General features: G+C 45.1%; 1 protein-coding gene across 1 annotated transcript; it reads right to left on the bottom strand.

The window, feature by feature from the left end:
• Window positions 1-41,262: 41,262 nt before the first annotated feature.
• LOC139266096 (transforming growth factor beta activator LRRC32-like) lies at window positions 41,263-63,941 on the bottom strand. The gene is made up of 5 exons (XM_070883945.1): window positions 63,699-63,941; window positions 58,968-59,028; window positions 44,608-44,671; window positions 43,798-43,861; window positions 41,263-43,563 (listed from the first exon to the last, which is right to left on the bottom strand). The coding sequence occupies exons 1-5, from the start codon at window positions 63,939-63,941 to the stop codon at window positions 41,521-41,523; spliced, it is 2,475 nt and encodes an 824-aa protein (XP_070740046.1). The 3' UTR covers window positions 41,263-41,520.
• Between the last annotated feature and the right edge of the window lie 8,148 nt (window positions 63,942-72,089).

Raw genomic sequence — 72,089 nt, 5'->3', positions numbered from 1 at the left:
TGCCTGGATGAGTGCAGCTCCAACAACACTCAAGAAGCTCGACACCATCCAGGACAAAGCAACTCGCTTGATTGGCAGCCCAAACACCAGTTTAAACATTCACTCCCTCCATCACCGACGTACCGTGGCTGCAGTGTGTACCACCTACAGGATGCACTGCAGCAACTCACCGCGACCTCTACCACCTAGAAGGACAAGGGTAGCAGGCGCATGGGAACACCACCACCTCCAAGTTCCCCTCCAAATCACACACCATCCTGACTTGGAAATATATCGCCATTCCTTCATTGTCACTGGCTCAAAATCCTGGAACTCCCTCCCTAACAGCATTGCGGGAGTACTTTCACCACAAGGACTGCAGCGGTTCACAAAGGCGGCTCACCACCACCTACTCAAGGGCAATTAGGGATGGGCAATAAATGCTGGCCTTGCGAGTGACGCCCACATCCCAGGAATGGATTTTTAAATGTTGCCGATGTTGGAGAGGCATTGGTGGAGGATGGAGTGGTCAACTGTGCAGAAGAGATTTACTGGAATGGTTCCAGGGATGAGGGATTACAGTTACATGGATAGACTGGGAAATCTGGGGTTGTTCTCCTTAGAGCAGAGAAGGCTAAGAAGAGATTTAATAGAGGTGTTTAAAATCATGAAGGGTTTAAATAGAGTAAATAAAGAGAAACTGTTTCTAATGGTTAAAGGGTCGATAACCAGAGAGTACAGATTTAAGGTGATTGACAAAAGAAGCAGAGGCGACATGAGGAAAAATATTTTTGCAAAACGAGTGGTTAGGATTTGGAATACACTGTGTGATAGGGTGGTGGATACACATTCTATAGTAGCCTTCAAAGGGGAATTGGATAAATACTTGCAGGAGAAAAAATGACAGGGATGTGAGGAAAGAGCAGGGAGTGGGACTAACTGGATTGCTTTCGAAAGAGCCAGCGCAGGCTCAATGGGCCGAATGGCCTCCGTCTGTGCTGTACTATTCTATAAATCTATGAAATTGGCAGGAAATGCAAATCAGCCATTTTATATTAGCCTGGATGGAAACGTCAGTAACTCAAACACAACTAGCAATAAAGGCTGAGAATTTAACATTATATGGAAACATTTAAAGAAGAATTGTGATATATATATATTTGAGGGAGTAGGTAATTTGATGGACTGCAGCAGTTTTTTAAGGCCCTATAATTACTTTCTCTTGGAAGCTGTCTGATTCTTTAAGGTACTGGCAGCCATTGAATTTTGCAGCAGCCATTTCCACCTCCCCCAATAGGAAGCTCCGAAGCACAGCTGACAGTATTTCATGGGGTCTGCAAAAATATTCAGTGAGGGTGATCCAAGATGCATCAGTAGTCAGTGTAGATTATATGCTCAAATGTGTATTGAGGCCTGAACCCGTGAGCTCACTCAAGGTCAACAACAACTTGCCTTTATATAGCACCTCTAACATAGAAAAATATCCCAAAGCGTTTTGGAGAGGTTTAATCAAAAAATGGACACCGAGCCAAAGAGGAAGATATTAGGAGGGGTGACCAAAAGGATAATTTTAAGGAGGGTCTTAGAGTAGAAGATGGAGGTGGAGAGGAATTGCAGGATGTGGAGCTGAGGCATAGAAACATAGAAATATAGAAATTAGGTGCAGGAGTAGGCCATTCGGCCCTTCGAGCCTGCACCGCCATTCAATAAGATCATGGCTGATCATTCAACCTCAGTACCCCTTTCCTGCTTTCTCTCCATACCCCTTGATCCCTTTGGCCGTAAGGGCTATATCTACCTCCCTTTTGAATATATCTAACGAACTTGCCTCAACAACTTTCTGGGGCAGAGAATTCCACAGGTTATCCACTCTCTGAGTGAAGAAGTTTCTCCTCATCTCGGGCCTAAATGGCTTACCCCTTATCCTTAGACTGTGACCCCTGGTTCGGGAACATTCTTCCTGCCTCTAACCTGTCCAATCCTGTCAGAATTGTATATGTTTCTATGAGATCCCCTCTCATTCTTCTAAACTCCAGTGGATACAAGCACAGTTGATCCAGTCTCTCCTCATATGTCAGTTCTGCCATCCCGGGAACCTTCGCTGTACTCCCTCAATAGCAAGAACGTCCTTCCTTAGATTAGAAGACCAAAACCGAACACAATATTCCAGGTGTGGCCTCACCAAGGCCCTGTACAACTGCAGTAAGACCTCCCTGCTCCTATACTCAAATCCTCTAGCTATGAAGGCCAACATGCCATTTGCCTGCTTCACCGCCTGCTGTACCTGCATGCCAACTTTTAATGACTGATGTACCATGACACCCAGGTCTCGTTGCACCTCCCATTTTTCTAATCTGTCACCATACAAATAATATTCTGTCTTCCTGTTTTTGCCACCAAAGTGGATAACCTCACATTTATCCACATTATACTGCATCTGCCATGCATTTGCCCACTCACCTAACCTGTTCAAGTCACCCTGCAGCCTCTTAGCATCCTCCTCACAGCTCACACCGCCACCCAGCTTAGTGTTATCAAACTTGGAGATATTACACTCAATTCGTTCATCTAAATCATTGATGTATATTGTAAATAGCTGATGTATATTGTAATACACCACATCCACTGGTTCAAAGCAAAGGAAGGAGAAGATGCACAAGAGGCCAGTTAGAGGAACAGAGATTTTGGGCAGGAGGTGTTATAACACTGGAGAAAGTTACAGAGATAGGGAGGAGAATGTTTCTGAAGGGATTTACTTGTAGACGAGGATGAGAATTTTACATTTAAAGCATTGTGATACAAGGAGACAACGTAGGCCAGAGGACAGGGATGATGGATGAGCAGAACTTGTTGCAGGATAGGACATGAGGAGCAAAGTTTTGGACCAGCTGAAATTTTCAGAGCTTGGAGAATGGGAGGAAACTAGGAGAGTCTTGAAATATTCGCAATGAGAGGTGACAAAAGCAAGGGGATTGACAGCATATGGACTGAGGTAGAGGTTGAGGTAGGGGCTGAGGTAGGGGATGAGGTAGGGACTGAGGTCAGTGATGTTACAAAGTTGGAAGCAGACGGTGGGAGAGCTGTCTGACAACACAGAGGCAATGTGGAGGGGTCGGGAGAGGTGGGGGAAATGCTACTGCTGAGTCAAATGGACACATTACAAGATCTTGTGACCACAGTGTGCTTCACAAATTTCCTAATGACTAAGATCTTCACGGAAGACTGAAACTTGACGAGTATCTTTCAAAAAATGCAATGTTGTTTTTGAAAAATACTTTTAGCTTTTCATAAAAAATGTACTGAATTTTTACACAATACAAGTATAATCAAAATAGGAGAAACACATCACAATGTACATACAGAGATCTAGACGTAAACGATGGGTTAGGTGTAAGACCTAGTAGTGAGTAAACTGCCTCCTGACATCTAATTTCCTCTCTTTAATCTCATCTTCCCCTCAAGGCACTCTTATTAGGGTAGGGCTTCATGAGCACTGGCCATCCTCTGGTACCTCACCCAGATGATCATTGTTCACCTGAGAACCAAACATTGAGTATTGAGGCGTTATTTAACCATAGATGGCTATCACCCTTGACTGCATACTTGGTCATTGAGTAATAATCAGGGGCTTAATTTTCTCCAATGCCGTTTTTTGGCATATTGGAAGAGTTACGCCCTTTCTTTTGGCCCCGACTACTCCAAAAAAATAACTAGCAAGTTTCCCCGTTCTATTTTTTTGAATTTGGCGCCATGCAGCCTGTCCTTCAGCTTCGGGGGCTGGAGCCTAATGTCTACACGGGAAAAATGATTCTCCCCTTCTGCGCATGCGTGGATAAAAAAAGGATGTTTTTGACGTGATTGCTATGGGCGCGCATGCCCAGTACAGCTCGCGCTCTGCAATCGGCCATTTTTAAAGAGCCAGTTGTGTGTGAGAACTTTAATTCTCATTGGAAAAATTGGAGCTGCAATACAATATGCAACGTGGCACAAGGACCAAGAATTTCTCATAGGATGAAGTGGAGGCACTAGTTTCTGTATTTGAGGCTGGATAGCACGACATGGACACCAGCAGAGGTCACATAAAAGTTTCACCAAAAGAAATGAAGAAACGCTGGAACCAACTTGCAGAAGATTACTGAGCAATAGTGACCACCTCGAGATCTGGAGACCAGTGCAAAAAGAAGTGACAGGACCTCGGTCAAGTAATTAATGTAAGTAATATTTTCATTTATTCACTGGAATTGCAATTATAAATGTGACCATCTGTATATGTCCCATCCAGCAGAAAGACACCCTCTCTAAAAAGTTATATTTTCCTCTTTGCAGAGAAAGGTGGCACACAACAAAAGGGAAAGAACTCGAACAGGAGGAAGCCTACACCCACTGACACCCTTGGAAGAGATGGTCACTGCTTTGATGGGTCCTGCCTGGAGAAAAGCAACCACCACTGCACAAGCTGGGCCCACACTCAAGGGAGAGGGTAAGTCCTGCAAATTCCATAGTCTGGCTTTGCTAAATGTTAAGTACTGCATGGGCTAGCCATGCTTCGGTTCATGGGGATGACTTCGTCAGTTACGCTTCGGTTGATGCAATGTGCTATCATTCATCGTGGTCCTTCAAATGAGCCTGCTGCCTGCGCTGTGTGAGCCTACTCATGCCACCCACCCTATCCTCTCCTCTGCTGCTAACCATTTGTCTGTTCTGTTATATTTTGCAGAACTTGAGGCCAACCCTTTCGAGGCTGAAGCCGATGCAGAAGAAGATTCAGACGAGGACGAGCCTGAAGAGGAAAACATCTTCCAATCCCACCTTCCAGACCAAGAGCATGGGGGTGAGGGGGAGGGGAGGTGATGGATGAAGCCCACACTGTTGTACTCACTCTGCAGGAGGTGCAGGTTCCACCCATTGAGGTGCCAGGCCCTTTCCTGAATGGTACGAGTGTTGGGACTCATTTCTCACAGTCCGAGGCTGGGGATTCCAATGGGGTGCAGCAAGGCACATCCAGGGCCCCACCGTCCGAGGCTGCAGGTCCTAGTGAGATGCAGTGAGCCACATCCAGGATGAGGAGGGGAAGGAGAGCTCGACAGCGCTCTCCTGAGGTGCAGGATCTAACAGATGTGGTTCACATGATGGCAATGAGTGCGGAGAGCACTGACCTTACACAATCACTCCTGGACACCATCAGTGGGGTGGGTGATGAGGTATCGGGACTGTCGGGAGAAGTAACAACACTCTCATGAGAAATGGGAACACTGTCCAGGCACATGAGGGAGGGAATGTCGCAGGCAGCTGATACACTGTCAGGGCACATGAGGGAGGGAATGTTGGAGTTAGCTGCTGCAATAAGGGAACATGCCCAAACCCTGCGCCCATTGACAGAATCAACTGCCACTCCCACTCCAATTCCCAGACTAGCCTCTGAAGAGTCCCAAGCCAGTCCTTCCACATTACCGGCTGCCCAACCCCTGATCAAGAAGTGCACATTACCCGAAATGTTCGAAAGAATAAGCTTGGTACCAACCCGAGAAATGCTGCGCTACCGCCTACGGACAGGGGTGGAGTCAACAAGACCAAGCGCAGTGGGCGGCCTTAGAATAAGGTGGAGGAGAGATGGGTGCAGCCTTTCTTTGCTGCTGTTGTTGTTCTTCTTCCTATTATTGTTGTTACTGTTGTAACTGTTGTCAAATTTAAAGTTTTTGTAAATTATGTAAATTTACAAGTTTAAAAGTTTGTAAGTGATCGTAAAGTTTGTAAGTGATCTTAACTGAAAACTTTAAAGTTTGATACAAGACTATCTTTATTAACGTCAAGTTAAGTACAAACAAGTGTTTGTTAAACTTTTGAATAAAATATATTTTAAATTATAACTGAATCATTTCAATTATTTGTTCCATTATTAACACAACATTTTGAAGTAAAGAAGAATTATTTACATTATTTGTTCCATTAACACAACACAACATTACGGAACAGATCCAAACAGTAACCATGGTCCATTTGGAATAGTTACCGCTGAGCCTTCAGGCAGCAAAGCGTTCACAGATGAGCTGCTGGCGCAAGGCTCGAACAAGCGTTAAAGAGGCACGACGGCCCGCCCTCCTCCGCCGTCGTGCTCCAGGTTCAGGTAGTTGCATGGTTTCCTCGTCCTCGGCCTCCTCCTCGTCATTTGCATCTTCCTCCTCATCATAAGCCACTCTCACCTCAGGTGAGTCTTCTACTACCAGCTGCTGCTGCCTCATATTGGCTAAGTTATGCACCATGCAGCATACTACAATGAACTGACCGACAATCTCAAGGGAGTATTGCAAGTAGCCTCCGGAATGGTCCAGGCATAGGAAACATTGTTTCAAGATGCCAATGGTCCTCTCTGGTATGCTGCGCGTCGCAATGTGCGACATGTTGTATTCCCGGTCAGCTTCTGTCTGAGTTACGCCGAGGGGCGTCATGAGTCAGGTAGTGAGGCCGTACCCTTTGTCTCCCAGCAGCCAGTTCTGCCTTTTTGCTATTGCTGAAACATGGCAGATATAGCACTCTCACATAGGATGAATGCATCATGGGTGCTCCCAGGATATCTAGCATCAACTGACATGATGTTGTCACACGCGAGCTGCACATTAATGGAGTGGAAGCCTTTTCTGTTCCTGTACATCTCGGAATCCTCCAAAGGTGCTAGCAAGGCAATGTGGGTACAATCAATGCAGCCCTGTACCTTTGGGAAGCCAGCATTCCTGGAGAAGCCACAGCCCTTTCATGCATTGCCTGGGTGGTCATAGGGAACTTTATGTAGTCATTTCTCCGGGCATATAGTGCAGCAGTTACCTGCCAAATGCAGATATGTGTTGCATGTTGAGAAATGGCACACACATCCCCAGTTGTGGCCTGGAATGATCCAGATGCATAGAATGAAAGTGCAGCTGTAACCTTCACTTCAACTGACAAAGCAATCCTCCTGATGCTTCTAGATTGCAGGTCTGCTTTTACTAACTCACAGATCTCAGTTACAACTTCTTTGCGGAAACGCAGCCTTCTCACACAATCTGCATCAATCAAGTGCAGGTACGAATGCCTGTCTCGATATACCCGACGTGGGTAAGGCCTCCTGCCCATCATCCTATGTGCTCTGAGGTTCCTCATGCGATGATGTTGAATCAATCGTCTCCTCTGCAGCACCATCATGCAGAAGGCTTGCACAAGGTATGGCATTGTCAGTATTGCCCAGATGATTAAATTGTACCTTTGCAAGAATCTCAAAGCAGCAGAATAAGCTTCTTTGTTATCTCTCTCCCCAAGGTCAACGCCCTAGTTTGGACCAAATCCAGATCTGCACATGCGCAATAGGCTTGCTTAGGACGGGAAGCTAGGCATTCAAATGAGGACATTTGGGGCAATGAAGTCTAATGCAATTCTTTAATTTTTCGATTTTTTTCAAAGTATCACCCCACTAGCGGCCGAACGTCTCCTCACCGGGCTCGAGGGTCGGCAGGCAGAATCATTCCCTCGCCCAGGCACAGGGGCTTGGCAAACACCCACCACCAACCCCCAGAGTTCTATTGATGCTGCTGCATAGTACACGGGTTCTCATCCCTTCAGTTCGGCTTCTCCAACCTCCCACCCAACCGCCACCCCCCCAGGCTTATTTTCAAGCCGAGCCCGAGACCCTGTGTCCAGGCGAGGGACCGATTCTGCCCGCCGATGCTCCGACCCTTGAGCCCAGTTTGGAGCCGTTCGGTGATGGCGTGGCATTTTGAAAAAAATCCAAAATTAAAGATTTGCATTAGACTTCCATTTTCTGTGTTTTAAGTTTAAAAAATTCAAGCTTCATGATGCATATTAGTGTGTTCTTGACTCCCTTCAAAACTTCGCCTAAAAACAATGCCGTCTTTCTGCGCCGATTTTTTGATGTGTGCTGGTTTTTCTTAAGTGCCCAGAGGTTTTTTACGAGTGGTCACATACGCCATCCGAGGAGCAATGTAAGTTTGCCAAACTTGCATAAATGTGAAAAACTGGCGCAGACATCAGGTTACTATGACGCAAAAAAAACCTAACCTAAAAAGTCGCAACTAACTGAGTTACGCTGGCGCACAATCTTTGGGGAAATATGGATATTTTAATTGAGGCCAAAAAAAGCTGCGTGCACCAAAAAAACGGCGCAGATCACTGGGAAAAATTGAACCCCAGGAATGCAAACTGTAGCTGGCCATTTTCCTCCTTCCAAACCCCTGGGCATTTAAGCCTGGAGAAATGCACGAATCACAATGGCAACTCTAGACACAGTACCCACTTAACCCTTGCTGTCCTACTACAAACACCTCTACCTCCAGAGTATGGTTCTAAACATACCCTAAAAACAAAAGACATTAAGTAAATGAGAAAAGTACAGAAATCAAGGCTACGTATGAATGAGTTCGGCGAGGAGGCGGAGCGGGAGATCCAGGAGGCCTACAAAAGGCCCATCAGTATGGGAGCAGTGGGAGTTCGTCGAGGAGGCTAGCCGGTGCAGCTGCAGCAGGGTGAGAAAGCAAAAAAGAAGTAGAAATAAATTGAAGGGTGATGTCACAGCCAAGGGGGTAAGTGATTGGCTGGTGATTGGTGAGTAGTTTTTCTTTTTCTTTTCTTTATCAGTAGGTAACCTTTATCATTGTTGTTGCCAAATTAAGTTAATCTAGGGGTTAAGTCATGGCAGGAGAGCTCAGACACGTGTCATGCTCCTCCTGTGCTATGCGGGAACTCAGGAGCGCTTCCAGTGTCACCTACGACTACATGTGCAGGAAGTGTATCCTGCTGCAGCACCTGACAGACTGCATTGTGGCACTAGAGCTGGGGGTGGATTTACTCTGGAGCATCCGCGATGCTGAGGATGTCGTGAATAGCACGTTTAGTGAGTTGGCCACACCACAGCCAGATAGGGCTGGGCGACCAAAAGGAAGAGCACTGGAAGGAAGGTAGTGCAGGGGTCCCCTGTGGTCATCCCCCTGCAAAACAGATATACCGCTTTGGGTACTGTTGAGGGGGATGAGTCATCAGAGGAGAGCAGCAGTAGCCAAGTTCATGGCACCGTGGGTGGCTCTGCTGCACAGGAGGGCAGGAAAAAGAGTGGGAGAGCTATAGTGGTAGGGGATTCTATTGTAAGGGGAATAGATAGACATTTCTGTGGCTGCAACCCTGGTGCAAGGGTCAAGGATGTCTCGGAGCGGCTGCAGGACATTTGGAAGGGGGAGGGTGAACAGCCACTTCTCGTGGTGCACATAGGTACCAACGATATAGGTAAAAAACGGGATGAGGTCCTACAAGATGAATTTAAGGAGCTAGGAGCTAAATTAAAAAGTAGGACCTCAAAGGTAGTAATCTCAGGATTGCTACCAGTGCCACATGCTAGTCAGAGTAGTAATAGCAGGATAGCTCAGATGAATATGTGGCTTGAGGAGTGGTGCAGAATGGAGGGATTCAAATTCCTGGGACATTGGAGGAACCGGTTCTGGGGGAGGTGGGACTATTACAAACCAGACCGTCTGCACCGGGGCAGGACCGGAACCAATATCCTAGGGGGAGTGTTTGCTAGTGCTGTTGGGGAGGGGTTAAACTAATATGGCAGGGGGATGGGAACCTATGCAGGGAGAACCAGTGCTGGGATCTCAGCTCTTTACAATATACATTAATGATTTAGATGAAGGAATTGAGTGTAATATCTCCAAGTTTGCAGATGACACTAAATTGGGTGGCGGTGTGAGCTGTGAGGAGGACGCTAAGAGGCTGCAAGCTGACTTGGACAGGTTAGATGAGTGCGCAAATGCATGGCAGATGCAGTATAATGTGGATAACTGTGAGGTTATCCACTTTGGGGGCAAAATCACAAAGGCAGAATATTATCTGAATGGCGGCAGATTAGGAAAAGGGGAGGTGCAATGAGACCTGGGTGTCATGGTTTATCAGTCATTGAAAGTTGGCATGCAGGTACAGCAGTCGGTGAAGAAGGCAAATGGTATGTTGGCCTTCATAGCTAGGGGATTTGAGTATAGGACCATGGAGGTCTTACTGCAGTTGTACAGGGCCTTAGTGATGCCTCACCTGGAATATTTTGTTCAGTTTTGGTCTCCTGATCTGAGGAAGGATGTTCTTGCTATTGAGAGAGTGCAGCGAAGGTTCACCAGGGATGGCTGGACTGACATATGAGGAGAGACTGGATTAACTGGGGCTTTATACACTGGAGTTTAGAAGGATGAGAGGGGATCTCATAGAAACATATAAGATTCTGATGGGACTGGACAGGTTAGATGCGGGAAGAACGTTCCCGATGTTGGGGCAGTCCAGAACCAGGGAACACAGTCTTAGGATAAGGGGTAAGCCATTTAGGACTGAATGTATTAGGGATGGTTTTCTAGACCAATATGTCGAGGAACCAACTAGAGGGCTGGCCATCCTAAACTGGGTGATGTGTAATGAGAAAGAATTAATTAGCAATCTTGTTGTGCGAGGCCCCTTGGGGTAGAGTGACCATAATATGGTAGAATTCTTTATTAAGATGGAAAATGACACAGTTAATTCGGAGACTAGGGTCCTGAACTTAAGGAAAGGTAACTTTGATGGTATGAGACGTGAATTGGCTAGAATAGACTGGCGAATGATACTTAAATGGTTGACGGTGGATAGGCAATGGCAAACATTTAAAGATCACATGGATGAACTTCAACAATTGTACATCCCTGCCTGGAGTAAAAATAAAATGGGGAAGGTGGCTCAACTGTGGCTAACAAGGGAAATTAAGGATAGTGTTAAATCCAAAGAAGAGGCATATAAATTGGCCAGAAAAAACAGCAAACCTGAGGACTGGGAGAATTTTATAATTCAGCAGAGGAGAACAAAGGGTTTAATTAGGAAGGGGAAAATAGAATATGAGAGGAAGCTTGCTGGCAACATAAAAACTGACTGCAAAAGCTTCTATAGATATGTGAAGAGAAAAAGATTAGTGAAGACAAACGTAGGTCCCTTGCAGTAAGATTCAGGTGAATTTATAATGGGGAACAAAGAAATGGCAGACCAATTGAACAAATACTTTGGTTCTGTCTTCACGAAGGAAGACACAAATAATCTTCCGGAAATACTAGGGGACCGAGGGTCTAGTGAGAAGGAGGAATTGAAGGAAATCCCTATTAGACGGGAAATTGTGTTAGGGAAATTGATGGGATTGAAGGCCGATAAATCCCTGGGGCCTGATAGGCTGCACACCAGAATAATTAAGGAAGTATCCCTAGAAATAGTGGATGCATTGGTGATCATTTTCCAACAGTCTATTGACTCTGGATCAGTTCCTATGGACTGGAGGGTAGCTAATGTAACACCACTTTTTAAAAAAGGAGAGAGAGAGAAAATGGGTAATTATAGACTGTATAGGTTAGCCTAACATCAGTAGTGTGGAAAATGTTGGAATCAATTATTAACGATGAAATAGCAACGCATTTGGAAAGCAGTGACAGGATCGGTCCATGTCAGCATGGATGGGAAATCATGCTTGACAAATCCTCTAGAATTTTTTGAGGCTGTAACTAGTAGAGTGGATAAGGGTGAACCAGTGGATGTGGTGTATTTGGAATTTCAAAAGGCTTTTGACAAGGTCCCACACAAGAGATTGATGTGCAAAATTAAAGCACATGGTATTGGGGGTAATGTACTGACGTGGATAGAGAACTGGTTGGCAGACAGGAAGCAGAGAGTCGGGATAAACGGGTCCTTTTCAGAATGGCAGGTAGTGACTAGTCGGGTGCCGCAGGGCTCAGTGCTGGGACCCCAGCTATTTATAATATACATCAATGATTTGGATGAAGGAAATGAGTGTAATATCTCCAAGTATGCAGATGACACTAAGCTGGGTGGCAGTGTGAGCTGCGAGGGGGATGCTAAGAGGCTGCAGGGTGACTTGGATAGGTTAGGTGATTGGGCAAACGCATGGCAGATGCAGTATAATGTGGATAAATGTGAGGTTATCCACTTTGAGGACAAAAACACGAAGGCAGAATATTATCTGAATGGCGGCAGATTAGGAAAACGGGAGGTGCAACGAGACCTGGGTGTCATGGTACATCAGTCATTGAAAGTTGGCATGCAGGTTCAGCAGGCGGTGAAGAAGGCAAATGGTATGTTGGCCTTCATAGCTAGAGGATTTGAATATAGGAGCAGGGAGGTCTTACTTCAGTTGTACAGGGCCTTAGTGAGGCCTCACCTGGAATATTGTGTTCAGTTTTGGTCTCCTAATCTGAGGAAGGACGTTCTTGCTATTGAGGGAGTGCAGCAAAGGTTCACCAGACTGATTCCCGGGAGGGAACGGGATGACATATGAGGGGAGACTGGATCACATGGGCCTGTATTCACTGGAGTTTAGAAGGATGAGAGGGGATCTCATAGAAACATAAACATTTCTGACGGGACTGGACAGGTTAGATGCAGGAAGAATGTTCCCGATGTTGGGGAAGTCCAGAACCAGGGGACATAGTCTAAGGGTAAGGAGTAAGCCATTTAGGACTGAGATGAGGAGAAACTTCTTCACTCAGAGAGTTGTTAACTGTGGAATTCCCTACCGCAGAGAGTTGTTGATGCCAGTTCATTGGATATATTCAAGAGAGCATTAGATATGCCCCTTACAGCTAAAGGGATCAAGGGGTATGGAGAGAAAGTAGGAAAGGGGTACTGAGGTGAATGATCAGCCATGATCTTATTGAATGGTGGTGCAGGCTCGAAGGGCCGAATGGCCTATTCCTGCACCTATTTTCTATGTTTCTATGATCCCCAAATCACTACGCCATTGGTATTCCTACAGTCCAGGACTCTACCTCAGTATACATGCAAAAACACAGAAAAGAGATCAAATGCTTTTCTTTGCAGTGATACCTTTGCAGATCTAGTTAATAAGATTTTCTCCATTAAATTATTTTCTTTTCAACTGGTCTTAACAGGGTTGATCTTTTGAAGGAAATGAGAAACAAGTCTTGTATGTTGGTAACAATGAGATTTTTATTGGGTTTTAAGCATGTCGATTAACAAAGGACAGAGTTTTTTCAACAGAAGAAGATGCATGAATCCTTTTTAATAAGAAACATGGGGAATTTTATGCCTGTATTTTGTATGCACGGAACTTCCCATGGAATTTATCATAAATACTTTTTTTCATTTGAAGTAAATATTTAATTGCAATTACTTTCTTCAAAAAAGAGGGTTTTTTTCCCCCTGTGGTAATTTCCTAAATGGTTACCAAAGTATTAGAAATCACAAAAATGGAACTGATAGACAGATAGGTAGATTTTTAACTAATAAGGGAATTAAGGGTTATGGGGAGCGGGCGGGTGAGTGGAGCTGAGTCCACAGCCAGATCAGCCATGATCTTGTTGAATGGCGGAGCAGGCTCGAGGGGCTAGATGGCCTACTCCTGTTCCTAATTCTTATGTTCTTATGTTCTTATGAGTAGACAATGGATGTGAAGTGTGAACTAGAATTTAGTAGGTTGTAAGTGTCTGCAAGTGTCTGATACATCGAGAGAGAGCCATTTGGATGCATTCAGAAGTTTGGGGATTTCGAAATCTGAAAACTAAGATCATCAGAACGACCTTCTTTAGGTTAGCAAAGAATTTCCATATACCCTTCCCCCACCCCACCTAGATTATCAGGGAGCACTGATCTATCGGGGAGTTCAAATGTGTCCCCTACAGAATACTTCGGCATTAACATGCATCCATCATAATTTGCCAGAATTACTCCAATCACTCAGCAGCATATGCCAGCACGGTCTGATTCCATATTATTTTTAAAAGTTCATTCATGGGATGTGGGCATCGCTGGCAAGGCCAGCATTTATTGCCCATTCCTAATTGCCCTTGAGAAGGTGGTGGTGAGCTGCCTTCTGGAACCGCTGCAATCCGTGGGGTGAAGGTATTCCCACAGTGCTGTTCGGGAGGGAGTTCCAGGATCCAACACCATGACTTTTTCTGTGTTATCTGACATCAAACCATGGATGAGTTTGAACTTCCTCTAGCTCAATATGGGCAAAGCTGAAGCAATCCTTTTTCCTCCCACCTAGAACTTCACACCTTAGTTTCTGACTCCATGGTCGCGATTTTGCCACTTGCAGCGGGATCGATGCGGCTGCGGTGGGTGGCCCGCTCCTGATTGAGTCCGTTCTCTGCCCTGAATCTTCAGATGATGGGGCTTGTTAAGCCCCCCTTGCGGGCTTCCCGGCCAATTGATGACACGTCCACAGCCGGTTTCCTTTTGACAGTTTTTCTGTCAGTGTTCTGCAGCATTGAGATCCTGCAGACACTGACAAGCACTGCACAGAGGTGCATGGCTGCACCCAGGCTCTCCCATCACTCCCTCTAGATGCATATGGAGAGAGTCACAGCACACAGGGAGGTTCTCTTCCCTTCCAATGGGCGGAAGAGACCTCCCCAGGAGACCAACGCAGCCTGGTTGCACATTGCATAGTAGGGCACAAGCAGGGATGTCGTCAGGAGGACCAGCCTGCAGTGGTGCAAACCTTTCAATGATCTCAGCAGATCACAAAACGTTACTGCAAAGCCACACTCAACCTCATCCTGCTGTGCCACTTATCACATCCCCATCACTCTGCCTTCCCTACCCTACTCCTGCACATCCTTACTCACGCCAACTTACCTTGCACCTCCACCCATCCCTCTCTCTCTCTATCTACATTTTCAGTTCCCCATCTAGCCACCCCCATCTAGCCACCCCTCACACTCACCCTCATCCTTGTCCAATCATACCAACTAACAACATGCAAAGGTAGGCACTTGGGTCCTTTAGCCAATGTTCAGGTATAGTTAATGTTGATATGTTGTCAAATATTGAAATCTTTATTTTCAACACTTCGTTTTCTTGGACAGATTTGTGGGCACCTTTGGAAGTGGCTTAGTGAGTTGTAGTGAATGGTGAGACATAAACTATGCAATGGTGATGAGTGTGGAAGGAATGGCTTGGGCATTGCAGGGATGCTTTATGGCGCTGGTGTGGGGTGGTGCCAACCTGGTGCATCATGTGGTAGTCAGTGTGTACAACATCAAGTGAAGTAAATCTGGCCATGGTGAGGCCATCACTGGCCTTCCAGGCAGCAATGTGGTTGGGTGCTGATGCCCTGTGTCCTGCACAGCACCAGGTGATTGCAAAGAAGATTGGTGTTGTTGGTGGTGATGCTGGTGTGTTTAGTGATGTTGGTGTTGGGGCTGATTGTGGTGGAATTCTGAGAACCAAGGTGAGATTTTTTGAAGGATACCGATGCTGCTACAATCGATAGCAGATGGCGTTGAGATGACAGAGGCAATCTGACAATGGCGAGAGAGGTTGTTCCAAGGAGGTGACAGTGAATAGAGAGTTCACGGCAAACACTTTCAAAGTGCATACAGCTCAAATAATCGTCCAAATCCTGAAGGCTTCAGCTTCTGAGATTGGAAAGTGAACAGCTGTGAAATGGTAGCTTTTATACGACTTCTGTAACTGTCAACTAGTCAAAGCAATGGAGAGTCACTGAGAACCCGATACACTTACCTGGCGTGAAACCTGAGGCACGGCAAACCCATCAAAAGGTTGGTAAAATTGTAAGTGCCTGCTTTTAAGCCTCTTGACTAGCATTTAAGGACCTTTTAATGATGTTAATTACCAGGCCCGCTGCTTGCTGTCGGGTCTGCTATCCGAACGCACATCTGACATTAGAGAAACTCACATGGAGGCGGGTTTGGAGCGGGAGCCCGACCCGCTGTCAATCATGGCCATTTTGACAGCGAGCCCGTCTCCAAACCCGCAATCGCAGGGCGGGAAAGATTCCGGACCAAGCCTCTCCTGGCTGCTTGACTAGGCTGAACACTGATGTGCGCAACTTCAATATCCTGCTTGAATCAAGGCTGAGCTTCGAACCACACATCTAGTCCAGCATCAAGACTTCTACTTCTACCTCCGCAATATTTCCCCATCCCTATCACACTGCCACTATTCATGCCCTCGTAACCTCTCAGCTTGACTTCTCTCAGTTCCCAAGCTCCACCCTACACAAACACCGATTCATTCAGACCTCTGTCACCTGCAGCCTGTCCAATACTGAGTTCCATTCTGCTATCAACCTCCACCATCTCCTAGTGCATTAATTTGAACATTCATCATTCATTTGTGACCTTGTTCTACTATATCTATGCACTCTAACTATCCCACTCTAGAGACTTCAGTACAAAATTCTAGGCTGCCACTCCAGTGCAGTACTGAGGGAGTGCTACACTGTCGGACGTGACGTCTTTCAGATGAGATGTTAAACCGAGGCCCCATCTGCTCTCTCAGGTGGACATAAAAGATCCCATGGCACTATTTTGCAGAAGAGCAGGAGAGTTATATCCTGTGTCCTGGCCGATATTTATCGCTCAATTAACATCACTAAAATCAGATTATCTGGTCATTATCACATTGTGGGAGCTTGCTGTGCGCAAATTGGCTGCTGTGTTTCCTACATTAAAACAGTGACTACACTTCAAAAAGTACTTCATTGGCTGTAAAGCGCTTTGGGATATCCAGTAATCATGAACGGCGTTATATAAATGCAAGTCTTTCTTTCTTTTTCTCCAGCTTGTGCCCTCTGTTTTACTGATTTTGATCTTCTGTCTATCTCCCATTCTTCCACAGCACCATTGATGGCAGAGCTTTCATTTGCCATGCCCAGCAGTCTGGAACTTCTTTCCTACAGCCCTCTGTCTTGTTGCATCTCCACCCATTTTCAAAAGCATCCCAAATTCTACTTCTGTGTCTGTACCTTTGGTGGTTTTCCTGAACCCTGCTCCAAAACTCCTGATCAGTAACTGGTCCCTTCTTGTAAGACAGGCTGGAATGTTTTACCATGTTAAAGCACGGTACTACGACACCACATGGCCACTTGCATTCTTTCTCCCCTGAGACTCATGGCGAGCTAAGGTGTTCCTCTTCCAGACGGCCATGAATTAAATATGCAACTCTGGACTGCCAGGGAATCAAGCTGCTGGATCACTATCATTATTGGATAAAACCCACTCTAGTCTGCCATTTGATCACTGTGAAAAGCACGCAATATAAATGGAGCGAGAGCCAGTGAGTAAACACATGGTCAACACCACAGTAAAAGGTTGAAACAAAGTTACTTACCACAGACGGGACCGATCTTTAGAAACAGGAACCCAGTAAATTTCCCCTCCCTCGACTGTTTTTCCCTCCATGACCTTTCCAAGCTTCACAACTTTCCCACTCACTCAATTTCTTTTGAACAAAAACAATGTTAGTCACTGTCTACAGTAGTTGTCCTTTTATGGCCCCGACCTGCCGCTGATGTTCCCTCGCAGGTTGGGGCCTCCACACTGCCCATGGCCGCTGCTCGCCACTCTTTTTATGGCACCGATCTGCCACTGATGTTCCCTCGCAGGTCAGGGCCTCGCAGGAGCGGCGGCCATGGGCAGCGTGGAGGTGTACCACTGCAAGGTACAGCGTGAGCTGGTGCAGGAGGGCGACGGCTGTGGAGTGACGTCATCAAGGTCCAGGTCGGTGATTGGAGCGTGGGCAGTGTGGTGTATGTAGCATACAAATCACTGACTCCACACAGTCTGGTATTGATCTAACTGCTGTGACCTTCGTCCTTTATTGAACAGTTCCAGAGTACCCCACAGGTGTGGTGGGCAGCCTTTTATACTGCCTCGTGCAGGTACTTTCAGGTCTCCCACCACAGCGCCCTCTGTGGTGCACCATTGTACTTATCATACATTTATTGTACCAGAGCAATACATAACAGGCAGATACAGCAGGAGCAGCGAGTGGCTGTAGAGGGACGTGATCGGATCCCAGAAGAGGCGCGAATTCAGGGCCAGGGGTCCAGGGGCAGCATGGGCCAGCCCACACTGCGATACGTGTGTGCACTCGGTCCATGCAGCAGAGCTGGTCTCCAGTTGTCTTGGGTAATCCTTGCCACTGGACCAAGACCTAGCTCTGTCAAACCCATGTGGTGGCTGGTGTACAGGCATCGTCCACCCTTCAGGATGTAGTTTCGGTCCTTCATTGAAACTCCTGTGAACTCATCCTTTTTTTGGCATGGAAGCAAGTCACCCTCGTTTCGAGGGACCGCCTATGATGGTGATGATGACAGTAGTTGTGAGCCATAAACACTAGAAAGGTTCCAGCTTTGATGAGAGTTCTGTGCTGCATTATTTGATCTCAACCAGGGTGCTGGTAGAAGTGTTGCAATTAACCTCACTATTCCCAAACCAAGGAAGGGAACATCACCCTAATCCCTCTTCTAATCATAATCCAGTGATCCCCATGGAAAATTTACATTCATATGCGGAGAAGCACTGGCAGGGGTGGGGCAAAGGAATTTAGGGGTTGAGACATTAAATAAGACATCAAAAATAAGAACAGAGGAGCAAAAATAAAACAAAAAACTAAAGGGATGTTAGGCTTCATCCTGGGAGGAATAGAATATAAAAGCAAGGACGTGCTGTTGCAATTACACAGAGTTCTGAGGAATGTACCGTGTCGATGTTATTTGAAGGAGGAGGAGGCTTGGTTGGATATCTCCTAGGTCATCAAATGCCCTCTATAGCCTTCCCTCATGAGCTAGCTACAAACAAGAAGTGAACAGTGATATAATGGGGATATCATGATCATATGGAACATACCATCAGCATGTTACAATGGATGTTTGGACAGATCAGGAATTGCTTTGCAGGATATCCCTGCTGAGGTCTCGAAGACCATGTGTGCTGCACTCCTTCACCACACAAAGAGCTATGACCATGGAATGGGTGGACAAGAGGCCCGGCTGCTACCATTGGCAGAGGAGAACAAGCCTGAAGATATGCCAGCTGAGGTATTCAGCTAAAATTAATCAGTATATGTGTCACTAATATTACCCCAGTCAAGGGGCAATCAGATTGAAGTATTTAAAATACTGAAGGGAACTAATATGTCTAGGTAGAGAACAACTTTTCCCTATAGTTGTGGAATGCAGAACAAGGGAATGTAATTTTAAAATTTAAATAAACCAGCTAAAAGCAAATCCCCAAATTCTCTTCACACAAAAGTGTGGGAGTGCGCCCCAGAAGACCGTGAATACGGAACCAATTGAGGTGTTTAAAAGGGAAATAGGTACTTGCGTGAGAAGTAAGAACAGGTGAGGAATCGAAATTAGAAAATCAGAGCTGACACGGCGAACAAAATGATGGAGCAAGCTGAATGGCCCACATGGCCGATTCCTATTTGTATGTTTGACCTTTGGGTGAGGACAATGGCCTATGATGATCCTATTTTTGTCACATGCCAGCTGTTGATGATTCTGCCATTCCCATGAGCACCTTTTCTTGGCTCATCTGTTTCTTTACTTGTCCCATTATCATCTCCTTTCGCTTTGTACTATCATCCCTTTTGTCATTGAATCTCTCCTGCCTTCACAGACCTTCCCTTTTGTTCTTTCCTCCCCTCACCACTTTCCCGGCCTCTGCACTTGCTTAAAACCTGTTACATCCCGAACATTTTCCAGTTCTGATGAAAACTCATGGACCTGAAACATTAACTCTGTTTGTCTCTCCACAAATGCTGCCTGACCTGCTGAGTGCTCCCAGCATTTCCGGTTTCTGTTTCAGATTTCCAGCATCCGCAGTATTTTGCTTTTGTACTAGCCTTTGATGCTTCGCCGCCACAGAGTACCCTGTTGACTGCCCTTGTTGCAGCATAGTTTCTGAGGGATGGGACCAGTATCAGTGGAATTGCCCACCTCAAACGGCTGGGCACTTGGTTTACATATCCCTTTGTGGGAGTGTCTGTGCCGCACACCATTCCTTGCCATTCTGGCATGTAGGATGCCAGGTCTAAATCATGCCCATGCCAAATGGCCATCTAGGGTGGCTAGTTACAAGTAAGTATATGGACGGTCATGGAAAGGACAGAGTCATGTTACAATAAGTGTATTTCAATGTTTTAAACCATTTTTCTTCATTTTTTTCCCCTATTGGCATTGAGGCTTTTGTGCCAGTTATTGTAAGTGATTAATTTTTAGTCCCCAGCATCATTTCTGGCACCAATAACATTTTGCTAATTGAAATTCCCCTATCTGAGGGTTTGGAAGAAGACCAACAGAGAGATCCCAGACAGTTCAGACTGCAAGGGAGGTGCTGTGTGCCCAACCTACTGGTATACGCATGCCAGCATCTGCAGACAGAGGTGACTAGGCCATGCTTTGGCAGGCAATGATTGCAGGCAGAAGCTTCAATTACCAAAGGAAGATGGGACATATGTGTAAATGCCTTACTTTTTGATGTCCTGACTGTGATGTATTTAACCCCTTGTAACCTGCATCACATCTGATCACCAGAGGGCCTACCTGTTGGAGTCCCAAGGCATCCCAGCATCCCTTGGGAGTACAGTATATAAGCAGGCCACCCACGAGGTACCTGCAATCTGGAATCTTAATAAAGGAGCTAAGTTCACACTTGCTCATTACACACATTACTCAGTCTGACCATTTATTATGATTGTAACAATTGGCAACGAGGTAATGAACAACCGCGCGAAAATGCAAAGAACAGTCGGCATCCTGGAGAAGTTCTCAGAAGGGGACAATTGGGAGGCCTTCGTGGAGAGACTCGACCAATACTTCATGGCTAACGAGCTGGAAGGTGATGAGAACGCTACCAAACGAAGGGCGATCCTCCTAACTGTCTTTGGGGCAACTACCTATGGTCTCATGAAGAACCTCCTGGCCCCGGCAAAACCAACAGAGAAATTCTACGAAAAATTGTGTACGCTGGTCCAGGAGCACCTAAATCCTAAGGAAAGCGTTTTGATGGCGAGATATCGGTTCTACACATGTCAATGTTTGGAGGGCCAGGAAGTGGCGAACTATGTTGCCGAACTAAGGCGCCTTGCAGGACATTGTGAGTTTGAGGGATTCCTAGAACAAATGCTCAGAAACTTTTTTGTACTGAGCATCGGACATGAGACAATCCTTCGCAAACTGCTGACTGTAGAAACTCCGAATCTGACTAAAGCCATAACGATAGCCCAGTCATTTATGTCCACCAGCGACAACACCAAGCAGATTTCACAGAACAAAGACATTTCGGCCAGTACTGTGCATAAAGTAACGTCGGTTTTGAGCAGAAATGTATAGGGCAGAACGTACACGCCGGCTGCTGTGGCCCGACCTCAATTGACCCAGAGTCCGCCATCATCTGTTAATGCGAGGCAGTTAACACCCTGTTGGCGGTGCAGTGATGATCATCAGCCCCATCAATGCCGCTTTAAGCACTATGTGTGCAATGGCTGCAGAACAATGGGACACCTCCAAAGGATATTCAGACGAGCTGCAAACCCTACAAACCACCATGTTGCAGAGGAAGATTGATCCACAGTGGATTAGACAGAATTGGAAACTCGTACTGAGGAGGCAGAGGTGTACGGGGTACACACGTTCACAACGAAATGCCCACCAATAATGTTGAAAGTTGAACTGAACGGTATTCAAGTGTCTATGGAGCGGGACATGGGGGCAAGTCAGTCCATAATGAGTAAAACGGCCTTCGACAGGCTGTGGGGAAAGAAAGCACACAGGCCCAAGCTCAGCCCCATTCACACCAAACCAAGGAACTAATTGCTGTAATTGGCAGTGCTGATGTCAAAGTATCCTATGATGGAGCAGTACACGAACTCCCACTGTGGATTGTGCCAGGGGATGATCCTATGTTGTTTGGCAGAAGCTGGTTGTGGAAAATCTGCTGGAACTGGGACGACAGCCGAGCGCTTTCGTCCGTCGACGACACCGCATGTACCCAGGTTCCAAGCAAGTTCCTGTTGTTATTCAAGCCAGGCATTGGAAGCTTTTCGGGGACGAAAGTGCAGATCCATTTGGTTCCCGGTACGCGACCGATCCACCATAAGGCTCGGGCAGTATCGTACATGATGCGTGAAAAAGGGGAAATCGAGCTGGACAGGCTGCAATGCGAAGGCATCTTCACGCCAGTGGAATTCAACAATTGGGCCAGTCCGATTGTTCCGGTACTCAAGGAGGACGGTATGGTTAGAATTCGCGGGGACTATAAAGTAACGATTAACCGTTTTTCGCTACAGGACCAGTACCCGCTACCCAAGGCAGACGACCTATTCGCGATCCTGGCTGGAGGGAAGACGTTCACCAAGCTGGACCTGACTTCGGCCTACATGACGCAGGAGCTGGAGGAGTCTTTGAAAGGCCTCACCTGCATCAACACGCACAAAGGTCTGTTTATCTATAACCTGTGTCCATTCGGGATTCGGTCGGCCGTAGCGATCTTCCAGCAGAACATGGAGAGCCTGCTAAAGTTGGTTCCTTGCAGGACGACATATTGGTTACAGGTCGGGACACCATGGAGCACTTGAAGAATCTGGAGGAGGTTCTCAGTCGGTTGGATCGCGTGGGGCTCAGGTTGAAACGCTTGAAGTGTGTTTTCCTGGCACAGGACGTCGAATTCTTAGGAAGGAGAATCGCAGCAGATGGCATCAGACCGACCGACGGAGGCCATCAAGAAGATGCCGAGACCACAGAATGTGATGGAGCTGCGGTCGTTCCTGGGGCTCCTTAACTATTTTGGTAATTTCCTACCTGGGCTAAGCACCCTGCCAGAACCCCTACTGCGCAAGGGAGACGACTGGGTATGGGGGAATTCACAAGAGGCTGCCTTTAAGAAACCCAGAAAATTATTGTGTTCTAACAAACTGCTTGCCCTGTATAACCCATGTAAACGATTGGTGTTAGCTTGTGCTGCATTGTCATACGGGGTTGGGTGTGTGTTACAACAGGCTAATGAATTGGAAATTTTGCAACCAGTTGTGTATGCATCCAGGAGTTTGTCCAAGGTCGAAAAGGCCTACAGCATGGTTGAAAAAGAGGCTCTGGCATGCGTTTACGGGGTAAAAAAAAATGCACCAATACTTGTTTGGCCTCAAGTTCGAGCTTGAAACTGACCACAAGCCGCTCATATCGCTATTCTCGGAGAGCAAAGGGATTACTATCAATGCCTCTGCCCGCATCCAAAGATGGGCGCTCACACTGGCGGCATACAGCTATGTAATCTGCCACAGACAGGGCACGGAACTGCGCAGATGCTCTCAGTTGGCTACCATTGCCCACCACCGGGGTGGAAATGGCACAGCCAGTGGACTTGCTCATAGTCATGGAGGCATTTCAGAACGAAAAGACCCCCGTTATGACCCGCCAGATCGGGAACTGGACCAGCCAGAATCCTTTACTGTCCATGGTAAAAAAACTGTGTCCTCCATGGGAGCTGGTCCAGCATTACTGTGGAGATGCAGAAAGCGATTAAGTCGTTCCACAGACGCAAAGACGAGCTGTCCCTGCAGGCGGACTATCTTTTGTGGGACAATCGCTTAGTCTTGCCCAAGAAAGGCAGAGAGACATTTATTTGCGAACTGCACAACACCCACCCAGGCATCGTAATGATGAAAGCCATAGCCAGATCCCACGTGTGGTGGCCTGGCATCGACTCAGATTTACAGTCATGTGTGCGCCAGTGCAACACTTGCTCTCAGTTGAGCAATGCACCCAGAGAGGCACCGCTAAGTTTGTGGTCATGGCCATCCAAACCGTGGTCGAGGATCCATGTAGACTATGCGGGCCCATTCCGAGGCAAAATGTTTTAGGTTTGAAAATGGATTGAATGTGCAATAATGTCTTTAAGCACATCCAAGGCCACCATTGAAAGCCTACGAGCCATGTTTGCCACACACGGCCCCCTGATGATCTAGTCAGCGACAATGGGTCGTGCTTTGCCAGTGCTGAATTCAAGGAATTCATGACCCGCAACGGGATCAAACATGTCACATCTGCCCCATTCAAGCCCGCATCCAACGGCTAGGTAGAATGGGCAGTTCAGACCAGCAAGCAAAGCTTGAAATGCATGTCAGAAGGCTCCCTGCAGACCCGGTTGTCCCGAGTACTGCTCAGCTACCGCACCAGACCCCACTCACTCACCGGGATTCCCCTAGCTGAGCTGTTCACGAAAAGGCCGATGAAAACAAGGCTCTCTCTTGTCCACCCTATCTACATGATCACATGAGGACAAGCGGCATCAACAAAGTATGTACCATGACCACGCAAATTTGTCACATGATATTGAGATAGAAACATAGAAAACATAGAAAATAGGTGCAGGAGTAGGCCATTCGGCCCTTCGAGCCTGCACCACCATTCAATAAGATCATGGCTGATCATATTCTGCCTTCGTGTTTTTGCCCCCGAAGTGGATAACCTCACATTTATCCACATTATACTGCATCTGCCATGCATTTGCCCACTCACCTAACTTGTCCAAGTCACCCTGCAGACTCTTAGCATCCTCCTCACAGCTCACACTGCCACCCAGCTTAGTGTCATCTGCAAACTTGGAGATATTACACTCAATTCCTTCATCTAAATCATTAATGTATATTGTAAAGAGCTGGGGTCCCAGCACTGAGCCCTGCGGCACCCCACTAGTCACTGCCTGCCATTCTGAAAAGTACCCATTTATCCCGACTCTGTGCTTCCTGTCTGCCAACCAGTTCTCTATCCACATCAGTACATTACTCCCAATATCATGTGCTTTAATTTTGCACATCAATCTCTTGTGGGACCTTGTCAGAAGCCTTTTGAAAGTCCAAATACACCACATCCACTGGTTCTCCCTTGTCCACTCTATTAGTTACATCCTCAAAAAATTCCAGAAGATTTGTCAAGCATGATTTCCCTTTCATAAATCCATGCTGACTTGGACCGATCCTGTCACTGCTTTCCAAATGTGCTGCTATTTCATCTTTAATAATTGATTCCAACATTTTCCCAACTACTGATGTCAGGCTAACCGGTCTATAATTATCCGTTTTCTCTCTCCCTCCTTTTTAAAAAAGTGGTGTTACATTAGCTACCCTCCAGTCCATAGGAACTGATCTAGATCAATGATCCCGTGTTTGTGCTCAATTATGGACATGGTCCCAAATGGCTCGCCGGCACGCTCACAGCCAAAGAAGGGAGTAGGGTGTTTCAGGTCAAACTGACCTATGGACAAACGCACCTTGGACCAAATCAAATTGTGGTTCACCAACAGCTACGAACAACCTGAAGAGGACACCACCAACTTTGACCCTCCAACACACACACAAGTGGCAACTGACATCACAGTTGACCATGAAACCGAACTCACCATCCCCAGCAGCCCGGCAAGGCCGGCTGCCCAACAGCCCAGTGAAGAACTGACCAACCCAACCACACCCGCATTTGTACTGAGACAATCGACAGGGGAGCACAAAGCCCCAGATCGTCTCACCTTGTAAATAAGTGTACTTTTGACTTCACGGACGAGTGATGTTATGTATTTAATCCCTTGTAACCTGCATCACACCTGACCAGCAGAGGGCCTACCTGTTGGAGTCCCAAGGGATCCCAGCATCCCTTGGGAGCACAGTATCTAAGCAGGCCACCCACGAGGTACCTGCACTCTAGAATTTTAATAAAGGAGCTAAGGTCACACTTGCTCATTACATACTGTACTCAGTCTGACCATTTGTTATGAGTGTAACACTGACCACAGTATAGCATGCTTTCAGTGGCAATGCATGAGAAAATTTGTGCCTGGCTGACACTGTATTTCACAGTGAATTTATGGAAGGAGAACCACTCCATAGAAGACCTGCTGTTTTTGTGCTCTCCTACACACCTTCAGACTTGAGCACAAAATCTAGGCTGACATAGAAACATAGAAACATAGAAAATAGGTGCAGGAGTTGGCCATTCGGCCCTTAGATCCTGCACCACCATTCAATAAGATCATGGCTGATCATTCCCTCAGTACCCCTTTCCTGATTTCTCTCCATACCCCTTGATCCCCTTAGCCATAAGGACCATATCTAACTTCCTCTTGAATATATCCAATGAACTGGCATCAATAACTCTCTGCGGTAGGGAATTCCACAGGTTAACAACTCTCTGAGTGAAGAAGTTTCTCCTCATCTCAGTCCTAAATGGCCTACCCCTTATCCAAATACTATGTCCCCTGGTTCTGGACTTCCCCAACATCGGGAACATTCTTCCCGCATCTAACCTATCCAGTCCCGTCAGAATCTTATACGTTTCTATGAGATCTCCTCTCATCCTTCTAAACTCCAGTGAATAAAGGCCCAGTTGATCCAGTCTCTCCTCATATGACAGTCCAGCCATCCCTGGAATCAGTCTGGTGAACTTTCCCTGCACTCCCTCAATAGCAAGAAAGTCCTTCTTCAGATTAGGAGACCAAAACTGAACACAATATTCCAGGTGAGGCCTCACCAAGGCCCTGTACGACTGCAGTAAGACCTCCCTGCTCCTATACTCAAATTCCCTAGCTATGAAGGCCAACATACCATTTGCCTTCTTCACCGCCTGCTGTACCTGCATGCCAACTTTCAATGACTGATGAACCATGACACCCAGGTCTCGTTGCACTTCCCCTATTCCTAATCTGCCGCCATTCAGATAATATTCTGCCTTCGTATTTTTGCCCCGAAAATGGATAACCTCACATTTATCCACATTGTACTGCATCTGCCATGCATTTGCGCACTCACCTAACCTGTCCAAGTCACCCTGCAGCCTCTTAGTGTCCTCCTCACAGCTCACACCGCCACCCAGTTTAGTGTCATCTGCAAACTTGGAGATATTACATTCAATTCCTTTATCTAAATCGATAATGTATATTGTAAATAGCTGGGGTCCCAGCACTGAGCCCTGCAGCATTCCACTAGTCACTGCCTGCCATTCTGAAAAGGACCCGTTTATCCTGACTCTCTGCTTCCTGTCTGCCAACCAGTTCTCTATCCACGTCAGTACATTACCCCCAATACCATGCGCTTTGATTTTGCACACCAATCTCTTGTGCGGGACTTTGTCAAAAGTCTTTTGAAAGTCCAAATACACCACATCCACTGGTTCTCCCTTGTCCACTCTGCTAGTTACATCCTCAAAAAATTACAGAAGATTCGTCAAGCATGATTTCCCTTTCATAAATCCATGCTGACTTGGATTTATGTCCGATCCTGTCACTGTTTTCCAAATGCGCTGCTATTTCATCCTTAATGATTGATTCCAACATTTTCCCCGCTACTGATGTTAGGCTAACCGTTCTATAATTTTCTCTCTCCCTCCTTTTTAAAAAAGTGATGTTACATTAGCTACCCTCCAGACCATAGGAAGTGATCTAGAGTCGATAGACTGTTGGAAAATGATCAACAATGCATCCAGTATTTCTAGGGCCACTTCCTTAATTACTCTGGGATGCAGACGATCAGGCCCCGGGGATTTATTGGCCTTCAATCCCATCAATTTCCCTAACACAATTTCCCGCCTAATAAGGATATCCTTCAGTTCCTCCTTCTCACTAGACCCTCGGTCCCCAGTACATTCGGAAGGTTATTTGTGTCTTCCCTCGTGAAAACAGAACGGAGGTATTTGTTCAATTGGTCTGCCATTTCTTTGTTCCCCATTATAAATTCACCTGAATCCGACTGCAAGGGACCTACATTTGTCTTCACTAATCTTTTTCTCTTCACATATGTATCGAAGCTTTTGCAGTCAGTTTTTATGTTCCCTGCAAGCTTCCTCTCATACTCTATTTTCCCCCTCTTAATTAAACCCTTAGTCCTCCTCTGTTGAATTCTAAATTTCTCCCAGTCCTCCGGTTTGTTGCTTTTTCTAGCCAATTTATATGCCTCTTCCTTGGTTTTAACACTATCCTTAATTTCCTTGTTAGCTACGGTTGAACCACCTTCCCCATTTTATTTTTACTCCAGACAGGGATGTACAATTGCTGAAGTTCATCCATGTGATCTTTAAATGTTTGCCATTATTTATCCACCGTCAACTCTTTAAGTATCCTTTGCCAGTCTATTCTAGCCAATTCACGCCTCATACCGTCGAAGTTACCTTTCCTTAAGTTCAGGATCCTAGTTTCCGAATTAACTGTGTTACTCTCCATCTTAATAAAGAATTCTAGCATTGTATGGTCACTCTTCCCCAAGGGGCCTCGCACAACAAGATTGCTAATTTGTCCTTTCTCATTACATATCATCCAGTCTAGGGTGGCCAGCTCTCTAGTTGGTTCCTCGACATAATGGTCGAGAAAACCATCCCTAATGCACTCTAGGAAATCCTCCTCCACTGCATTGCTATCAGTTTGGTTAGCCCAATCAATATGTAGATTAAAGTCACCCATGATAACTGCTGTACCTTTATTGCACACATCCCTTATTTCTTGTTTGATGCTGTCCCCAACCTCACTACTACTGTTTGGTGGTCTGTATTCAACTCCCACTAGCGTTTTCTGCCCTTTGGTATTCCGCAGCTTCACCCATACCGATTTCACATCATCCAGGCTAATGTCCCTCCTTACTATTGCATTAATTTCCTCTTTAACCAGCAACATCACCCCGCCTCATTTTCCTCTCTGCCTATCCTTCCTAAATGTTGAATACCCCTGGATGTTGAGTTCCCAGCCTTGGTCACCCTGGAACCATGTCTCCGTGATGCCAATTACATCATATCCGTTAACTGCTGTCTGCGCAGTTAATTCGTCCATCTTATTCCGAATACTCTTCGCATTGAGGCACAGAGCCTTCAGGCTTGTCTTTTTAACACACTTTGCCCCTTTAGAATTTTGCTGTAATGTGGCCCTTTTTATTTTTTGCCTTGGGTTTCTCTGCCCTCCACTTTAGTATTCTCCTTTCTATCTTTTGCTTCTGCCTCCATTTTATTTCCCTCTGTCTCCCTGCATAGGTTCCCATCTCCCTGCCATGTTAGTTTAACTCCTCCCCAACGGCACTAGCAAACACTCCCCCTTGGACATTGGTTCCGGTCCTGCCCAGGTGCAGACCGTCTGGTTTGTACTGGTCCCACCTCCCCCAGAACCGGTTCCAATGTCCCAGGAATTTGAATCCCTCCCTTTTGCACCACTCCTCAAGCCACGTATTCATCTGAGCTATCCTGCGATTCCTGCTCTGACTAGCACGTGGCACTGGTAGCAATCCTGAGATCACTACATTTGAGGTCCTACTTTTTAATTTAGCTCCTAGCTCCCTAAATTCATCTTGTAGGACCTCATCCCATTTTTTACCTATATCGTTGGTACCTATATGCACCATGACAACTGGCTGTTCACCCTCCCTTTTCAGAATGTCCTGCACTCGCTCCGGGACATCCTTGACCCTTGCACCATGGAGGCAACATACCATCCTGGAGTCTCGGTTGCGGCTGCAGAAACGCCTATCTATTCCTCTTACAGTCGAATCCCCTATCATTATAGCTCTCCCACTCTTTTTCCTGCCCTCCTGTGCAGCAGAGCCACCCACGGTGGCATGAACTTGGCTGCTGCTGCTCCCCCTTATGAGTCATCCACCTCAACAGTGCCCAAAGCAGTGTATCTGTTTTGCAGGGGGGTGACTGCAGGACCCCTGCACTACCTTCCTTGCACTGCTCTTCCTGTTGGTCACCCATTTATTATCTGGCTGTGTACCCTTTATCTTCGGTAAGACCAACTCGCTAAACGTGCTATTCACGTCATTCTCAGCATCGTGGATGCTCCAGAGTTCATCCACCTGCAGCTCCAGGGCCGCAATGCGGTCCGTCAGGAGCTGGAGGCGGGTACACTTCCCGCATACGTAGTCATCAGGGACACCGGAAGCGTCCCTGAGTTCCCACATAGTACAGGAGGAGCATAACACGTGTCCGAGCTCTCCTGCCATGACTTAACCCCAGATAAACTTACTTTGCCAACAACAATGCTAAATGTTACTTACTGATAAAAAAAGGAAAAAGAAAAGCTACTTACCAATCACCAGCCAATCACTTACCCCCTTGGCTGTGACGTCACCTTTCAATTTCTTTCTACTTCTTTTTTGCCTTCTCTCCCCGCTGCAGCTGCACCGGTAGGCCTCTTGAAGGGCTCCCGCCTCTCGACGCTCCCCGGACTGCTCGCTGACGGGCCTCTTGTAGGCCGCTCTCCTCCCGAACTCCCACCTCTCATCTCCAGTGCAGTGCGGAGGGAGTGCTGCACTGTCGGAGCTGCCGTCTTTCGCATGAGACGTTAAACCGAGGCCCCGTCTGCCCTCTCAGGTGAACGTAAAAGATCCCATGGCACTATTTCGAAGAAGAGCAGGAGAGTTATCCCCAGTGTCCTGGCCAATATTTATCCCTCAACCAACATAACAGAAACAGATTATCTGGTCATTATCACACTGCTGTTTGTGGGAGCTTGCTTTGTGGAAATTGGCTGCCGCATTTCCCACATTACAACAATGACTACACGCCAAAAGTATTTAATTGGCTGTAAAGTGCTTTGAGATGTCTGGTGGCCATGAAAGGCGCTATATAAATGTAAGTCTTTCTTTCTTTCTTCTTCTCCCAGCTGCTCCTCTCTTCTTTGTTGCCCCTCCCTTGTCTTCCAGCCCCAGTGGCAGAGCTATGGACCACCCCTATCTGCAATAAACTGTTTCTAAAACAGACAGCAGCAGTCCAGCACCAGCATGAAGTTGTTAGTAGAAGTCAGAATTCAGTAGCTGAATGCAGAAAATAGACAAAAACAACTCCGAATTGAGCCAGCAGCCGCAGAGTGTAGGGAGCTCTTTGTATAGTGCTTCTGCAGGGCTCATGCTGCTTGTTAGCACTATGGTTTGCTGAGCAAGCTTATCACACTTATCATGTAGCTAGTCATGTGCTTGGACAGACCGATTTGAAGGACCCTTATTTAAATATTATAATACGTCTTTTAAATGCTTCTAGCGCACCTTAGACGCCCATGGAGGAGCTTGGTACATTTTGGCATGAAAGGAACATGTTCATGTCACCCGCCACATTGAACACTTAGGTGCCCATTTTATGCCTGTAAAATAGCTGTGGCGCAGTGTGATCTAATTTCGAGGCAGGAATATGCAAACACAAGAAGGTCACCGCCAATTTGGATCAATTGATTATGAAACAAATATGCTTCTCCCAGTACAAACAAAGCTTTAGGCACGTACTCGGTTCACACTCAGGCTTTCAGTGACAGATGAACCAAGTTCCCCATTGTCAAAAGTAACAGACATCCTCTTCCCGCTCTTATCAGCTTCCATCCGTGGTGCTGAGTCACAGAGAGATACTCTATCAGAAGTCACGGGGAGCCTATGACACATTTAATCCCCTCTGGAATAAAGAATAAATGTGCAGAAGCAAACTGGGAAAGGAAACACATTACTGCCAACCACATGAAACCACCCTTGCGAGTTATGTAATGCTGACACATCCTGGGCTCTGACTTCTCCTTACTTTCTTGAACTGAATGCTGTCATCTCTTCAAGATAATGGATTTGCTGCATCATTATGTGTGATATACCGTCATATAATCTTTTGAGTTACACAAGTTGGAGGAAACAAATAACCACAATTTTCTTCGTGTTGTTGTTTAAAATTACCAACTGGAATTTTTTTTGACTCACTCCCACATGTGGACTGGTGATAATAAGCTATACTGAAATGACCCCACCAACGCCTCACATTTCACATCCAGCACCAGTTGTGAAACAACAGGAAATCTTAAACCTTTTGCTGGTTCCCTTTATTTCTTTTAACTTTTGCTGATAAATTGTAGTGTAAAATCAGTCAACTTTTGGTGGGCCAATCTTGTTTAAAAATTTGAGTTTGATATTATGGGCCTGAACTTGGTGAAAGCCAAGGCCCGCCCAAGTGCCGCACAAAGGACCGCCGAGAGGCTGGCCGGTACTTTGCCAGGTAGATTCCTCTAAAAGGTATGGCAGTACCGTCCGCCAGCAAAATAACGACATACGCCGTGAATCTGGGCGGCAGCGGGCGGGAGCTCCCAATCTCGGCAGCAAATGCGATCTTCGACAAAGTGCCGCCGAGGATTGAGTCAGGCCCAGGGAGGGGGGAGAACATAAAAATAACAATTTTCACCAAAAAAAACCCTCTGGAACACCTTCAGGATACCGCGTACACATAAATCGCTGAAAATAAAATAAGTTCACTAGCCTTTTTTTGCAGGTTTTCATACTTACCGTTGGGGTTAGACCTGCCTTCACGCAGTGGTCCTTCCCTCTGGTGCTGCCGATTCCTGCCTGCACCAATCTGGTAGCTCGGTGGGCGGGAGGACACATACGCGACATGGCGCGCCAGCGGCCGTCAGCGGTCGGTTCACAGCGGTACTCCCCTCCCGCCGGTGGGAGGCCTAGAGGAATCTGTCACCGTGGGGAGACCACCCAAAAAACTCAGTGGCAGTGGGCGGTAAGGCCACCAAGTTTCGGGCCCATAGACGCTGGCGGTAGAGTAATAGACTTCTGTAACAAAAACAGAAAATTCTGAAGACACTTAGCAGGTCAGGGAACATCCATCAAGAAATCACGACTCATTTGATGTTTCAGGTATAAACCTTTCTTCACAACTGAATAATATTACAGATGAACAACATTTAAGCTGAACAGAACAGGGAAATGGGATGGGAGAATGAAAGAACTTGCATTGATATAGCACCTTTCACTGCACTCGCCTGGTTCCATTCCTATCTTTTCAGCTGTTACCAGACAATTACCTGCAACGGCTTCTCTTCCCACTCCCACACCATCACCTCTGGTACCCCTCAAGGATCTATCCTTGGCCCCCTCCTATTCATTATCCGATGACACAGCGTTAGTTTTCACATGTATGCTAATGACACCCAGCTCTATTTCTTCTCCACCTCTCTCAACCCCTCCACTGTCTCTATACTGTCAGACTGCTTGTCCGACATCCAGCACTGGATGATCAGAAATTTACTCCAATTAAATATCCGGAAGAGTGAAGCCATTGTCTTGGGTCCATGCCACAAACTCTATTCCCTTGCCATCGATTCCATCCCTCTTCCTGGCAACTGTCTGAGGCTGACCAAGTCAGTTCGCAACCTTGGTGTCATACTTGATCCAGCCCTACAATCCCCTGAGATCTCTGTGCTCTGCCAATTCTGGCCTCTTGAACATCCCTGATTTTAATCGCTCCACCATTGGCGGCCGTGCCTTCAGCTGATTAGGTCCTAAGCTCCGGAATTCCCTCCCTAAACCTCTCAGACTCTCTACTTCTCTTTCCTCCTTTAAGGCATTCCATAAAACCTACCTCTTTGACCAAGCTTTTGGTATCTGCCTTAACATCTTATATAAAGAAATAAAAACTTGCATTTATCTAGCGCCTTTCATGACCACCGGACATCCCAAAGCGCTTTACAGCCAATGAAGTACTTTTTGAAGTGTTGTCACTGTTGTAATGTAGGAAATGCGGCAGCCAATTTGCGCACAGCAAACTCCCACACATAGCAATGTGATAATGAATAGATGATCTGTTTTAGTGATGTTGTTTGAGGGTTAAATATTTAACTCCCCTGCTCTTCCACGAAATAGTGCCATAGGATCTTTTACATCCACCTGAGAGTGTAAATGGCGGCTCGGTTTAACATCTTACCCAAAAGACGGCACCTTCGACAGTGCAGCTCTCCCTCAGTACTGACCTGGAGTGTCAGCCACATTTTTGTGGTCAAGTCTCTGGAGTGGGACTTGAACCTAGAACCTTCTGACTGAGAGGCAAGAGTCACTAAATATATTCAAAAAGGAGTTAGATGAGGTCCTTACTACTAGGGGGATCAAGGGGTATGGCGAGAAAGCAGGAATGGGGTACTGAAGTTGAATGTTCAGCCATGAACTCATTGAATGGCGGTGCAGGCTAGAAGGGCCGAATGGCCTACTCCTGCACCTATTTTCTATGTTTCTATGTTTCTATGCTGCCCACTAAGCCACAGCTGACGCCAATACATGGCTCGGTGTCAAATTATGTTTTTGATAATGCTTCTGTGAAGTGCCTTTGGATGTTATCTTCTTCTTCGGCTGTCCCTCAGAGTCGAGGATGACTTGCTTTCACACTAATATGAGTTCTAAAGTGACTGATGAATCTGATGCGGGACCTACAGTCTCTGTCACAGGTGGGGCAGACGGTGGTTGAAGAGACGGGTGGGTGGGGTGTTTGGGTTGCCGTGCGCTCCTTCCGCTGTTTACGATTGGCTTCAGCGTGCTCCTGGCGTCGTGACTCGGGTTGTTTGGCGCCTTCCCAGATGCTTTTTCTCCATTTTGCGTGGTCTTGGGTCAGGGATTCCCAAGTGTTGGTGGGGATGTTGCACTTTATTAAGGAGGCTTTGAGGGTGTCCTTGAAACGTTTCCTCTATCCACCCAAGGCTCGCTTGCACTGTCGGAGCTCCGAGCAGAGCGCTTGTTTTGGGAGTCTTATACTGGGCATACAGACAATGTGGCCTGCCCAATGGAACGTAGTCAGTGCTTCAATGCTGGGGATGCTGGCCTGAGCGAGAACGCTGATGTTAGTGCGCCTATCCTGCCAATAGATTTACAGGATCTTGCGGAGGCAGCGTTAGTGATACTTCTCCAGTGCTTTGAGGTGTCTGCTGTACATAGTCCAGAGGGTGAATATCACTACTGCTCTGTAGACCATGAGCTTGGTGCCGGGTTTGAGGTCCTGGTCTTCAAACACTCTCTTCCTCAGGTGACCGAAGGCTGCATTGGCGCACTGAAGGCGGTGTTGGACTTTGTTATCGACGTCTGCCCTTGACAGTAGCCTCCCGAGGTATGGAAAATGGTCCACGTTGTCCAAGGCCTCGTCGTGGATTTTGATAATCAGGGAGCAGTGCTGCGTGGCGGGGGCAGGTTGGTAGAGGACTCAGAGGCTGAAGTCCAAGCCACCGTTAACACCTTTGGATGTTTTATTACATTAAAGGCACTATATAACTGTAAGTTATTGCTGCTGAGACATCCCAAAGTGCTTTACAGGCAGTTAAGTACTGTTGTAATGTAGGGAAACACAGCAGGCATTTTTCGCACAGCAAGGTCCCACAAACAGAAATGTGATAAATGTCCAGATAATTTGTTTTGAGTGTTGATTGAGGGATAAATGCTGGCTAGGATACCGATGAGAACTCTCCTGCTCTTCTTCCAATAGTGCCATGGGATCTTTTATAGCCATCTGAGAGGGCAGATATTGCCTCAGTTTGAACATCTCATTCGAAAGACGGCACTTCCATCGGTGTAATGCTCACTCAGTATTGCACTGGAGTGTCAGCCTGGATTATGTGCTCAAGTCTCTGGTGTGGGGCTTGAACCCACAACCTTCCGATTCAGAGGTGAGAGTTCGACCAACTGAGCCATGGTTGACTCAAAAAAGGTCAGACAACAAAAAAATACACACAGCAACCACACATACAGGAAATAACCTGTAATCACTACGGTGGGGATCAGAAAATGTTCAGACTGCGTTTGTTTCCTTGTGGAAGGAAGACAAATATGGGGAGCAGAAAGAGAGCAGAGGTGAGGATTATAAAGTTAGTTAATAACTTTGCTAATTAAGGAAACTGCATAATCTTGGATTTGTTTTGTTAATGTTGGATTTTAAAATTATTTTAAATGAGGAAAAACAAATCCATTAAGAATTACAAGTGTTGTGGCTCTATGATAGCCTGGTGAGTTGGGGCACCATCAATGTAGCCTAAAACCATTCAGATCAGAAGGCTGGAGGCTTGATTCTTAGTCTGCAGATGGGGATTGCCCTTTCCGCACAGAGCATTGGGTAAAAATTAACCTGTGTTCCTGCTTCCTGCGGAGAGTACACTTGCGTAGATTTTGGGAGAGGGCAAGGTTGCACTCAGCTGTGATGCTGATTAGTGTAACGAGGCTGACTGTCATAGAATTATAAAATGGTTACAGCACGGAAGAAGGCCATTCAGTCCATCGAGCCTGTGCCGACTCTCAGTCAGTCCCACTCCCCTGCCCTTTCCCCGTAGCCTCTCTCTCTCTGTCACTCTCGCTCTCTCAGACGCTCTCTCTCTCCCCCATACTCTCGCTCTTTCTCTCTCCCCCTCTCTCTCACCCACTCTCTCTCTCCCACCTCCGATTTCCTCTCTCACAAAATGTTTGTATAGATAATCTCAGCGATATTCTAGGATGAAGTCCTGGAGGCTCCTTTAGTATAGTCATTGATTTTCGATAGATAACCCAAAAGCTCCAGTAGCAGCTCCAGGCATGAGTGACTGCTCCAGGCAACGTGGTTCGGCCCAACTTCCGGCTCCCTCATTTATCGCCCTGCGCATGCGCGACTGGATTGAGCGCGCATGCGGAAAAAGGGACGAAGCCCACAGCACGCATTCGCAGAAGGGCGCAAAAATGTTCCTGCAGATAATCATTCCGCTTAGTTTATATTTCCTCTCCTCATTCTTTCTACGAAACTGCATCACTTCACAATTTTCTGCATTAAATTTCATCTGCCATGTGCCCAGCCATTTCATCAGCCTGTCTATGTCTTCCTGAAGTCTATCACTCTCCTCCCCGCTGTTGACTATACTTCCAAGATTTGTGTCATCTGCAACTTTTGAAATTGTGCCCTGTACACCCACGTCCAAGTCATTAATATATATCAAGAAAAGCAACGGTGCTAGTCTCATCGCTGAGAGCATGCAGAAATCAAGTGCAGGCAGCGGAAAGAGCGTGCAGCAAATCAGTCCCCCCCACTCTTTCCCTCAACGACTGTCTGTCCCACCTGTGACAGGGACTGTGGTCTCATATTGGACTGTACAGTCACCTAACGACTCATTTTTAGAGTGGAAGCAAATCTTCCTCAATTCCGAGGGACTGCTTATGATGATGGTCCTAGAACCGACCCCTAGGGAACACCACTGTATACCTTCCTCTAGTCTGAAAAACAACCGTTCACCACTACTCTAGATTTCTAATTTCGGATCCAGGCTGTCATGAGCTCATACGTGAAGAATATTCACTGGAGTGAAGAAATCACAAATCGGGCTATAGTAGTTTCTCTGGCACTGCACCCAAATAGTCATTCTTCATATGTAGACAGTGAATGTCATCAGGCTAATTGACCACGTGGATTTCATATGGGTGACAGTAGCTAACTCGGTGTAGACTAGTTATTAAAGCTGGTCTGTATGGCTCAGTGTCACATTCCATTTGAGCACCAGTCTCTGAAGATCATGTAAGCATTAGCTGCTAGCAATTTTTTTAGTGGCCACAAATGATGTTCGATATACATAAGAACATAAGATTATATGGATGAACAAGATACATAAGAACATGGGTAAAGTAAGGAATGAAAAATGATGTTCAGTCCATCAAAGCTTATCTCCCTGGTATATTAACTCTCCTATTATATCATCTAATTGTACTTTGAATAAGTCTAATGTTTTTTATTACCTTGCTTGGTTGAATAGTCACTCTAATTGTGAGGATGTTTCCCCTGATATTTACTGCACATATACTTTTCTCTCATTTCTATTTATATCCTCTGGCACTAATTTCTTGGTGATACGTCTTCCAACAGCTATGCAAAGTCATTACAGTGTGAACTGGTACACTATAGACTGATATGAAAATGGTGATAAACTAATGGCATGTAAAATGAGTGATCCATGATTAATTTATGTTTTTTTAGAAAAGCTTCTAATTATACAAACAAATAGAAAGTCTTGTGTGATTATAAACCCCATTTGGCACAACATTTCAGTTTTCAAGTTATATATAATGGTGCTTTGTCTTTATGCATATATTATATATATAAACACACACACATATATATATTCCCACCTTACAACTGTGACTACTCTCCAAAAGTACTTCATTATCTTTGGGACATCCGGTGGTCATGAAAGGCGCTATAGAAATGCAAGTCTGTCTTTCTTTCTCTTTCTTTCTTTCTTTCTTTCTATCTATATACAAATTGTATATACTTACATTTACATACACCTATATATAAACTAGGACTTTCACTGCTACTTTGAATTTTTTGTACTTGTTTCAAGCCATGTGGTGAGTAAAACAGAAACTAAAACAGAAACTGAAATACAACTTTTAACATCAATATTCAGATATTTTATTTGGATTAACACAATAACACAATATTTTACCCCTTTAAATAAGTTACGTGTACAAATAATTTAAATACCATATACAAAAATGTTAAATAAAAACAATGGATATGGATGGCCCTCCAATACAACTTTGGAGAGCAACAAGCAACTTACTTTTTCAACAGGCTCTCAGTAATCTGTTAGAATGATTCTTAAGAAATTAGCATGAAACTGATGTCACCTTCTTAAATTTAGGTCAACATTTTTAGCTTATTTTTCCCCCCACCTTTCCTGAAGATGTTACTGGGCTGGGGTACAGTTCCACGGGTGCTGGTGCAGTCTGGTACCACATCCATTCATCTCTGATTCTTGACAGGGAGCCTATTCATCAGAGCATGGAATCATTAGCTGAATCCAATCCTGATTTCACTCGAGGTCCATATATACATACTTTCAAGAAGTAGTCACTGGATAGCAATTATGAACAGGAACACTGGCTGATGTTGTCCTCTTTACAATCCAAAGACTAATTCCAACACCAAAACGCCAAAATTAACTTTGCAACATATAGATTCTTCTCTGATCCAAATCTTAACAGCCAAAGTTTTCTTTTCAAGAAACTATTACTGTCTGTGAGCAGGACATACATTTATTAGTTACATCAGAAAGTCATATTCTAATGTACCACAACCACTGATGTTCGAAACAAAATAATACTTTGCTACTTCTGAATTTGCTGTGTTTTGTGCATACGTTGCTGGCAATGTCCGAAAGTTATTTCCAGTATTAACACAGCTGGAAAAGTCAACTACCCAACTATTTTCCAGCACTTAACATCATCCAGCTGTACTACTGAATTGTATGTTATGCATCGGCCATATTAAATATCTAACTTTACCGAGTCCATGTAACTAATACCTAACATATTTGGAAACTTACGCAAATGATAAAGCAAAAGATAAAAATATCTATATCCATAGCTATCTTTGGTGTCTTTTATGAACAACTGCAACAGAACACATTACCTAGTATTTCAATAGATAACATAAAATAGTATAAATAAGAACAAAAAAATCTACAAATGCTGGAAATCTGAAATATAACAGAATTTCCAGTTTTAAAATCAAATAGTCCATTGACTGCTAAATGTTATATTCAGCATCGTCTCCTAAACAGTATCTTTATTATAACCATAATCTGTTGGAATGAATTCTGGAATCTGGTACATGTTCTTGTGAATTTTGTTATATTTATTTCCAGAGCACAAGCTAAGAAATGCTTGTTCTCATTTAGCAATGTGTGTGCTACATTAGGATAAGACGATTTTTATTAGAAAAATATTTTGCCATTAACTATATGTAGTTAATTATCAAAGTGTGATAGATAGGTGTAAATTAATATTTTTGCGCATTTAATCTCATGAATATAAATTCTATGTAGAATAAACACATACTATTGCATTAATTTAGTAGTGCTATGAATAGTGTTTTGCTTTCATAGATAATTTATACAAAATGGTTTTACTAATATACAGTTGAATTGTTTTGAGGTTTCCACTGTGCCAAAGGAATCACAATGATAAGTCCTGAGAAATCATTAGCGAGAATAAAACAATGAACTTCATGAGTCTAAGTTAACAATAATCCAAACAGTAACAAGAGGTATTTAAATACCGTAAGATCAACAATTGTAATCCCCTGCCCTCACCAATTGTTTCCTTGTACCTCCTCTCCAGCAGACAGTGCCTAATTTTGGAATATGATAGCACTCCAACACTTTAATCAAACAGCCAGTCGTCATCTGTCTTAATATTAGGGCTAGACAATTTAGAAGTGAAATCAGGAAGCACTTTGTCACACAAAAAACTGGAAAACTGGAACTCTCTGCCCCAAAAGGTTGTGGATGAATAGAAACATAGAAACATAGAAAAATAGGTGTAGGAGTAGGCCATTCGGCCCTTCGAGCCTGCACCACCATTCAATAAGATCATGGCTGATCATTCCCTTTAGTACCCCTTTCCTGCTTTCTCTCCATACACCTTGATCCCTTTAGCCATAAGGGCCATATCTAACTCCCTGCTAATGCTCGGCCAATTGAAAATTTCACGATTTTTGTTAGGTATGGGTATCAAGGGACATGGAGCAGAGGTGGGTAAATGGTACAGATCAGCCATGATCTACCTGAATGGTGGAACAGGCTTGAGGGGCTGAATGACCTACATTTGCTCCTATGTGAGCCTCAACAGTGAGCATTGGTGGGTGATTTGATTGAGGGGCGGGAGGGGACAGCCAATCTCAGCATTACAGTATGAATCAACTGGAAAGAAGAGGGAGCCACTGCCAAATTAGTTCCCTGTTTCAAGCTCACGTTGGCTGAGAGAGATACTAGCATCCCACTACCACCCTAGCTGAGATTGATTAACTCAGCACTGGCTGTGCACCAAACTCAGGGACATTCCTGGTATGTATGACTCAGGATCACATCACAAGGTGCATTCTTCCAATGAGCCATTGCAGAGCAACCACTTCCAATTTTATATCTATTTTACAAACATTTGTGGAGATAAATAATTGGAAATATCTTCGCACCAAAAGACATCGGCGAGAAATTCGAGAGCGCCCCATCCGCTAACTTTTGAAGGCTGAAAAAATTAGTGCCAGGCGCTAATGATTCTCAGTTTTCTGTAAATTCGGTGTTAGCACTCCAGGAAGGAAGTGGAGTGCTAAATCAAGCACTACCACTTCAGTTGGAGCATTAAAGGACACAGGCGGGACGGTAGTGGTGCAGCGCTGCACAATGGGCTGTGCAGCGCTGCTGAGATCCGATGCTCCTTATCCTCCCTTAAAGAGAAGGGCCATCGCTGCAGGCTCGGCATTGGGACCAGTTAGCTGGTCCCCGACGGCAGCCACAATCCGGCACGATCAGCCCCAAGCACTCCAGCAGAGTGCCGGGCTGATCGATCGTGGTCGAAGAAAAATCAACAAGAAATTGAAATTATGCATTGGGACAATTTTTCTACTTACCATACCAATATCTCCTTTAACTTGCACCCCCGAAGTACCCGGCCTCCCAAACAATGCCTCCTGCAGCTGTCGGTGTTGTCGCCCAGCGATGCTGCAGGGGGCGGGCAATGACGTCTTTATCTCTGGGCGCAGGAGATTGTGGCGCAAGGTGTTACCACCGCCGCAAACCAATTTAGCGGGACTCATTTATTCTGTCGTGCTCGGTAAGTCGTTAGCACCCCATTATCGCTCCCTCCTCCCCCCCCCCCCCCGGAGGCGATAATAGGAGGCACGAAGGAGGTCAATTTTTAGGCCATAAAGTCTTTACTTATTATCAAAGCATCTCAGGTCTTGTGCCTGAACAAAGTTCTGTTGCACGGCCCAGAACTAAAACTGTCTCTACCCTTTCAATAGCTCAGCATGTTATCTGTACTTGGTGTTGTATCAGACTGTTTGTTTACTATCCGATGGAAGTCCAAATCTGCATAATATGAGGTTGCATTTCAAGCTTTGGTCTTACTATTCCATGGTGCAGTTCAGTAATGCATTGCACCACTTCACGTTTCTATTTTAATGACGCTTAGAAACAGCCCTTCTATCTGGTGTTCACGGTCTGTTTTAACTGGAGCAGTGTCTGCCTCAGAATTACTTTCCCCAACAGGCAGACACAATCTACAGCACTCTCCAGCTATTAATGCTATCACAGATCCAATTAGCAGTAGAAAGGCAAGTGCAGATATTATGAATAGAAGTGGACTGACTTTCTTGATGCTTTCATCATGACATTCTCCCATGTGATCACTTAATAATCTGACTGTTGACGAATCATTGTCCTTTGGGTGAAAACACTGAGCAGTACCCATATCTAGTATTTCAACATCAGTACCATTCAGTATCTCCAACCAAGTCAATGTGCAACAGTTGAAATCATTTCCACTTAAGTACAGTGTTTTAAGAGTTTGGGAGACATTTCTAATGATCACATCTTGAAGAACATGAAAATTGTTGCCCCGAATATCGAGGACGTGCAGCGGAGCACATCCAATGCCATAGGGTAAAAAGTCTAACTGATTATATGACAAATCCAAATTTCTGAGGTGATTCAAACATGTCAAATTGACTTTGGAGGTTTGGATCAAATTCCACCTTAAAGAAAGGTATTGCAAAGTGCGTTCCAAACCAATCAGAGCCTGATCTGACACTTCGAGGTATTTATTTCTTGAAAGGTCCAAATATGTCAAGGGAGTCTGATAGAATGCGTAAGGTGCTAGCTGTGTAATGTTATTTCCATCTAAGTTGAGGTATTTAAGAGTAGGAATTCCAGAAAAAGACACACAGTGATTTTTATTATGGCTCTTGTGAATCTGGCCATCATATCCCATGGTCTTATTTTCCACATTACAAATCTTTACATTATTGTTGGCAAGATTTACTTTTTCTATTTTGGGCAGGACTTTAAAAAGCCGAGAGGGTAATAACTGAATTGAATTGTTTTGAAGGTACAAGTATCTTAAGGAGTGGAGAAGCTTTTGATTATCTTCCCCCACAGATATATTGCTAAGTTCATTGTCGCTCAGATCTAGAGACGACAGGAAATTCAGTTCATCGTCATCTTCTATTCTAAAATTCTGAAAACAGTTTCCACTGAGATTCAAGTATTGAAGAGAACTAAATTTATTCAAAAAGCCATGTGATATATTTACCAGTACATTGTTGCTTAAATCCAAAAATGTTACTTCAGATAAATTTGAGTGGGCATTGTGATTGGATGTCTTATTTAACATCGTAAGTTCTTTATATCTGTTTCTTATGTCCCATGCAGTTGAGTTGTTCAAGAAGTCGGGTGTTACACTGATCATTAAATTGCTAGACAAATTCAAATGTTTAATCTGATGTAATTTTGGAAGAAATGGAAAATGGAACAACCTGTTGTGACTCAGATCAAGCACTTGAAGCTGGTATTCTTCCTCACTCTCACTTGTCATGAAGAATTCAATGCCATTTCTGCTCAGGTTCAACACCTGCAGCTTAGACAGATGAAAATCAGAAATACAGGAAAGTGAATTCATGGCTAAGTTCAATTCAACCAAGTCTGTTAAACACTCGAAGGCTCCTGCGGTTATTTCCGTAATATAGTTTTTATCGAGAAAGATATATTTCAAAAACAGCATCCCGCAGAACATATCAGGCGTCAACTTCATCAACAGGTTGCCAGACAGATGTAATTTTTCCAACGAAGACAGATTCTTCAGATGCAGAGCTGCTGTGTCACTGTCCCAAGAATTCTCTGACAGATCTAGCACTTGGAGATTCTTTAATCGGCTGAAGGCTCCATCACTGGATGAAAAGTTCCTGCCCAGGAGATTATGTGCCAAAATGAGCACTCTCAGGCTATTCAAATGTGCCAGAGCCCCTGACGCTATAGTTTTTAGTTGGTTACAGCGGACATCCAGGTGTTGCAGTGAGCTGAGATTCAGCAGCGATTCCTCTGTCAATGCCCTGATTGAATTGTGGGATAAATCTAGTTTTTTAGTCCCCGGCATTGGAAGTTCAGGTACTTTGGACAGGTTTCGATATTGACAGGACACATCGTGATCTTTCTGCCAAATAAGATTTAAAACAATAAATATTTAATTTTCTCGCAAGCTTTTTTTAAAATGGTTTAAGACAATAAGACAATAATCTTTATTTTGCACTATAACAAAAAGAAATCTGCTCATATACTTCAGCATATTCACAAACTGCTAGAAGTGAATGCATGTCCTGTGGTTCCATACATTTTAAAGCGAACAGGTTAGAAAGAAGCATCTCTTCCTCAAGCTGGGATCGCTCACAACTTGAGTTGAGAAACTGTGCAAGTTATTGATTACTACTTTATAAAACTCAAGAGTTATAATTCTGCAGAAAACAATTACAGACATTTCAAATAGTAGGGACACATGTATATTTTGCACTTAATTACTATTTAAGGGATTTACCAACACTAATAAGCAAAACCAGATAAAAATTAATTGTTGAAATCATTAATATCTTCGTGGGAAATACCTTATTTCACCATTTTAACAATGCTGTGAACTTATTTATTCAGTGTGAGCCTTTGGCTTCGTGGTAGCATCCCTGCCTTTCAGTCAGATCAGTGGAGGGTTCAAATCCCATTCCCAGTCAATCCCAGAGTGCCATGACCACAGCTCCGGCTCTTACTCCCGGGATGACATCCAGCAGGGTGCTCGTGTCTGGTGGGTGGCCCTGCTCATTGTATGGGGTGTGGAGAGACCATAAAGCCCTCTTGCTGTGTAGGATTACCCAGAGTAGCACAAATACGTACACAAATACACACACATAAAATAAATGTTGCTGATATAACGATGCTTATGGCATGTGAAGATACAAAAAAATGTTTTTAAACAAGCCACTTTGTTAAAACAGTGAGCTTGATTTCAGCCTGTAAGAATTTCAATTTTAATTCTACTAAAGCGTTCTAATTTTACAAAAAACAATTACAAAAATGTTAAATCTGCTCTGCCACTACCAACTGAAGAATCGGTGTAATAAGAGGTGACCCATCAAGCTCACCCGATCTGACTGACTATATGCAACTTACAGTAACTATGTCACTTGCATTAACTCTCCAGAACTTCACTTACCTGCGTAGGGAGGCGACTGACCACAGGTCAAACCTCTGAGCTTTGAAAACAGTGACATTTCTGCCTGACGCACGAAGCCAAATTGAGCAAAAAACGTCAAAATACGAATCAAATATTCTAATCCATTTTTATTCAACCCTGACTCTATGGCACTCCGGTGGTCTGATTAGGACACAAGCCAAAATGTTCTGAACTTCTGATAACCTGTACCAAGCAGCCTTCAATCCTTCAGTACACCTTTACACTCATAATTGCATACCTTTACATACATAATTGATACAGAATAATTTCCCCAAAATAGGTGTTTTAATTGAGTACCTCTATTTTACAAAATACATTCCTTTATTCTTACTGTAGAACGCAACCCCTTAAAATCGTGAAGCAAAATGTATTCCATTCAAACAGAGAAGAGTTGGTTGAACCCTACCGTCTGACAGCCTGTGAGCGCGGTGCTGGTATCATTGATGCTGCCTGTTGCAAGGCAGGGTACTGCCGTAAACCACAGGAACAACCAAAGATGCATCTCTCCGCCCCAAGCAGCAATAGAATGACATGACTGCACCGCGAGTTCAACATATCCCTGGATCCTAATGTATCGTAATCGGGGAAAATTGTATGAGTTTGGGAGTCATTTACGCACAACGTGACTTCTGACCAAGTGTGTGCGATAGTGGCCGGGAATAGAACCGGCCCCCGCACTCGCCACTGCATTGCTGCTCTATTTTGGGAACTGATGGTTACTGTTCATCCGCACACATTTAAAACAATCATAAGGCATAAAACAAATCAAAGACCCAATAGAAACTAACCAACTACATTTAAACAGGAATTGTATGTGATTGTTGGAATGTCTGAAGTACCCGAATTTATAACGTTTATTTTATATGTGTGTGTTTGTACTGTGTGTGCACTGTGTGTGTGTGTTTGTGTGTATGTGTCTGTTTGTGCGTATGTGTATTTGTGTGTGTACTGTGTGTGTTTGTGTGCGTACTCCGGGTGTGTGTACTCTGTGTTTGTGTGTCTGTGTGCATGTTTTTTTAATTCATTCATGGGATGTGGGCGTCGCTGGTAAGAACATAAGAACATAAGAATTAGGAACAGGAGTAGGCCATCTAGCCCCTCGAGCCTGCTCCGCCACTCAACAAGATCATGGCTGATCTGGCCGTGGACTCAGCTCCATTTACCCGCCCGCTCCCCATAACCCTTAATTCCCTTATTGGTTAAAAATCTATCTATCTGTGACTTGAATACATTCAATGAGCTAGCCTCAACTGCTTCCTTGGGCAGAGAATTCCACAGATTCACAACCCTCTGGGAGAAGAAATTCCTTCTCAACTCAGTTTTAAATTGGCTCCCCCGTATTTTGAGGCTGTGCCCCTAGTTCTAGTCTCCCCGACCAGTGGAAACAACCTCTCTGCCTCTATCTTGTCTATCTCTTTCATTATTTTAAATGTTTCTATAAGTTCACCCCTCATCCTTCTGAATTGAAACGAGTAAAGACCCAGTCTACTCAATCTATCATCATAAAGTAACCCCCTCATCTCCGGAATCAGCCTAGTGAATCGTCTCTGTACCCCTTCCAAAGCTAATATATCCTTCCTTAAGTAAGATGACCAAAACTGCACGCAGTACTCCAGGTGCGGTCTCACCAATACCCTGTACAGTTGTAGCAGGACCTCCCTGCTTTTGTACTCCATCCCTCTCGCAATGAAGGCCAACATTCCATTCGCCTTCCTGATACCTGCTGCACCTGCAAACTGACTTTTTGGGATTCATGCACAAGGATCTAAAAGAGTTTCATGCACAAGGACCCCCAGGTCCCTCTGCACCGCAGCATGTTGTAATTTCTCCCCATTCAAATAATATTCCCTTTTACTGTTTTTTTTTTCCAAGGTGGATGACCTCACATTTTCCGATATTGTATTCCATCTGCCAAACCTTAGCCCATTCGCTTAACCTATCTAAATCTCTTTGCAACCTCTCTGTGTCCTCTACACAACCCGCTTTCCCACTAATCTTTGTGTCATCTGCAAATTTTGTTACACTACACTCTGTTCCCTCTTCCAGGTCATCTATGTATATTGTAAACAGTTGTGGTCCCAGCACCGATCCCTGTGGCACACCACTAACCACCGATTTCCAACCCGAAAAGGACCCATTTATCCCGACTCTCTGCTTTCTGTTAGCCAGCCAATTCTCTATCCATGCTAATAAATTTCCTCTGACTCCGCGTACCTTTATCTTCTGCAGTAACCTTTTGTGTGGCACCTTATCGAATGCCTTTTGGAAATCTAAATACACCACATCCATCGGTACACCTCTAACCACCATGCTTGTTATATCCTCAAAGAATTCCAGTAAATTAGTTAAACATGATTTCCCCTTCATAAAAGGTTAGTAAAGACAAACGTAGGTCCCCTGCAGTCAGAATCAGGGGAAGTCATAACGGGGAACAAAGAAATGGCGGACCAATTGAACAAGTACTTTGGTTCACTGAGGAGGACACAAACAACCTTCCGGATATAAAAGGGGTCGGAGGGTCTAGTAAGGAGGAGGAACTGAGGGAAATCCTTATTAGTCGGGAAATTGTGTTGGGGAAATTGATGGGATTGAAGGCCGATAAATCCCCAGGGCCTGATGGACTGCATCCCAGAGTACTTAAGGAGGTGGCCTTGGAAATAGTGGATGCATTGACAGTCATTTTCCAACATTCCATTGACTCTGGATCAGTTCCTATGGAGTGGAGGGTAGCCAATGTAACCCCACTTTTTAAAAAAGGAGGGAGAGAGAAAACAGGGAATTATAGACCGGTCAGCCTGACATCGGTAGTGGGTAAAATGATGGAATCAATTATTAAGGATGTCATCGCAGTGCATTTGGAAAGAGGTAATATGATAGGTCCAAGTCAGCATGGATTTGTGAAAGGGAAATCATGCTTGACAAATCTTCTGGAATTTTTTGAGGATGTTTCCAGTAGAGTGGACAAGGGAGAACCAGTCGATGTGGTATATTTGGACTTTCAGAAGGCTTTCGACAAGGTCCCACACAAGAGATTAATGTGCAAAGTTAAAGCACATGGGATTGGGGGTAGTGTGCTGACATGGATTGAGAACTGGTTGTCAGACAGGAAGCAAAGAGTAGGAGTAAATGGGGACTTTTCAGAATGGCAGGCAGTGACTAGTGGGGTACCGCAAGGTTCTGTGCTGGGGCCCCAGCTGTTTACACTGTACATTAATGATTTAGACGAGGGGATTAAATGTAGTATCTCCAAATTTGCGGATGACACTAAGTTGGGTGGTAGTGTGAGCTGCAAGGAGGATTCTATGAGGCTGCAGAGTGACTTGGATAGGTTAGGTGAGTGGGCAAATGCATGGCAGATGAAGTATAATGTGGATAAATGTGAGGTTATCCACTTTGGTGGTAAAAACAGAGAGACAGACTATTATCTGAATGGTGTCAGATTAGGAAAAGGAGAGGTGCAACGAGACCTGGGTGTCATGGTACATCAGTCATTGAAGGTTGGCATGCAGGTACAGCAGGCGGTTAAGAAAGCAAATGGCATGTTGGCCTTCATAGCGAGGGGATTTGAGTACAAGGGCAGGGAGGTGTTGCTACAATTGTACAGGGCCTTGGTGAGGCCACACCTGGAGTATTGTGTACAGTTTTGGTCTCGTAACCTGAGGAAGGACATTCTTGCTATTGAGGGAGTGCAGCGAAGGTTCACCAGACTGATTCCCGGGATGGCGGGACTGACCTATCAAGAAAGACTGGATCAACTGGGCTTGTATTCACTGGAGTTCAGAAGAATGAGAGGGGACCTCATAGAAACGTTTAAAATTCTGACGGGGTTAGACAGGTTAGATGCAGGAAGAATGTTCCCAATGTTGGGGAAGTCCAGAACCAGGGGACACAGTCTAAGGATAAGGGGGAAGCCATTTAGGACTGAGATGAGGAGGAATTTCTTCACCCAGAGAGTGGTGAACCTGTGGAATTCTCTACCACAGAAAGTTGTTGAGGCCAATTCACTAAATATATTCAAAAAGGAGTTAGATGAAGTCCTTACTACTAGGGGAATCAAGGGGTATGGTGAGAAAGCAGGAATGGGGTACTGAAGTTGCATGTTCAGCCATGAACTCATTGAATGGCGGTGCAGGCTAGAAGGGCCGAATGGCCTACTCCTGCACCTATTTTCTATGTTTCTATGTTTCTATGAATCCATGTTGCGTCTGCTTGATTGCACTATTCCTATCTAGATGTCCCGCTATTTCTTCCTTCATGATAGCTTCAAGCATTTTCCCCACTACAGATGTTAAACAACCGGCCTATAGTTACCTGCTTTTTGTCTGCCCCCTTTTTTAAACAGAGGCGTTACATTAGCTGCTTTCCAATCCACTGGTACCTCCCCAGAGTCCAGAGAATTTTGGTAGATTATAACGAATGCATCTGCTATAGCTTCCGCCATACTTTTAATACCCTGGGATGCATTTCATCAGGGCCAGGGGACTTGTATACCTTGAGATCCATTAGCCTGTCCAGCACTACCCCCCTAGTGATAGTGATTGTCTCAAGGTCCTTCCTTCCCACATTCCAGCGACCAGCAATTTTTGGCATGGTTTTTGTGTCTTCCACTGTGAAGACCGAAGCAAAATAATTGTTTAAGGTCTCAGCCATTTCCACATTTCCCATTATTAAATCCCCCTTTTCATCTTATAAGGGACCAACATTTACTTTAGTCACTGTTTTCCGTTTTATATATCGGTAAAAGCTTTTACTATCTGTAAGGCCAGCATTTTTTTTTTCTTTTTTTGAAAATCGTAGCCAATCGTTCCAATTCTTTGTCAAATCACAAACGCCAGAGGTCACCTTGGGCCCATTCAAGGATCACTCTGCGCCAATGCTCTTAGCCAAAAGGCCTAGAGCCACTGCACCGTTCCTGGAAGTACTGCAATACCAGGTTCGTGCCATGGAGGTGGATGGGTCAGGCCCCCCACACACCTCCGTGGAGGTGGATGGGTCAAGCCACCCCACCCACCTCCTATTTCCAAAAAAGCAAGCATATACCTTCCTGATCCAGGGAGAACCACCTTGGGGTTATGGTGGTTACTCCCCTGTCAGGTCAGTTACGCATGATCTTAGCCAAACATTTATTGCCATTCCTAGTTGCCCTTGAGAAGGTGGTAGTGAGCCATCTTCTGGAACTGCTGCAGTCTGTGTGGTGAAGGTACTCCCACAGTGCTGTTATGGAGGGAGATCCAGGATTTTGACCCAGCGACAGTGAAGGAACGACGATGTACTTCCAAGTCAGGATGGCGTGTAACATGGAGGGGAACTTGGAAGTGAGGCTGCTTCCATACGCCTGCTGCCCTTGTCCTTCTAGGTGGTAGAGGTCGCGGGTTTGGGAGGTGCTGCCGAAGAAGCCTTGGCGAGTTGTTGCAGTGCATCTTGTAGATGGTACACACTGCAGCCACAGTTCGCCAGTGGTGCAGGGAGTGAATGTTCAAGGTGGTGGCTGCTTTGTCCTGTCCTCGAGCTCCTTGAGTGTTGTTAGAGCTGCACTCATCTAAGCAAGTGGAGAGTATTCAATCACACTCCTGACTTGGGTCTTTTAGATGATGGAAAGGCTTTGGGGAGTCAGGAGGTGAGACACTCGCCACAGAATACCCAGCCTCTGATCTTCTGTTGTTGCCACAGTATTTATGTGGCTGGTCCAGTTAAGTTTCTGGTCAATGGTGACCCCCAGGATGTTGATGGTGGGGTATTCAGTGATGGTAATGCCGTTGAATATCAAGGAGCAGTGGTTGGACTACCGCTTGTTGGAGATGGTCATTGCCTGGGACTTGTGTGGCGCAAATGTTACTTGCCACTTATCAGCTCAAGCCTGAATGTCATCCAGTTCTTGCTGCATGTGGGCATGGACTGCTCCATTATCTGAGGAGTTGCAAATGGCACTGAACACTGTGCAGTCTTCAGCGAACATCCCCACTTCTGACCTTGTGATGGAGGGAAGGTCATTGATGAAGCAGCTGAAAATGGTTGGACCTAGGACACTGCCCTGAGGAACTTCTGCAGTGATGTCCTGGGGCTGAGATGATTGTCCCCCAACAATTACAAACCATCTTTCTTTGTGCTAGGTATGACTCCAGCCAGTGGAAAATTTTTTCCCTGATGCCCATTGACTTCAGGTTTACTCGGGTTCCTTGATGCCACACTCAGTCAAATGTTGCCTTGATGTCAAGGGCAGTCACTCTCACCTCACCTCTGGAATTCAGCTCCTTTGTCCAGGTTTGGACCAAGGCTGTAATGAGATCTGGAGCTGAGTGGTCCTGGTTGAACTCAAACTGGGCATCGGTGAGTAGGTTATTGGTGAGTAAGTGCCAATTGATAGCACTGTCGATGACACCTTCCATCACTTTGCTGATGTTGAGAGTGATGAGGCAGCAATTGGCCGGATTGGATTTTTCCTGATTTGTACCTGGGCAGTTTTTCACATTGTCAGATAGATGCCAGTGTTGTAGCTGTACTGGAGCAGCTTGGCTAGAGGCACGACTAGTTCTGGAGCACAAGTCTTCAGCACAACAACCGGGATGTTGTCGGGTCCCATAGCATTTGCTGTATCCAGTGCGCTCAGCCACTTCTTGATATTACGTGGAGTGAATTAAATTGGCTGGCTTCTGTGATGGTGTGGACCTCAGGAGGAGGCCAATATGGATCATCCACTCACCACTTCTGGCTGAAGGTGGTTCCAAATGCATCAGCCTTATCTTTTTCATTTGCGTGCTGGGCCCTGCCATCATCGAGGATGGGGTTATTCATTGAGCCTCCTCTTCCCGTTAGTTGTTTAATGGTCCACCATCATTCACGACAGAATGTGGCAGGACTGCAGAGCTTTGATCTGATCCGTTAATTGTGCAGTCACTTAACCCTGTCTATAGCATGCTGCTTCCACTGTTTAGCATACATGTAATCCTGTATTGCAGCTTCCCCAGGTTGGTAGCTCATTTTTATGTAGAAACATAGAAACATAGAAAATAGGTGCAGGAGTAGGCCATTCGGCCCTTCTAGCCTGCACCGCCATTCAATGAGTTCATGGCTGAACATTCAACTTCAGTACCCCATTCCTGCTTTCTCGCCATACCCCTTGATCCCCCTAGCAGTAAGGACCTCATCTAACTCCTTTTTGAATATATTTAGTGAATTGGCCTCAACAACTTTCTGTGGTAGAGAATTCCACAGGTTCACCACTCTCTGGGTGAAGAAGTTCCTCCGCATCTCGGTCCTAAATGGCTTACCCCTTATCCTTAGACTGTGACCTCTGGTTCTGGACTTCCCCAACATTGGGAACATTCTTCCTGCATCTAACCTGTCTAACCCCGTCAGAATTTTAAATGTTTCTATGAGGTCCCCTCTCATTCTTCTGAACTCCAGTGAATACAAGCCCAGTTGATCCAGTCTTTCTTGATAGGTCAGTCCCGCCATCCCGGGAATCAGTCTGGTGAACCTTCGCTGCACTCCCTCAATAGCAAGAATGTCCTTCCTCAGGTTAGGAGACCAAAACTGTACACAATACTCCAGGTGTGGCCTCACCAATGCCCTGTACAACTGTAGCAACACCTCCCTGCCCCTGTACTCAAATCCCCTTGCTATGAAGGCCAACATGCCATTTGCTTTCTTAACCGCCTGCTGCACCTGCATGCCAACCTTCAATGACTGATGTACCATGACACCCAGGTCTCTTTGCACCTCCCCTTTTCCTAATCTGTCACCATTCAGATAATAGTCTGTCTCTCTATTTTTACCACCAGTACGCCTGGTGCTGCTGCTGGCATGCTCTTCTACACTCCTCATTGAACCAGGGTTGGCCCCCTGGCTTTATGGCAGGGATATGCCGAGCTATGAGGTTACAGATTGTAGTGGAATACAATTCTGCTGCTGCTGATGACCCACTCATGGATGCCCAATTTTGATCTGCTCGATCTGTTCTGAATCTATCCCATTTAGCACGGTGGTAGTGCCACACTGCACCATAGAGTGTATCCTCAGTGTGAATACGGGACTTTGTCTCCACAATGACTGAGTGGTGGTATGTTTGTGTATGTGTATTTGTGTGTATGCTTTTGTGTGTACTGTCTATGTTTGTGCATGTGTATGATTGTGTGTGTACTGTGCATGGTTGTTTGTGTGTGTGTGTGTGTGTATATGTATGTACATTTGTGTGTATGCGGGTTTGCTAAGGTCATCTGTGTTAAGCCCTCCTGTACCTGTACGTCGCTAATGTTCTACACCAGACCATTAGTTTACTCTCAATTCTGGTCTGTTTGTGTCATCCAAGGATGCAGCTTCCCTTGAATAACACAGACTTTATATTTAATTTAATACATAAATAAGAGGAAACTAATATTATTCAAGTTAACCATCTTCTTGGTGACAGCATTTCAGAATAGTGCTCCCCCACCCCGCCCCACAGAGAAATAGCTAATTATATACTTTAATTATTTCACGCTGCATTACTCCTCTTTCATTTTTCCAATATATTTTAGAGTCCTTCAGGAATCATTTTTCAGGCAGTAAGAGCCATCTGTTGGACTTGTGTAGAATTGCAGGCATATTGGAGCGGGGCAATGTAGCTAATGATTACCTTTACAAGTATCCAAGAGTTATACAGCCTTCAGCCAGTTATACTCTGATCCGAGCCCCTGTTTGTGATGGCCCCAGACTGCAGTTGAAAACTTGGAATGGTTTTGTGGGTAGTATAGTGGAGACAAAAACAAAATACAGTTAGATGACGTGATGAAGTTAAGATGAGCCAAATAGCCTCTCTCTTCTCTATTCAGCTCGTCAGCTTGCAAAACAGAACCATGATTATATCAGAAAAGAATGTTTTCCAAAGAATTTAACATTCTCTTGAGCATGTGTTACTTTTTGCCATGATACATTTAGCTCTTTGTTTTTCAAGTAAAAAAGAAAGACTTACATTGATATAGCGCCTTTCAATGGACACCCCAAAGCATTTTAGAGTCAATGAAGTACTTTGGAAGTCCATTCACTGTTGTATTGTAGGTAATGCGGCTACCAGTTTGTGCACAGCAAGTTCCCATAAATAGCAAAGTGATAATGACCAGATAATCTATTTATTGTTATGTTGGTTGAAGGATAAATATTGGACAGGATACTGGGATAACTCCCCTGCTCTTCTTCGAAATAGTGCCATGGGATCTTTTACTTCCACCTGAGGGGGCAGAAGGGATCTCAGTTTCATGTCTCATCTGAAAGACGGCACCTCTGACAATGCAATGCTCCCTCAGCACTGCACTGGTGTGTCAGCCTAGATTTTTGGGCTCAAGTCTCTGGAGTGGGACCTGAACCCACAATCTTCTGACTCAGAGGCGAGGGTACGACCAACCGGAACAAACTCTTGTCACTGGGGCTCATTCGTAAATTTGCAAGTAAGTAGGATGTGAAGTAATCAACAAGGAAGAAAGGACTAAACGATGGGGGCGGGGTGAAGAGGGGGTAAAGTATTAGAAGGGATGTGGAAACTAAGAAGGCTCTTGGAGAACATCAGAAACAAAGGACTAATATGGTGGGGAATCTGAAGCAGACGGGGAATTTCCTATTGTACACCAAAAAGTATCAGGGAAAGGTTTAGGGTTAGAATTATAAAAATGTTTCTTCTTCTTTAACAGAGGAGAGGGGCTAACCCAGTCTTCCTTGGGTTAGATTAAGACTACATTCAACAATATTCTAACATCGAAAGCAGCTTCCATTTTCACCAATTGAAATGTAGTTTCCTGGTATTTAATAAATATATAAATTACTTGCATCCATCATCGTAGGCAGTCCCTCGGAATCGAGGAAGACTTGCTTCCACTCTTAACATGAGTTCTTTGGTGGCTGAACAGTCCAATATGGAAATTACAGTCCCTGTCACAGGTGGGACAGACAGTCGTTGAGGGAAAGGGTGGGTGGGACAGGTTTGCCGCATGCTCCTTCCGCTGCCTGCGCTTGATTTCTGTATGCTCTCGGCAATGAGACTCGAGGTGCTCAGCGCCCTCCCGGATGCACTTCCTCCACTTAGGACGGTCTTTGGCCAGGGACTCCCAGGTATCAGTGGGGTTGTTGCACTTTATCAGGGAGGCTTTGAGGGTGTCCTTGTACCGTTTTCGCTGCCCACCTTTGGCTCGTTTGCCATGAAGGAGTTCTGAGTAGAGCACTTGCTTTGGGAGTCTCGTGTCTGGCATGTGAACTATGTGGCCTGCCCAGTGGAGCTGATCAAGTGTGGTCAGTGCTTCAATACTGGGGATGTTGGCCTGGACGAGGACGCTTATGTTTGTGCATCTATCCTCCAGGCTCAGTCCCTGCAAAGAGACGCTCAGTCACTCAAGCAGGAAATACCAGGACTGGTTTGATGAGAATGATCAGGAGATCCAAGAGCTAGTAGACCGCAAGTGCGGGGCATTTCTGAGCCTTAAACAACAACCCAAAGTGGGAGCAGCAAAGCAGCATTACAGACGGCTCAAGGCTGAGGTTCAACAAAAAACCCGGGACCTAAAGAACAGGTGGTGGATGGAGAAAGCACAGGAGATGCAGCAGCTGGCCGACAGACATGCTGTGCGAGGATTCTTCATTGCAGTCAAGGCCACCTACGGTCCAAACACCCATACTTGCATTAACTTATGATTGGAGAACACAAAAATCAGTATTTAAACACCAATTGCCTTGCGTGTAGTCTAGGGTTGTGTCTAGGTTTGCATACCCACCAGGATTGTCCTGCAGTCTCCAAGACACTGCTGCGAGCAACCCAGAGAAAAATCATAGGGGCATTACAAAAATTGTGTGTATTTTTTTAAAATTTCCTTTGAACACTTTCATTTATTAGTTATAAAAATATAGGAGGTGGGAAAAAAGGTTGTTTGACTGAGTGGGGCAGTTAGAAATGGGAGGTCATGTGATGAAGGAAGATTTCCATCCAGAGTTGTCAATCTTAGACGTGTCACAACAACAACAACTTGTATTTATATAGCGCCTTAACGTAGTAATACCTCCCAAGGCGCTTCACAGGAATGCTATAAGACAAAAATTTTACACTGAGAAATTAGGGCAGGCGACCAAAAGCTTGGCCAAGGAGGTAGGTTTTAAAAACTAAGGAGCGTCTTAAAGGAGGAAAGAGAGGTAGAGAGGCAGAGAGGTTTAGGGAGGGACATCCAGAGCTTGGGGCTCAAGCAGCTGAAGGCACGGGCATCGATGGTTGAGCGATTATAATCAGGGATGTTCAAAAGGGCAGAATTTGAGGAGCGCAGATATCTCAGGGGGTTGTGAGGCCGAAGGAGATTACAGAGAAAGGGAGGGGCGAGGATGAGAATTTTGAAATCGAGGCATTGCTTAACTGGGAGCCAATGTAGGTCAGCGAGCACAGGGGTGATGGGTGAACAACACAGATTGTAAAATCTATGCCAATTTGTTTTGAATTTACATATAAACTAATCATTAGTTGTGATAGCATTCTTCCCAGGTAAGAGTTGAAAAGTAGACTTTCTCTACTTCAAAGGGAGAGTAGATGCTTTTGTTCTCATGAATTAAAGAAAGATTTGGTACCCGGACGTCCCAAAGCGCTTTACAGCCAAATAAGTATTTTTGAAGTGTAGTCACTGTTGTAATCATCATTATCATCATCATAGGCATTCCCTCGGAATCGAGGAAGACTTGCTTCCACTCTTAACATGAGTTCTTAGGTGGCTGTACAGTCCAATACGAGAACCACAGTCTCTATCACAAGTGGGGCAGATAATCGTTGAGGGAAGGGTGGGTCGGACTGGTTTGCTGCACGTTCTTTCCGCTGCCTGTGCTTGATTTCTGCATGCTCTCGGTGACGAGACTCAAGGTGCTCAGCGCCCTCCCGGATGCGCTTCCTCCACTTAGGGTCTTTGGCTAGGGTCTCCCAGGTGTCAATGGGGATGTTGCACTTTATCAGGGAGGCTTTGAGGGTATCCTTGTAACGTTTCCGCTGCCCACCGTTGGCTCATTTGCCATGAAGGAGCTCCAAGTAGAGCGTTTACTTTGGGAGTCTCATGTCTGGCATGCAAACTAAGTGGCCTGCCCAGCGGAGCTGATCAAGTGTGATCAGTGCTTCGATGCTGGAGATGTTGGTCTGGTCGAGGAAGCTAATGTTGGTGCATCTGTCCTCCCAGGGGATTTGTAGGATCTGCGGAGACATCGTTGGTGGTATTTCTCCAGCGACTTGTGATGTCTACTGTACACGGTCCATGTTTCTGAGCCATACAGGAGGGCGGGTATTACTACAGCCCTGTAGACCATGAGCTTGGTGGCAGTTTTGAGGGTCTGGTCTTCAAACACTCTTTTCCTCAGACGGCTGAAGGCTGCGCTGGCGCACTGGAGGCGGTGTTGGATCTCGTCGTCAATGTCTGCTCTTGTTGATAGGAGGCTCCCGAGATATGGGAAGTGATCCACGTTGTCCAGGGCCATAACATGGATCTTGATGACTGGAGGACAGTGCTGTGCGGTAAGAACAGACTGATGGAGGACCTTTGACTTGCTGATGTTTAGCATAAGGCCCATGCTTTTGTACGCCTCAGTAAATACGTCGACTATGTCCTGTAGGACATTACTGTTGTAATGAAGGAAACGCTGCAGCCAATTTCAGCAAGCTCCCACAACCAGCGATGCGATAAAAAACAGTTAATCTGATTTTTTTTTTGTAATGTTGACTGAGAGTAGATAGTGGCCAGTACTCCCCTGGAGAAATCCCCTGCTTTTCTTCAAAATAGTGGCATGGGATTTTTTACGTTCACCTGAGAGAGCGAACAAGACCTCGGTTTAATGTTTCATCTGAAAGACGGCACACTCTGAAACAGCAGTATCCCTCAGTATTGCACTGGAATGTCAGGCTAGACTTTAGTGCTCAAATCTCTGGACTGACGTCTCTTCTGACTCAGAGGAAAAATGTTACCAACTGAACCACAGCTGACACATTAGATTCTTTAGTTTGATTAGACCATACTAAGTGTAAATATTAGGTACAGAGTTGTGCAGTAGTTTTTTAAACTTTTCTGTGGGATGGGGAACTTCCTGAAAATATCAGTATACTCCCTGAAAATACTGTCTAGGGACCTGTTGCAAATATTGACACACTCCTGAATGGGAGTGTCAACTACCCAAGGGAAACTGATGTTTTAATTGCAGGAAGTATTTTTCTTAGTATGTAGCAAATGGAAATAATATGCTAGTAAGTCAACAAGCATAGATAAATATAGAAATATGGTCTCATGGTTGAGAATCTGATGACCGGGAGACCAGGCACCTCTGTGTTAAATGCATGTTGCTTTGTAAATTGGTTCTTTCTATTCATTCCAAATCAAGAGCTGCTTTTATGAATTTCACCAGTTGGTAATGACAGACACAACCATTTTATTGAAGTTGATTTGTCTCAACAATAGCTGACCTGTATGAATGAAAGCAACCAGGTGATATGTTCCAGGTCAGCTTACTGTACCCGCAGGCACTTAAGTGTTAAACCAGCCTAATGTTTCAGACAGTGAGCTGATACATGTCAACTGGTATAAATGAGTTCTTAAAACTAGTGCTAATCTTGCCCGAATGGTTAATTGCTAATAGCTCTCAGATTTCCTGGGTCAGGTCGTTTGCAGAATTATTCACAGATCCAGATGCAGGTTTTGGGAGAACAATGGGGGCAGAACTAAAAGCAAGCATCATGGTCGGGTAACATACATTTTGACAGCCTTGAGAAAAGATCAATAGGTAACTCAACCCACTAACAGCCTTCACTAAGGCTAATGGGGGGATTAAAAAGTGATCGACAAAAGTGAAGGGTAAGTGCAGCATCCCAACACCCTGTTTGATGACTACTGAAGTGAGAGTTGAAAAAAAATGATTTATTCATTAGATGTGGGTGTCACCAGCAAAGCCAGCATTTATATCCCATCAGAAGGTGGTGATGAGCCACTCAGTGTAGTTAAGAGTCAACCACATTTCTGTGGGTCTGGAGTCACATATAGACCAGAGCGGGGAAGGACGGTAGGTTTCCTTCCTAAAGGACATTAATGAGCCAAATGGTTTTTATGACAATCCGGTAGTCCCATAGTCACCATTACTGACTGGCACCAGCTTTTTTTTAAGATTGATTTAAATTCCCCTGCTGCCATGGTGGGATTTGAATGATTAGCCCAGATCTCTGGATTACTAGTGCAGTAACAGTACCACTATGCTATTGTACCCACCATGGATGAGATGGTTGTAAAGGGGTGGCCCTCTTTGCCTTCCTCTCCTCATAGGTCAGCTTTGAAATGTGCCCAGAAAGAGGTGGAGGCACCTCTAGTGCCTGTTACCGGTAGGTGCCCTTATAACAAGATGGCACAGCTCTGTATCTGGCTTTCCATTGGCCTGGCTCTGTAAAGAGAAAAGAGGTTAATGTTAAGACTGGAGACATTTTGTCGAAACTAGTATAAACAGTAATACGGGTGCAACCATAAAAAAGGACAGCTTTATGTTATTCCATATTCCCTCTTTTGAACCATTTAAGCTTGTGTGGGGACTCAGTATTACTTTGCTACACGACAATTCGAGTTTCCACAATGTATACTTTATGGCCAGGATGTACTTCAGTGCTCTTAATGCACATGGAGAACATATATCAAGACATTGCACATCCCCAGGCATAACCATTAACTTTAATAGTCAGAAAATAGCAGACTGTGTGGGTGCACAATTTCCCCATATCTGCTCACTGTGTGCACCAAGAAAGCTGATGTGGGAGATCCCAGTCTACACCGCTAAAAAAAATACAGTTATTTTAATAATTTATCACTGTCTGACTCTGAGGTTCATTGTGACTCTAGAACAAAACGTAAATAAATAGAACCTTACCGGTGCTAGGAATACCCTATTTCCTGCTTCAGTTCCCTGTTGGGCAGGTCAGGGAAGGTTTCTCCTTTTCCCTGCACTTAGTGGTGAGCCCACAATATTGAAATACATTAACCTTGTGCAATTTGTACACTTCGTGTGAGTCATGGTGCAGGAGGTTTATCATAAATGTAATGATTTTACTTGAGAGGGGATGCCTTTAATGCAGCCACATTTTGTTCTTAAGCTTTTTATACATTTTCTATCCTACCCAATTTCTGGGACCTTCCTCTAACTTTCCCTCTCCATTGTGGGGAACTACCTGGTCTACATTTAGCATTGTCACATAACTGTGAACTCCCCAAGATGGGAATTGGGCAGAGTGGAGCCTGCATCCTGACATTGCATCCTATAATGCATTGGAGTCCAGTGCTCTGCAGCATCACCTTTAATTTCTGATGCTAATCCTTGTTTTTAAGGATGGCAATTGCATGTTTCCAAAGCAAATTGAAAGCCACCCCTTTGTATCTGATTGTGCTAATGGTGAGGTTTGGTCTTTAAAGGGATAGGGAGGTCTGGGGGATTGCTTTGCATTCAAACCCCATCCTCTATTTATCTATTTATAACATATTATAGGTCTTGTGTAAAGCAAGCCATACCTATAAGTGTCACATTTACTCCCTCTATCACTCTCCCCATTACTTTATTGATAATACAAGAACAACTTGCATTTACCTGGCACCTTTAATGTTCCACGGCATTTTATAATGCAGCTATTGTTCCAAAGTTGCTGCAAGAAATTTGTTAATATATTAAAAGTCTTGCCTATGGTGTGTACTTACACTACATGTAAGACTTATTTTCTGTAACTCCTTGCTTTTATGCTTTTTCCATCATGTTTTTTTCTTTGCTGCCTGTCCATTATGCTTAAAAACCTATTTATTATACTTACCAAGTCCTCCCAGCTCCTGTTAAAAAATGGGGCCACTCAGCCAATACTCCTCCTGCTGCCTCCCTCCACTCCCTCTTGTTCTACAACCTGCTGCCTCCCTCCACTCCCTCTTGTTACTTCCCTCCAGTCCCTCTGTAGCCTCCCTCCACTCCCTCCTTCCTTGAGTACCAGTGCGTTTCATCCTTTACTGCTCTCTCCTGGTGCCTCAGATGCTAGTAGAGTTTCTCAATTCTCTGCTTCCATTTCCCCCACTGACTGATTTAATTCCCTTTTTCCCCCCTCGCCAGTTCCTGCTGTGATCTGTCCCAGTACACAAAAAGGCCAGGCCACCATGTTCCAGCCGTGATCCAAACCTGGCTTTATGTTCTTTAAAGCACTTACTATAGTCAGTTCTCGATATATGGGTAGGAATATGGTAACAAGGCCTTCATAGGAGCAGGGGCAGATTGTCACCAACTACTTTTCCAGCGCCAAGCTTGGGAGCTATGAGCTTGTTGTTTAAAGTTTGTGATGTTCTTTTTCAGTTGGCAGATGCAGTATAGGCACTCTATGTTCTTTAAATAATGAAGACATGGTTACCAATGAGCTCAGTGCTGGGAAACTATTTGTGGAAAAGCTCTTCTGGGGCATTGATGAGCGTCTTACCCCTCACGGCTTCTCCCCAGAAATACTGTCACACCTCAACTCCTCACAACACCACTAAATTTTAGACTCCCTCAATAACCCCAGATCCAATGTGTGAGGAGGACACAGAAAATCTGCAAAAGGACATAGACAGGCTAAGTGAGTGGGCAAAAATTTGGCAGATGGAGTATAATGTTGGAAAGTGTGAGGTCATGCACTTTGGCAGAAAAAAATCAAAGGGCAAGTTATTATTTAAATGGAGAAAGATTGCAAAGTGCTGCAGTACAGCGGGACCTGGGGGGTGCTTGTGCATGAAACACAACAGATTAGTATGCAAGTACAGCAAGTGATCAGGAAGGCCAATGGAATCTTGGCCTTTATTGCAAAGGGAATGGAGTGTAAAAGCAGGGAAGTCTTGCTACAGTTATATAGGACATTGGTGAGGCCACACGTGGAATACTACGTGCAGTTTTGGTTTCCATATTTACGAAAGGATATACTTGCTTTGGAGGCAGTTCAGAGAAGATTCACTAGGTTGATTCCGGAGATGAGGGGGTTGACTTATGAGGAAAGGTTGAGTAGGTTGGGCCTCTACTCATTGGAATTCAGAAGAATGAGAGGTGATCTTATCGAAATGTATAAGATTATGAGGAGGCTTGACAAGGTGGATGCAGAGAGGATGTTTCCACTGATGGGGGAGACTAGAACTAGGTGGCTTAATCTTAGAATAAGGGGCCACCCATTTAAAACTGGGACGAGGAGAAATTTCTTTTTTCAGAGGGTTGTTACTCTGTGGAATTCGCTGCCTCAGAGAGCTGTGGAAGTTGGGACATTGAATAAATTTAAGACAGAGATAGACAGTTTCTTAAATGATAAGGGAATAAGAGGTTATGGGAAGCGGGCAGGGAAGTGGACCTGAGTCCATGATCGGATCAGCCATGATCGTATTAAATGGCGGAGCAGGCCCGAGGGGCCGTATGGCCTACTCCTGCTCCTATTTCTTATGTTCTTATGTTCTTATCCCACTCCCCCAATTATTCTATACCTGAAAATCTTGCTTCCCAATCCTCCCTTGGATCCTGTCTCCAGTACCCCTGCACCCATGACCATTCTGCTGATCCTAGATCCCAGGACATCTCTCCCAATAATCCTAGATCCCCATACTCTCTCCCAGTAGTGCCATATCAAGGAATCTCATCCCCAATTTTCCCAGACTCCATCTAACTACACCCAAACCCCGTCATCCACCTCCCAATGCTCATTTTTTTTTAAATCATTTCTACGATGTGAGCGCCGCTTGCCCATCCATAATTGCCCTTGAGAAGGTGGTGGTGAGCCGCCTTCTTAAACCGTTGCATTCCTTGTGATGAAGGTTCTCCCACAGTGCTGTTAGGATGGGAGTACCAGGAGTTTGACCCAGCGACGATGAAGGAACGGCGATATATTTCCAAGTCAAGATGTTGTGTAACTTGGAGGGGGACTTTCAGGTGATGGTGTTCCCATGCGCTTGCTGCCCTTGTCCTTCTAGGTTGGTAGACGTCGCGGGTTTGGGAGATGCTGCCAAAGAAGTCTTGGTGAGTTGCTGCAGTACATTTTGTAGATGGGGGTACACACTGCAGCCACAGTGCACCGATGGTGCAGGAAGTGAATGATTAAGGTAGTAGATGGGTGCCAATCAAGCAGGCTGCTTTGTCTTGGATATTGTCAAACTCTTGAGTATTGTTGGAGCTGCACTTATCCAGACAGTTGGAGAGTATTCCAACACACTCCTGACTTGTGCCTTGTAGATGGTGGAAAGGCTTTGGGGAGTCAGGAGGTGAGATACTCGCCACAGAATACCCAGCCTCTGACCTGCTCTTGTAGCCACAGTATTTAGGTGGCTGGTCAAATTAAGGTTCTGGTCAATGGTGACCCCCAGGATGGCGATGGTGGGGGATTCGGCGATGGTACTGCCGTTGAGTGTCAAGGGGTGGTGGTTAGACTCTCGCTTGTTAGAGATAGTCATTACCTGGCACTTGTGTGGCGTGAATGTTACTTGCCACTTATCAGCCCAAGCCTGAATGCATTCGCACATGGACTGCTTCATTATCTGAAGAGTTGAGAATGGAACTGAACACCGTGCAATCATCAGTAAACATCCTCTCTTATGATGGAAGGAAGGTCATTGATGAAGCCGCTGAAAATGGTTGGGCCGAGGACACTGCCCTGAGGAACTCCTGCAGTGATGTCCTGGGGCTGTGATGATTGTCCTCCAATCATTACAATCATCTTCCTTTGTGCTAGGTATGACTCCAGCCAGTGGAGAGTTTTCCCCCTGATTCCCATTGACTTCAGTTTTACTAGGCTCCTTGATGCCACACTCGGTCAAATGCTGCCTTGATGTCAAGGGCAGTCACTCTCACCTCACCTCTGAAATTCAGCTCTTTTGTCCATGTTTTGACCAAGGCTGTAATGAAGTCTGTAGCTGAGTGGTCCTGGCAGAACCCAAACTGAGCATCGGTGAGCAGGTTATTGCAGAGTAAGTGCCACTTGATTGCATTTTTGACGGCCCCTTACATCACTTTGCTGATGATTGAGAGTAGACCGATGGATTGGTAATTGGCCAGATTGAATTTGTCCTGCTTTTTTGGACAGGACATACCTGGGCAGTGTTCCACAATGTCGGATAGATGCCCGTGTTGTAGCTGTACTGGAACAGCTTGGCTAGGGACGCGGCTAGTTCTGGAGCACAAGTTTTCAGCATGACAGCCGGGATGTTGTCGGGGCCCATAGCCTTTGCTGTATCCAGTGCGCTCAGCCTTTTCTTGATATCGCATGGAATGTATCGAATTGACTGAAGACTGGCTTCTGTAATGGTGGGGACCTCAGGATGAATATGGATCATCCAAATGCTTCAGCCTTGTCTTTTCCACTTGCGTGCTGAGCTCCACTATCATTGAGGATGGGGATATTCATGGGGTCTCCTCCTCCCGTTAGTTGTTTAATTGTCCACCACCATTCACAACTGGATGTGGCAGGACTGCAGAGCTTTGATCTGATCCATTGATTGTGGGATTGCTAAGCTCTGTCTATAGCATGCATATAGTCCTGTAGCTTCCCCAGGTTGGCACCTCATTTTTAGGTAAGCCTGGTGCTACTCCTGACATGCTCTTCTGACCTCCTCATTGAACCAGGGTTGGTCCGCTGGCTTAGTGGTAATGGTAGAGTGAGGGATATGTCGGGCAACATGATGGAGGGTATCCTCAGTGTGAAGACAGGATTTCGTCTGCACAAGGACTGTGCGGTGGTCACTGCTACTAATGCCGTCATGGACAGATGCATCTGCGACAGGTAGATTGGTGAGGACGAGGTCAAGTCAGTTTTTCCCTCATTTGGTTCTTTCACCACCTGTCGCAGGCCTGGCAGCTATATCCTTCAGGACTCGGCCAGCTCGTTCAGGAGTGGTGCTACCGAGCCACTCTTGGTGATGGACATTAAAGTTCCCCCACCCAGAGTACATTCTGTGCCCTTGCTACCCTCAGTGCTTCTTGCAAGTGGTGTTCAACATGGAGGAGTACTGATTCATCAGCTGAGGGAGGGCGGTAGGTGGTAATCAGCAGGAGGTTTCCTTGCCCATGCTTGACCTGAAGCCATGAGACATCATGGGGTTCGGAGTCAATGTTGAGGACTCCCAGGGCCACTCCCTCCTGACTGTATACCATTGTGCCGTCAGCCCTGGTGGGTCTGTCCTGCCGGTGGGACAGGACATACTAAGGGACGCTGATGGAGGAGTCTCCGACGTTGGCTGAAAGGCATGATTCTGTGAGTATGAATCAGGCTGTTGCTTGACTAGTCTGTGGGACAGCTCTCCCAATTTTGGCACAAGTCCCCAGATGTTAGTGAGAATCGACTGGGCTGGGTGTGCCGTTGTCGTGTCCAAAGTCAGTGCTGCGGTCGATGACTGGTGGTGCATCCGGTTTTATTCTTATTATTGGTTTTGTGCCGCTTTATTACAGCTGAGTGGCTTGCTGGGCCATTACAGAGGGCAGTGAAGAGTCAACCACATTGCTGTGGGTCTGGAGTCACACATAGGCCTGACCAGGTAAGGTGGCACCGTTCCTTCCCTAAAGGACATTAGTGAACCCGATGGGTTTTAACGACATGGTCACCATTACTGATACTAGCTTTTTATTCCAGATTTATTTAATTAACTGAATTTAAATTACCCAGCTGCTGTGGTGGGATTTGAACTCACAGCTCTGGATCAATAGTCCAGGCCTCTGGATTATTAGTCCAGTAACATAATCACTATGCTACCGTTCATGCACTCCAGGATGCCCCTTCCAGTGCTGCAAGACTTTGAGACCCCTTTTCAATCATTCCAAACCCTGCAATCCCCTCCCTCTAAACTGATCCCGCCCCCTGCGATCCCTCTTCCAGTATTTCCACACCCAGTATCCCCTCCCCAATGCTCTAATACATCCTGTCACTGCCACCCTAGTGCCGCAACACTCCAAGATCATCCTCCCACCTCTGCCATACTCCAGAAATCCCTTACACAATTTCAATTCTTTTAACACACCACTCAAACTGCTCCCGAGCCCAACATCCCTCCAACTGCTCCCATATCCCAACCTCCCTCCAACTGCTCCCAGATCCCAAACCTTCCTCCAACTGCTCCCAGATCCCAATCTCCCTCCAACTGCTTCCAGAGACCCACATCCCTCCAACTGCTCCCATATCCCAACCTCCCTCCAACTGCTCCCAGATCCCAAACCTCCCTACATTCCTGCTACATCCCACATCCCACTCCTGCAGCTCCAAGACCTCAGACTACCCTTTCAGAACTACTGAACCACTTGACTCGCACCCTCCCCAGTGCTGCTACCTGCCTCCCACCTCCCTTGGGATCTGGAACACCTTCCTTCTCATCTTAAATAAAAACAGAAAGTGCTGGAAACACGCAGCAGGCCAGGTAGCATCTGTGGAGAGAAACAGAACCTTGGCTTTAAAAAAGTGAAAAATAAAATTGAGTACATAGCTAAACAATCACATAATGATAAGCAAACGAACAATTACACTCAGAGAGCAGTAATCCGTAGTGTTAAGCGACCATGACTTTGGCTTCATTGTACAGAAATATAGCTTCATTGACATATTTCTGTGGGATCAGTGTGGGGGAGAGAGGTGGGGGTCCAATGTATGTCAGAGTGGCTTCATTGGAAACAATGGGGAGCATGACCGCAGACCAACCTGAGAAACCCCCAACAAACTGCAGTAGTTGTTGGGCAGTCTGCACATCCCATAAACTAAAATGTTGGTGGATGTGTTAAGGGCTGCTTTTCGAAACTCGTGCTGCCGGTTACGCATATCAGGAAATTTACATTTTCTGTCCATTCATTAATATTAAAACTATGGGAAGCCTGCAGGGTGAACTTGGAAAATCGACTCTAGTATTTCAATATAAATTGGAGGGAAGAGTACTTTGAACATAAAGTACTACTCTTAAACTTTTCTCTTACTTTAAGCAACCCTTTAACTTCTCATTGAACAATGCTCTATTTTACAAGCAATTGATTTAGAAGAACATAAGAATTAGGAGCAGGAGTAGGCCATTCGGCCCCTCGAGCCGGCTCTGCCATTCAATAAGATCATGGCTGATCTTCTACCTAATTCCACTTTCCTGCACTATCCCCATATCCCTGATTCCCTTAATATCCAAAAATCTATCGATCTCTGTCTTGAATATACTCAACTACTGAGCCTTCACATCCCTCTGGGGTAGAGAATTCCAAAGATTCATCAACCTCTGAGTGAAGAAATTTCTCCTCGTCTCAGTCCTAAATAGCTGACCTCTTATTCTGAGACTGTGATCCCTGGTTCGAGACTCCTCAGCCAGGGGAAACATCCTCCCTGCATCTACCCTATCAAGTGCTGTAAGAATTTTGTATGTTTCAATGAGATCACCTCTCATTCTTCTAAATTCCAGAGAATATACTCAATCTCTCCTCATAGGACAATCCCCCCATCCCAGGAATCAATCTGGTGAACCTTTGTTGCACTCCCTCAATGGCATGTATATCCTTCCTTAGTTAAGGAGACCAAAACTGTACACAATGCTCCAGCTGCAGTAAGGCATCTTTACTCATACTCAAATCATCATGTAATAAAGGCCAACATACCATTTGCTTTCTTAATTGCTTGCTGTACTTGTATGTTAACTTTCAGTGATTCGTGTACAAGGACACCCAGATTGCTCTGAACACCAACATTTCCCAATCTCTCACCATTTGAAAAATACTCAGCTTTTCTATTTTTCCTACCAAAGTGGATAACTTCACATTTCTCCACATTATATTCCATTTGCCATGTTCTTGCCCACTCACTTAGCCTGTCTACATCCCCATAAAGCCTCTTTGCATCCTCCTTACAACTTATATTCCCACATTCTGTTTAGTTTTGATCATATTTCTAATTATGCTGCTCCTTTAGCTTATTTGTACATATAAAGTGAAATGACTCCGTTGGAAGAGTACATTCGCCGATCCTGGACTCCTAGCAAGGAGCCATGCTTGAAGGGAGCGCACATCAGAGAATCGTTGTAGATCTATCTCTTTGAGCAGGGCTCTCCCATGGGAGCACAGAATCAGTGAGTTTACCCTACAGTCTTTAAGCTTAACACACCCTGACACACATGTTATCTTTATTCCCACCAATAGATGGAGACTGCTATTCAAGCAAGTGAAGGAACAATGAACTGTATTTTGCTCTTCACTAATTTTGATGGGAAAGTTTTGAGTAAAATGTAATGGACTACAGGTAGAAAGTACTACTAGACTATTTGTATGTGATTAGCACTGCTCTGAGGATTCCTACCCTTCAAAATGAACAGTAGAATAAAGTTAAATCAAAGGCAAAATGCGACAGAGTTAATATTTCAGGCCATTTACTTTTTGTGAGAGCCAACGAAAGGTAAATGGCCTGAAATGTTAACTCTTTCCCCTCTCCACAGTTGACACCTGACCATCAGAATAAAGATCCTTTTTCCCTTTGTTTGAGCCTTAATGAAGAATTTATATGGAATTCCATAGATGTACAGTCAAATCCAAGGGTGAATTTTTTAATATCAGGTGAAATGGAGTGGTTAGTGAAGATAATGAAGAGGAGCATTTCAAAGTAACAGGTATAAGTAGTACAAGCCCACACAGTGATGGGTGTTGGTTGCAAACTTCCTTAAATTGGGAGTTTGAGTTCGTAAACCAATCCATTGTCGGTATTAGCTCAGTTTGAGGTTAAACTGTTGCAACGCACTGATTTAGTGAATGTCAGATTGCTCAATTCAGGTTAGAAACCAATGCACAATTTTGTAAAATCAAATAAATGCAGGGAGACAGAGGGAAACAAAAAGGAGACAAAAGCAAAAGACAGAAAGGAGATGAGGAAAAGTGGAGGGCAGAGAAACCCAAGGCAAAGAACAAAAAGGGCCACTGTACAGCAAAATTCTAAAAGGACAAAGGGTGTTAAAAAAACAAGCCTGAAGGCTTTGTGTCTTAATGCAAGGAGTATCCGCAATAAGGTGGATGAATTAACTGTGCAAATAGATGTTAACAAATATGATGTGATTGGGATTACGGAGACGTGGCTCCAGGATGATCAGGGTTGGGAACTCAACATCCAGGGGTATTCAACATTCAGGAAGGATAGAATAAAAGGAAAAGGAGGTGGGGTAGCATTGCTGGTTAAAGAGGAGATTAATGCAATAGTTAGGAAAGACATTAGCTTGGATGATGTGGAATCTATATGGGTAGAGCTGCAGAACACCAAAGGGCAAAAAACGTCAGTGGGAGTTGTGTATAGACCTCCAAACAGTAGTAGTGATGTTGGGGAGGGCATCAAACAGGAAATTAGGGGTGCATGCAATAAAGGTGCAGCAGTTATAATGGGTGACTTTAATATGCACATAGATTGGGCTAACCAAACTGGAAGCAATACGGTGGAGGAGGATTTCCTGGAGTCAATACGGGATGGTTTTCTAGACCAATATGTCGAGGAACCAACTAGGGGGGAAGCCATCTTAGACTGGGTGTTGTGTAATGAGAGAGGATTAATTAGCAATCTTATTGTGCGAGGCCCCTTGGGGAAGAGTGACCATAATATGGTGGAATTCTGCATTAGGATGGAGAATGAAACAGTTAATTCAGAGACCATGGTCCAGAACTTAAAGAAGGGTAACTTTGAAGGTATGAGGCGTGAATTGGCTAGGATAGATTGGCGAATGATACTTAAGGGGTTGACTGTGGATGGGCAATGGCAGACATTTAGAGACCGCATGGATGAACTACAACAATTGTACATTCCTGTCTGGCGTAAAAATAAAAAAGGGAAGGTGGCTCAACCGTGGCTATCAAGGGAAATCAGGGATAGTATTAAAGCCAAGGAAGTGGCATACAAATTGGCCAGAAATAGCAGCGAACCCAGGGACTGGGAGAAATTTAGAACTCAGCAGAGAAGGACAAAAGGTTTGATTAGGGCAGGGAAAATGGAGTACGAGAAGAAGCTTGCAGGGAACATTAAGGCGGATTGCAAAAGTTTCTATAGATATGTAAAGAGAAAAAGGTTAGTAAAGACAAACGTAGCTCCCCTGCAGTCAGAATCAGGGGAAGTCATAACGGGGAACAAAGAAATGGCAGACCAATTGAACAAGTACTTTGGTTCGGTATTCACTAAGGAGGACACAAACAACCTTCCGGATATAAAAGGGGTCAGAGGGTCTAGTAAGGAGAAGGAACTGAGGGAAATCTTTACTAGTCAGGAAATTGTGTTGGGGAAATTGATGGGGTTGAAGGCCGATAAATCCCCAGGGCCTGATGGACTGCATCCCAGAGTACTTAAGGAGGTGGCCTTGGAAATAGCGGATGCATTGACAGTCATTTTCCAACATTCCATTGACTCTGGATCAGTTCCTATGGAGTGGAGGGTAGCCAATGTAACCCCACTTTTTAAAAAAGGAGGGAGAGAGAAAACAGGGAATTATAGACCGGTTAGCCTGACCTCAGTAGTGGGTAAAATGATGGAATCAATTATTAAGGATGTCATAGCAGCGCATTTGGAAAGAGGTGACATGATAGGTCCAAGTCAGCATGGATTTGTGAAAGGGAAATCATGCTTGACAAATCTTCTGGAATTTTTTGAGGATGTTTCCAGTAAAGTGGACAAGGGAGAACCAGTTGATGTGGTATATTTGGACTTTCAGAAGGCTTTCGACAAGGTCCCACACAAGAGATTAATGTGCAAAGTTAAAGCACATGGGATTGGGGGTAGTGTGCTGACGTGGATTGAGAACTGGTTGTCAGACAGGAAGCAAAGAGTAGGAGTAAATGGGTACTTTTCAGAATGGCAGGCAGTGACTAGTGGGGTACCGCAAGGTTCTCTGCTGGGGCCCCAGCTGTTTACATTGTACATTAATGATTTAGACGAGGGGATTAAATGTAGTATCTCCAAATTTGCGGATGACACTAAGTTGGGTGGCAGTGTGAGCTGCGAGGAGGATGCTATGAGGCTGCAGAGTGACTTGGATAGGTTAGGTGAGTGGGCAAATGCATGGCAGATGAAGTATAATGTGGATAAATGTGAGGTTATCCACTTTGGTGATAAAAACAGAGAGACAGACTATTATCTGAATGGTGACAGACTAGGAAAAGGGGAGGTGCAACGAGACCTGAGTGTCATGATACATCAGTCATTGAAGGTTGGCATGCAGGTACAGCAGGCGGTTAAGAAAGCAAATGGCATGTTGGCCTTCATAGCGAGGGGATTTGAGTACAGGGGCAGGGAGGTGTTGCTACAGTTGTACAGGGCCTTGGTGAGGCCACACCTGGAGTATTGTGTACAGTTTTGGTCTCATAACTTGAGGAAGGACATTCTTGCTATTGAGGGAGTGCAGCGAAGATTCACCAGACTGATTCCCGGGATGGTGGGACTGACCTATCAAGAAAGACTGGATCAACTGGGCTTGTATTCACTGGAGTTCAGAAGAATGAGAGGGGACCTCATAGAAACGTTTAAAATTCTGATGGGTTCAGACAGGTTAGATGCAGGAAGAATGTTCCCAATGTTGGAGAAGTCCAGAACCAGGGGTCACAGTCTAAGGATAAGGGGTAAGCCATTTAGGACCGAGATGAGGAGAAACTTCTTCACCCAGAGAGTGGTGAACCTGTGGAATTCTCTACCACAGAAAGTAGTTGAGGCCAATTCACTAAATATATTCAAAAGGGAGTTGGATGAAGTCCTTACTACTAGGGGGATCAAGGGGTATGGCGAGAAAGCAGGAAGGGGGTACTGAAGTTGCATGTTCAGCCATGAACTCATTGAATGGCGGTGCAGGCTAGAAGGGCTGAATGGCCTACTCCTGCACCTATTTTCTATGTTTCTATGTTTCTATGACTACAGACCTCAATAATTCCAAACCTTAAGCTTGCACATTAGTCATGAGCAAAAGAAAGTTCTGATTTTACGAAGAGCTCAATCATTATTTTGGTTAGCTTCAAGCTTGTAATCTATTATTTCATGCATCTGCAGGACATATGACTAAACCCCGCTGTTGAAGGATCTGAGCTCTTTTGATCTGGGCCTTTTGGTGCCTGCCTCAAGGAGGATTAAGTGAAGCCTATGGAGCAGAACCGACAGTGCGATGCTCACCTGGGAGCCATGGGATGGATAAAGGAACGGACTTGAAACTCTAATTAACAGGGTGGATACTGAGTAAAAGAGCATAATGGGTTAAAGCACAGACAGCCCAAGGAGGAACACACAGTGCAATTAGAACAAAATTACAGATAGGCAAGTTTGGGATCAATGGCTCACCAATAGTATTCAGTAGCCGTCATGATCTGCCGTCAAAATGACAAATTATATATATATATATATGCTTTTTTATATCCTGTGTCATTTTCCTTTCCACCACAAAACAACAACAACAACAACAACAACAACTTGTATTTATATAGCACCTTTAACATAGTAAAACATCCCAAGGCGCTTCACAGGAGTGTTT

This window comes from Pristiophorus japonicus, chromosome 6 (assembly GCF_044704955.1).
Source record: "Pristiophorus japonicus isolate sPriJap1 chromosome 6, sPriJap1.hap1, whole genome shotgun sequence".
NCBI lineage: Eukaryota > Metazoa > Chordata > Chondrichthyes > Pristiophoridae > Pristiophorus > Pristiophorus japonicus.
This window is presented reverse-complemented; position numbering and strand designations above follow the sequence as displayed.

Coding starts and splice junctions, on each gene's coding strand:
- LOC139266096 (XM_070883945.1), bottom strand. CDS start 63,941: ATGATCCATATTCATCCTGAGGTCCCCACCATTACAGAAGCCAGTCTT. Junction 59,029..63,698: donor CATTGTGGAACACTGCCCAG/GTATGTCCTGTC, acceptor TTCTCTTTACAG/AGCCAGGCCAATGGAAAGCC. Junction 43,564..43,797: donor ACAGTTTCTCAACTCAAGTT/GTGAGCGATCCC, acceptor CTTATTTGGCAG/AAAGATCACGATGTGTCCTG.